This window comes from Camelus bactrianus, chromosome 24 (genome assembly GCF_048773025.1).
Source record: "Camelus bactrianus isolate YW-2024 breed Bactrian camel chromosome 24, ASM4877302v1, whole genome shotgun sequence".
Classification (NCBI taxonomy): domain Eukaryota; kingdom Metazoa; phylum Chordata; class Mammalia; order Artiodactyla; family Camelidae; genus Camelus; species Camelus bactrianus.
In genome coordinates, this window is record NC_133562.1 from 26598643 (window position 1) to 26670731 (window position 72089).

Here is a 72089-nt window from a genome sequence, read left to right on the forward strand (position 1 = left end):
GCCTTTCTGTTTGGAAGACCCTCTCAGTACAAACAAGACTCTAAGTTCAGATTTTATTTTCCCTTGGTATTAGAATATGGGAATTTAAGAGTCCTGGGAAATACTGTTTTAGCCTTTAAAAGTAAATGTATCACATTCTTTAATTAGGATCTATGTTTGAGTATGTTTTTCAAAATCTTAACATATGACCCAGTTATCTTACAAATTTCTCGAGCTACAAATTTTCAGGAAAATCCAGGTGTGTAATATGATGTCTTTCAAGATACTATTTCACAAAAAGACAAATAATGTATCAATACTAAGAACTTCTTAGTCAAAAAACACTTACAGCAGGGGCAAATGGTCTAATTTATGGTTTCCTTTAAGGAGAATACAAACTCGAATTCAAAAGTGTGCTCTTGTCTCAGCCCTTCCTAGTCAGAATTTTACTCATCTGTATGGAACAGTCAGATGTAGACTGTACACTGTAAAGAACGCTAACTAGGAATCAGGGAAGCTTAAATCTAATGTCCAATTAGTTGCACACTAATTTTTAACTTGAGTGGATTCAAAGACTCAATGTGTGCCTCATTCTTCTTACCAAAAAAACAAATCAGATGATGGAATAAGAAAACTCAAGCTCTTTAAAAATTAAAATGATAAAGATAGATATATATATATATATTATACATATAATACATACACACTCACAAACACATAAATATATATTATACACACACACACACACACACACACACACACAAAGATATATTAGCTATGGAAAACACAGATCGACTCTCTCTACAAACAATGTGGCAGGCATGTTTACCTCCTTTTCAAAAGATTCAGGTTCCCCAAATTTGGGGTTCTTTTCTTAGAGTGTATCTCACTGTGTGTTTAAGTGTCACCTGGCTCTGCTTCTGTTACTCGAAGGGAACCGAGGCTTGGGGAAATGGCACATGTGCAGACACTCTGTTGTCGGTAATAATCTGTCTTTCTTCTCTGATCCAGCATTCCCCTATTTTCTACCAGTGTCCATGACACTGTAGTAGGCTAAGCTGTTCACTTGCAAATTGGGTAAACACTTCACAATTTTTGACACCTACACTTTATTTAGCATATATTTTACTATGTATCACATATATACAACACATACATCAGTGTATATGTAAAAGTGAGATTGATTAGCCCTGCAACTATACTTTATTTGTTCACCAAATATTTTATTGTTTCTAGGGTAAGGGCAAGGTCAGCATACAGCAGTCAACAAGGGAGAAACACGTGGTTCGTGACTTAATGGAACTGACAAATAACGAACCGAGAGTTAAGTACTTGACGTTGCCAGACAGGACTTAAATTGTGTTAAAACAATTGTTTAACACAACTATTCCTCATACTCCTAGGAAATTTGAATCCATCTTTAGAGTCCAAATTAATGTGTTTTAACTACTTACAAGTGGGAGGATTTATATTCTCAATGTCTAGTAAATATAAATAACAGGTGAAAATTCTCTCCTTGGAAAACGTTAAGTAACTGATTAAAGAAACTGAAGATGATGGAAACAGATGAAGAGATATACCATATTCATGGACTGTAAGAATTAATATTTTTAAATGACCATCATATGCAAGAATACCTACAGATTTAGTGTAATATCTATCAAATTACCAAGAGCAATTTTCAGAACAAATAATTCTAAAATTTATATGGAAACAAAAGACCCTCAATAGCCAAAACAGTCTTGAGAAAGAAGAAAAAATATGACGGTATCATGCACTCTGATTTCAAACTAAATCACAAAGCTACAGTTAACAAAACAGTATGGCACTGGCACAAACACCAATGCAGAGATCAATAGAACAGTACCCAAAGCCCAGTAATTGGTACAGAATTTCGTGGGCATTAAATCTACAACAAATTAGGCAAGAATATACAATGAGGAAAGAATAGCCTCTTCAATCAATGGTGCTGGGAGCTTTGAGAAAACTGGACAGCTACATGCAAAAGAACCAAATTGGATTTTCTCACTCCGTTAAGAAAAATAAATTACAAATGGATCAAAAACTGAAATGTAAGACCTGAAACCATACAACTTCTAGAAGTAAACATAGGCGGTGAGCTCTTTTAGTTTGTTCTTAGTAATAATTTTGAGATATGTTTACTTAGGCAAGGGAAACAAATTAAAAATTAAAAAATGGGACTGCATCAATGTTTCTGCACTGCAAAGGAAATGATCAGCCAAAAATTCCAGTTTCAGTTTCTTTAAAGTGGATTCTTAGAAAGAACTCTGAATGCAGACAGTATTTTGATTCTTACCATTTACCAAGTTACATAATTTGGCAAATTACTTCTCGTTGGCAGCCCATTCCTTTCAGCACTTTGAATATGTTATCTCTCTGCCTTGGGTCTCCACCACTGCTGATGAGAAACCACCTGTTCATCTTATTGAGCATCCCTTATGTATGATGTGTCGCTACTCTCTAGTTTCAGTCAAGAGTGTTTCTTGACTATTTCATGCAGAAATTTGAATTTGGCATATGTGGAGTTCACTGAACTTCTTGGATGTGTAGACTAATACTTTTTAGAAAATTTGAGAATTGTTCAGCCATTAGTTTTTCAATTTATTCTCCTTTCTTGAAAGGCCTGGAATCAGTAAGCACCCACAGTCTTGCAGATGTGCTCTATGTGGCCGTTGAGGCATACCCTCATCTCTGCCTTAGCCTTCCTCTCCTAAATGTGCAGAGTCTTAAGCTCAACCAGTGGTGAGAGCATAAGCCCTTCTTACATCATTCTAAGCACACGCAGAGCCTGGGATGAATGCTCAGACCTAAGAATTAGCGTATCCCACAAGCTCCCCAGGAAGCTGCTGGAGCTTTTCACACTGTCTGTGGATACCTCATTACCCTGCTTTTCCTTCGAAGCTTCTTGTTTTGCTTAAAAGTTTATTTGTTATCCAATGCTTCAGGCACCATTTAAACAAAACAATTTCTGACATACACCAGTGGATAGGTAAACGGATTTTTACACTTGAATATTCCTAGTTGATAACTTTTGAAAGAGTAACTGTTATGAAACCTTCATTTTGTTAAAAGAAATTTATTTTACCTCGTTTACCAAGTAAAAATGTGTACAACTTTTATCAAAATGTCAAGGTGATGATAAGATCAAATATATTCCACCTTGGGGAATCCAATGGAAAAGCAAGATATAGGTAAGAAGTTTTTAATTGATGACTGGAAGAGAGTAGGTATGCGGATACTTAGAACATAGAATGTGAGGATTGAGCATAAAATTGTGGATTGATACATGACAAAAATGTGCAGTGTATGTATACAGTATATCATTATATAGTTAGGATAATTTATTACATATTATTATTGAAATTTGGATAAATGTGTATCTGTATAATAATATACAAATTAAGATAAAATTACAGCAATGTAAACATTAAAAATGTACATTCAAAAACACCAGCTTTGCCTTAAGAAATAAAGAATGCTGTATTCCACTTATGATTGTGACTGCACTTAACTGTCCTTTTAAGCATGAAGGAAATTTATTACAATCAGTTATTTATCATTGTAACAGGAAAAAACAAATTCTTTATACAGAACATACAGAACAACTGATTTTCAATAGTCAATTAAAAGTAAAATATCTTCTAATAATGGCATTTATCAGTATTTTGTGTCTAATTCAAAGAAAAAATCGAACATTAAGTAATAACATGAAATAGAGATATGTATGTAATTTCAAATATTTCAGCTAATAATACTATTTTTACAGGTATTTGCTTTTTAGTTGTTTTTGAAGAAGGAAAAGAATAGCTTCTATACATATTCAACTAATAGAAATCATAACAAAACAAAAAATACTTAAATTTTGGAACCAGTTGAGAAACTACAAGATTGCAAAAACAGGAAATCAGGATTATATAACATTTTAATGTGATCTACTCTTGGAAAACATAGTTAAACAAACCGTATATCTGTACAGGAAATACTCCAGCATAAAGTTGTAATAAATTGTTGTGAAGGCTTACATCTGCAGATTTTATTCGTGCAATGTCCCACTGTTACTGTGGCTTACTGCATTGCATCAAGACTGCCATTCTGTTTGGAAGACCCTCTCAGTACAAACAAGACTCTAAGTTCAGATTTTAGTTTCCCTTGTTATTAGAATATGGGAATTTAAGAGTCCTGGGAAATACTGTTTTAGCCTTTAAAAGTAAATGTATCACATTCTTTAATTAGGATCTATGTTTGAGTATGTTTTTCAAAATCTTAACATATGACCCAGTTATCTTACAAATTTCTCGAGCTACAAATTTTCAGGAAAATCCAGGGGTGTAATATGATGTCTTTCAAGATACTATTTCACAAAAAGACAAATAATATATCAATATGAAGAACTTCTTAGTCAAAAAACACTTACAGCAGGGGCAAATGGTCTAATTTATGGTTTCTTTTAAAGAGAATACAAACTCGAATTCAAATGTGTTCTCTAGTCTCAGCCCTTCCTAGTCAGTATTTTACTCATCTGTATGGAATAGTCAGATGTAGACTGTACACTGTAAAGAACGCTAACTAGGAATCAGGGAAGCTTAAATCTAATGTCCAATTAGTTGCACACTAATTTTTAACTTGAGTGGATTCAAAGACTCAATGTGTGCCTCACTCTTCTTACCAAAAAAACAAATCAGATGATGGAATAAGAAAACTCAAGCTCTTTAAAACTTTAAAGTGATAAAGATAGATATATATATATATATTATACAAATAATACATACACACTCATAAACACATATATATATAATACACACACACACACACACACACACACACAGAGATATATTAGCTATGGAATACACAGATTGACTCTCTCTACAAACAAATTGGCAGGCATGTTTACCTCCTTTTCAAAAGATTCAGGTTCCCCAAATTTGGGGTTCTTTTCTTAGAGTGTATTTCACTGTGTGTTTAAGTGTCACCTGGCTCTGTCCCTGTTACTCGAAGGGAACCGATGCTTGGGGAAATGGCACATGTGCAGACACTCTGTTGTCGGTAATACTCTGTCTTTCTTCTCTGATCCAGCATTCCCCTATTTTCTACCAGTGTCCATGACACTGTAGCAGGCTAAGCTGTTCACTTGCAAATTGGGTAAACACTTCACAATTTTTGACACCTACACTTTATTTAGCATATATTTTACTATTTATCACATATAAACAACACATACATCAGTGTATATGTAAAAGTGAGATTAATTAGCCCAGCAACTATACTTTATTTGTTCACCAAATATTTTATTGTTTCTAGGGTAAAGGCAAGGTCAGGATACAGCAGTCAACAAGGGAGAAACACGTGGTTCGTGACTTAATGGAACTGACAAATAACGAACACAGAGTTAAGTACCTGATGTTGCCAGACTCGACTTAAATTGTGTTAAAACAATTGTTTAACACAACTATTCCGCATATTTCTAGTAAATTTGAATCCATCTTTAGAGTCCAAATTAATGTGGTTTAACTACTTACAAGTGGGAGGATTTATTTTCTCAATGTCTAGTAAATATAAATAAGAGGTGAAAAATCTCTCCTTGGAAAACGGTAAGTAACTGATTAAAGAAACTGAAGATGATGGAAACAGATGAAGAGATATACCATATTCATGGACTGTAAGAATTAATGTTTTTAAATGACCATCATATGCAAGAATACCTGCAGATTTTGTGTAATAGCTATCAAATTACCAAGAGCAATATTCAGAACAAATAATTCTAAAATTTGTATGGAAACAAAAGACCCTCAATAGCCAAAACAGTCTTGAGAAAGAAGAAAAAATATGACGGTATCATGCACTCTGATTTCAAACTAAATCACAAAGCTATAGTTAACAAAACATTATGGCACTGGCACAGACTCCAATGTAGAGATCAATAGAACAGTACCCAAAGCCCAGTAATTAGTACAGACTTTCGTGGGCAATAAATCTACAACAAAGTAGGCAAGAATATACAATGAGGAAAGAATAGCCTCTTCAATCAATGGTGCTGGGAACTTTGAGTAAACTGGACAGCTACATGCAAAAGAACCAAATTGGATTTTCTCACTGCTTTAAGTAAGATAAATTAAAAAACAGAAACAAAAAGAAACAAACAATAACAAAGCATAAATACAGGACAGAAATAGACTCACAGACAGAGAATACAGACTTGTGATTACCGGGGGCTGGAGGGTGGGAAGGGATAACCTGGGATTTCAAAATTGAAAATAGATAAACAAGTTTACACTGTATAGCACAGTGAAATATACACAATATTTTATGATATCTCACAGAGAAAATAATGTGACAATGAGTGTGTATATGTCCATGAATGACTGAATAATTTTGCTGAACACCGGAATTTGACACATTGTAAAATGATTATAAATCAATAAAATATGTTTAAAAAATAATGTAAATGCAGTAGGAAGTATTTAATAAAATGGATCAAAAAATTAAATATAAGACCTGTAACCATAAATCTTTTAGAAGTAAACTTAGGCAGTGTGCTCTTTTACATTGATCTTAGTAATATTTTTGATATATGTTTACTTAGGCATGGGAAACAAAACTAAAAATTAAAAATGGGACAGCATCAATGTTTCTGCACTGCAAAGGAAATGATCAGCCACAATTTCCAGTTCGTTTCCTTAAAGTGGATTTTTAGAAAGAATTCTGAATGCAGACAGCATTTTGATCCTTAACATTTACCAAGTTACATTATTTGGCAAATTATTTCTCGTTGGCAGCCCATTCCTTTCAGCACTTTGAATATGTTATCTCTCTGCCTTTAGTCTCCACCACGGCTGATGAGAAACCATCTGTTCATCTTATTGAGCATCCCTTATATATGATGAGTCACTTCTCTCTAGTTTCAGTCAAGACTGTTTTTTGACTATTTCATGCAGAAATCTGAGTTTTGCCTGTGTGGAGTTCACTGAACTTCTTGGATGTGTAGACTAATAATTTTTACTAATTTTGAGAATTTTTCAGCTGTTAGTTTTTGAAATAATTCTTCTTTCCTTTAAGGCATGGAATCAGTAAGCCCCCACAAACATTGCTGAGGTGCTCTATGTGCCCATTGAGGCCTACCCTCATCGCTGCCTTAGCCTTCCTCTCCTACCTGTGCAGAGTCTTAAGGTCAGCCAGTGGTGAGAGCATAAGCCCTTCTTACGTCATTCTTAGCATACGCAGAACCAGGGTTGAATGCACAGGCCTATGCATTTGCATATCCCACTAGCTCCCCAGGAATCTGCTGGAGCTTTTCACACTGTCTGTGGAAATCTCATTACCCTGCTTTTCTTTGAAGTTTGTTGCTTTGCTTAAGAGTTTATTTGTTATCCAATGCTTCAGGCACCATTCAAAGGAAACAATTTCTGACTTACCCCGTGGATAACTAAAGGGCTTTTCACACTGGAACATTCCTAGTTGATAACTTTTGAAAGAGTATTGTTATGAAACCTTAATTTTGTTAGTAGAAATTTATTTAACCTAATTAACCAAGTAAAAATATATACTACATTTATCACAATATCAAGGTGATGATAAGGTCATATATATTCCCCCTTGGGGAATCCAATGGAAAAGCAAGTGATAGGTTAAAAGTTTTTAATTGTTGACTGGAAGAGACTAGGTATGCGGATTGTTAAAACATTGAATGTGAGGATTGAGCATAAAATAGTGGATTGATACATGACAGAAAGACGCAATGTATATATACATTATATCATTATGTAAATTACGATAATTTATTACATATTTTTAGGTTTAGGGTTAGGGTTAGTGTTAGGGGTTAAGTTTAGCGTTAGGGTTAGAATTAGGGTTAGGGTTAGATTTAGACTCAGGTTTAGGCTTAGGGTTAGGGTTAGGTTTAGGTGTAGGGTTAGGGTTAGTGTCTAACCCTGAGTCTAACCGTAATCCTAAACCTAACCCTGAGTCTAACACTAACCCTGTGTCTAACACTAACCCTAACCCTGAGTCTAACCCTGAGTCTAACCCTAACCCTGGTCTAACCCTGAGTCTAACCCTAACCCTGAGTCTAACCGTAACCCTGAGTCTAACCCTAACCCTGAGTCTAACCCTAACCCTAACCCTAACCCTCTCCACATGCTCATATCTCAGACCTAAATGTGTTTCAAATCGGTCTTGCATGTAGCTTTTTGGGAACACAGAATGTCATGGTGAGGGGAACTATGTAACTTACATTTCTATTTGGAAGCACTCTCTCTAACAGGTTTTTCTGCGTATACTGCCTTGTTACGAGACTGTGTCAAAAAACAATGCTGAGAAATGAGACTAAATGGTCCTAGGTTTAAGTATGCCCTTTATTCAGGATGAAAGAATGGCTCTCCACATGCTCACATCTCAGAACTGAATGTGTGTCTAATCCGTCATGCATGTAGTCTGTGGGAACACATAATTTCACGGTGAGAGGAACTATGTAACTAACACGTCTATGCAGAAGCACTCACTATAAGAGGCTTTTCCTGTGCAATCTGCCTTTATTTCAAAACTGGCTCTAGGAACCATGCTGAGAAATCAAAGTGTTGCTAGATGTAAATATGCCCTTTCGGGTAGATGAAAGTACGGCTCTCCAGATGCTTACATCTCAGAACAGAAAGTGTGTTGAATCCATCATGCATGTAGCGTGTTGGGAACATAGAATGTCATGGTGATGGGAACTATGTAACTTACATGTCTATTGGGAAGGACTCACTCCACCAGGCTTTTCCTGTGCAAACTGCCTTTATTTTGAAACTTGCTCTAGGAACCATGCTGATAAATCAGAATAAGTGTTCCTAGGTTTCAATATACCCTTTCGGGCAGATGAAACAACGGTGCTCAACATGCTTATCTCAGGAATTAACGATTGTCCAATCTGACATGCATGTAGCATGTTGGGAACACAGAATGCCATTCTGAGGGGAAGTATGTAACTTAAATGTCTATGGGGAAGCATTCACTCCAACAGGCTTTTCCTGCGCAAACTGCCTTTATTTCATAACTGGCTCTAGGAACCATGCTTAGAAATCACAAGTATGTGTTCCTAGGTATCACTGTGCCCTTTCGGGTAGATGAAAGAACGGTTCTCCAAGTGCTCACATCTCATACCTGAATGTGTGTCAAAACAGTCATGCATGTAGCGTTTTGGAGACAAAGAATGTCATGGTGCGGGGAACTATGTAACTTACATGTCTATGGGGAAGCACTCGTTCCAACTGGCTTTTCCTTTGCAATTGGCCCTTATTTTGTAACTGGCTATAGGAACCTTGCTGAGAAATCTGAATATGTGTTCCTAGGAGTAAATATGCCTTCTAGGGTAGATGAAAGAATGGTTCTCCACATGCTCCCATTTCAGAATTGATTGAGTGTCAAATCCGTCATGCACATAGCATGTTGGGAACACAGAATTTTATGGTGATAGGAACTATTTAACTTACAAGTTTCTGGGGAAGGACTCGCTGCAACAGGCTTTTGCTGTGCAAATTGCCCTTATTCCCAAACTGGCTCTAGGAACCATGCTGAAAAATCAGAGTAAGTTTTCCTAGGTGTAAATATGCCCTATCTGGTATATGAAAGAACGGCTCTCCACATGCTGACATCTCAGACTTGAATGTGTGTCGAATCTGTCATCCATGTAGCGTGTTGGGAACACAGAATGTCATGGTGAGGGAAACTATGTAACTTACATGTCTACAGGGAAGCACTCTCTCCAACGGGTTTTTCTGTGCAAACTGCCTTGATTATGAAACTGGGTCAAGGAAAAATGCTGAGAAATGAGAGTAAATGTTCCTAGGTTTAAGTATGCCCTTTATGCAGGATGAAAGAATGGCTCTCCATATGCTCACATCTCCGACCTGAATGTGTGTCGAATCCGTCATGCATGTAGTGTGTGGGAACACATAATTTCATGGTGAGAGGAACTATGTAACTAACATGTCTATGCAGAAGCACTCACTATAAGAGGCTTTTTACTGTGCAAACTGCCTTTATTTTGAAACTGGCTCTAGGAACCATGCTGAGAAATCCAAGTAAGTGTTCCTAGGTGTAAATATGCCCTTTAGGCTGGATGAAAGAACAGCTCTCCTCATGCTCACACCTCAGATCTGAATGTGTGTCTAATCCATCATGCATGTAGCGTTTTGGGAGCACAGAATTTCATGGTGATAGGAAGTATTTAACTTACATGTCTATGGGTATGCACTCACTCCAACAGGCTTTTCCTGGGCAAACTGCCTTACTTTCAAAACTAGCTCTTTTAACCATGCTGAGAAACCAGAGTAAGTGTTCCTTGGTGTAAATATGCCTTTTATGCTGGATGAAATTATGGCTCTCCATATGGTCACACTTCAGATCTGAATGTGTGTAGAATCCATCATGCATATAGTGTGTTGGGAACACGGAATTTCATGGTGAGGGGAACTATGTAACTTACATGTCTATGGGGAAGCATTCTCTCAAACAGGTTTTTCCAGTGAAACCTGCCTTTATTTTGAAACCGGCTTTGGAATCATGCTAAGAAAACAGAGTAAGTGTTCCTAGGTGTAACTATGCCCTTTAGGCTGGATGAAAGAATGGCTCTCCGCATTCTCACTCCTCAGATCTGAATGTGTGTCAAATCCGACATGCATGTAGCATGTTGGGAACACAGAATTTCAAGGTGAGGGTTAGTATGTAACTTACATGTCTATGGGAAAGCACTGGCTCCAACATGGTTTTCCAACATAAACTGCCTTTTTTCGAAACTGACTGTAGGAAACATGCTGAGAAATCAGTGTTTGTAGGTGTAATTATGCCCTTTATGTTGGGTGGAAGAACAGCTCTCCACATGCTCTCATGTCAGATGTGAATGTATGTCAAATCCGTCATACATGAAACGTGTTGGGAATACAAAATTTCATGGTGAGGGGAACTATGTAACTTACATGTTTACAGGGAAGCACTCGCTCCAACAGGCTTTTCCTGTGCAAACTACCTTTATGTCAAAAATGGCTCTAGGAACCGTTCTGAGAAATCAGGCTAAGTGTTCCTAGGTGTAAATATGCCCTTTATGCTGGATGAAAGAACGGCTTCCCGTGTGATGACATTTCAGATCTGAATGTGGGTTGAATCCATCATGCATGTGATTGTTGGGAACACAGAATGTCATGATGAGGTGAACTATGTATCTTACAGGTCTATTGGGAAGCACACGCTCCAACATGGTTTTCCAGCATAAACAGCCTTTATTTGGAAACTGACTCTCGGAAACATGCTGAAGAATCAGTGTAAGTGTTCCTAGCTGTAAATATGCCCTTTATGCTGGATAAAAGAACGGTTGTCCACATGCTAACTCTCAAATATGAAAGTGAGTCAAATCCGCCATGCATCTAGCATGTTGGGAACACAAATTTCATGGTGAGGGGACTATGTAACTTACATGTCTATAAGGAAGCACTCGCTCCAAGAGGCTTTTCCTGCACAAACTGCCTTTATTTCAAAACTGGCTTTTGGAATCCAGCTGAGATATCAGAGTATGTGTTCCTAGGTTTAAAAATACCCTATCTGCTGTATGAAAGAACGGCTCTCCACATGCTCACATCTCAGATCTGAATGTGTGTCAAATCTGTCGTGCATGTAGCATGTTGGGAACACAGACTTTCATGGTTAGGTGAACTATGTCACTTACATGTCTATGGGGAAGCACTCACTCCAACAGGCCTTTCCTGTGCAAACTGCCTTTATTTCGAAAACGGCTCTAGGAACCATGCTGAGAAATCACAGAAAGTGTTCCTAGGTCTAAATATGCCCTTTATGCTGGATGAAAGGCGGCTCTACACATGCTCACATCTCAGATCTGAATGTTTGTCGAATCTGTCATGCATGTAGCGTGTTGGGAACACAGAAGTTCGTGGTGACGGTAATATGTAAGTTACCAATCTATGGGGAAGCAATCGCTCCAACAGTCTTTTCCTCAGGAAATTGCATTTTGAAACTGGCTCTTGGAATCATGCCAAGAAATCACAGTAAGTGTTCCTAGGTGTAAATATGCCCTTCATGCTGGATGGAAGAACAGCTGTCCACATGCTCACATCTCAGATATGAATGTGTCTAATCCGCCATGCATGTAGCATGTTCAGATCACAGAATTTCATGGTGAGGGGAACTATGTAACTTGCATGTCTATGAGGAAGCAATCACTCCAACAGCATTTTCCAGTGTAAACTGCCTATGTTTTGAAACTGGCTTTTGGAACCACACTGAGAAATCAGATTAAGTGTTCCTTGGTGTAACTATGCCCTTTATTCTAGATGAAAGAAAAGCTCTCCACATGCTCACATCTCAGATCTGAATGTGTGTCAACAGTCATGCATGTAGCGTGTTGGGAACACAAAATTTTATGATGAGGGAAACTATTTTACTTACATGTCTATTGGGTAGCAATCGCTCCAACACACTGTTCCTGATGAAACAGCCTTTATTTTGAAACTGGCTCTAGGAAACATGCTGAGAAATCAGAATAAGTGTTCCTAGGTGTAAATTTGCCCTATATGCTGCCTGAAAGAACGTCTCTCCTCATGTCACATCTCAGATCTGAATGTGTGTCTAATCCATCATGCATGTAGCATTTTAGAAACACAGACTTTCATGGTGAGGTGAAGTATGTTAATTAAATGTCTATTGGGAAGCACTCAGTCCAACAGGCTTTTCCTGCAAAAAATGCCTTTATTGCAAAAGTGGCTATAGGAACCATGCAGAGAACTCAGGGTAAGTGTTCTTAGGTGTAAATATGCCCTCTATGCTGGATGAAAGAATGGCTGTCCTCATGCTCATATCTCAGATCTGAATGTGTGTCAAATTAGTCTTGCATGTAGCGTGTTTGGAACACAGAATATCATACTGAGGGGAACTATATAACTTTCATGTCTATGGGGATGCACTGCTCCAAAATGTTTTTCCTGTGCAAGCTGCCTTTATTTCAAAACTGCCTCTAGGAAACATGCTGAGAAATCTGAGTAAGTTTTCCTAGGTGTAAATATGCCCTTTATGCTGGATGAAAGAACAGCTCCCCACATGCTCACATCTCAGATCTGTATGTGAGTCAAATCTGTCATGCATGTAACATGTTTGGATCACAGAATTTCATGGTGAGGGGAACTATGTAACTTGCATGTCTATGGGGAAGCAATCGCTCCAACACTCTTTTCCTGACCAAACTGCCTTTATTTTGAAACTTTCTCTAGGAAACATGCTGATAAATCAGAGTAAGTGTTCCTAGGTGTAAATATGCCCTTTATGCTGGATGAAAGAATGGCTCTCCACATGCTCACACCTCAGATCATAATGTGTGTTGAATCCGTCTTGCATGTAGCCTGTTGTGAACACACAATTTCATGTTGACGGGAACTATATAACTTACAACCTATGGTGATTCATTCGCTCAAACATGCTTTTCCTGAGCAAACTGCCTTTAGTTCGAAACTGGTTCTAGTAACCGTGCTGAGAAATCAGAGTAAGTGTTCCTAGTCGTGAACATGCCCTTTATGCTGTTTGTAAGAACTGCTCTCCACATGCACACATCTCAGATATGAATGTGTGTTGAATCCGTCATGCACGTATCTTGTTGGGAACACTGAATTTCATGGTGAGGGGAACTGTGTAACTCACATGTCTATGGGGAAGCACTCACTCCTTCAGTCTTTTCCTGCACAACCTATCTTAATTTCAAAGCTGACTCTAGGAACCATGCTAGGAAATCAGGGTAGTGTTCTTAGGTGTAAATATACCCTTTATGCTATATGAAAGAACGGCTCTCCACATGCTAACATCTCATATCTGAATGTGTGTCGACCGTCATGCATGTAGCATGTTGGGAACACAGAATTTCATGATGAGGGGTAGTATGTAGATTCCAGGTCTATTGGGAAGCACACGCTCCAACATGGCTTTCCAGTGTAAACTGCCTTTATTTCGAAACTGGCTCTAGGAACCACACTGAGAAATCAGAGTAAGTGTTCCTAGCAGTAATATGCCCTTTATGCTGGATGAAAGAACCGCTCTCCACATGCTCACAACTCAGATATGAATTGAGTCAAATCCGTCATGCATGTAGCACGTTGGGAATGCAGAATTTCATAGTGAGTGGAAGTATGTAACTTACATATCTATAGGGAAGCACTCTCTCCAAGAGGCTTTTCCTTTGCAAGCTGCCTTTATTTCAAAACTGGCACTTTGACTCATGCTGAGATATCAGTGTACATATTCCTAGGTTTAAATATGCCCTTTATGCTGGATGAAAGTATGGCTCTCCACATGCTCACATCTGAGATCTGAATGTTGGGGAAGCTGACCTTCAGCTAGCTTGCTGGGTACACAGAGTTTTAGTTTAGGGGAAATATGCTGCTTTAATATCTAGGGAAGCCCTTGATCAACACTTTTTTCCTGCACAATCTGAATTTATTTGAAACCCTCCTCTAGGAAACATGCTGAGAAACCAGAGTTAGTGTTTCTAGATGTACCGAGACCCTTTATGCTGGTTGAATGAACAGATCTCCACATGCTCGCTTTATGGTCTGAATGTGTGTGGAAGCCATCCTTCAGCTAGCTTGTTGGGAACATTAGTTTCTGCCTTAGGAGAACTATGCTACTTTCATACCTATGGAGAGGCAATCACTCAAACTGGGTTTTTAAGCACAAACTGCCTTTTCTTGGAAACTGGCTCTAGGAAACATGTTGAGAAATCAGAGAATGTGTTTCTAGCTGTACCCAGGCCCTTTACGCTGGATGAATGAACTACTCTCCACATGCTCACTTCTGAGATCTGAGTGTGTGTGGAAGCCGTCCTTCAGCTTGCTTGCTGGGAACACAGTTTCTTACTTAGGGGAAATACGCTTCTTACATATCGATGGGTAGGCATTCACTCCAACTCAGTTTTCTGGTATAAACTGCCTTCACTTTAAAACCAGCTCTAGGAAACTTGCTTACAAGTCAGAGTAGTGTTTCTAGATGTACCGAGGCCCTTTATGCTGGATGAAAGAATGCCTCTCCACATGCTCACTTCTGAGATCTGAATATGTGTCGAAGCCATCCTTCAGCTAGCTTGTTGGAATCACAGAGTTTCTGGCTTAGGAGTACTATGCTACTTAAATATCTATGTGGAGGCACTAGCTCTAACTCGGTTTTCCAGTGCAAACTGCGTTTACTTGAAAACCGGCTCTAGGAAATATGCTGAAAATTCAGAGTCAGTGTTTCTAGATGTATCCCTGCCCTTTATGCTGGATGAATTGTGGCCTATACACATGCTCACTTCTGAGATCTGAATGTGTGTGGAAGCCGTTGTTCAGCTAGATTGTTGGGAACATAGAATTTCTGGCTTAGGGGAAATATGCTACTTACATACATATGGGGAGGCACAAGCTGCAACTCAGTTTTCCAGCGGAAACTGCCTTTACTTGGAAACCGGCTCTTGAAATCATGCTGACAAATCACAGTGTTTCTAGATGTACTCATGCCGTTTATGCTGGATCATGAATGCCTCTCCACATGCTCACTTCTGATTTATCAATATGTGTGGAAACCGTCCTTCAACTAACTTCCTGGGAACACAGAATTTCTGGATTAGGGGATCTACCTTACTTGCTTCGCTATGGGGAGGCATTGGCTGTAACACTGTTTCCCAGGAAAAAATTGCCTAAACTTGGAAACCGTATCTAGGAAACATGCTGAGAAATAAGAGTCAGTGTTTCTGAATGTACCCCAGCTCATTTTGCTGGATGAATGTATGCCTCTCCACATGCTCAGTTCTGAGATGTGAACTTGTGTGGAAGCCATTCTTCAGGTAGCTTGTTTGGATCACAGAGTTTCTGGCTTAGGGGAACTACACTACATACATGTCTCTGGGGAGGCCCTCACTCCAATTCGATTTTCTGGCTCAAACTGCCTTTAATTGGAATCTGGCTAAGAAAACATGCTTAGAATTCCGAGTCAGTGTTTCTACATGTACCGAGGCCCTTTATGCTGAATGAATGAACACCTCTCCACATGCTCACTTCTGAGATCTCAATGTGTGTGAAAGCCATCCTTCAGCTAACTTGTTGGGAACACAGAGTTTCTGGCTTAGGAGAACTACGCTACTTACATATCTATGGAGAGGCCCTCACTCAAACTCGGTTTTCCAGTGCAAACTGCCTTTACTTGGACACTGGCTCTAGGGAACATGCTGAGAAATCAGAGTCAGTGTTTCTACATGTACCCAGGTCCTTTATGTTGGATGAATGAACGACTCTCCACATGCTAACTTCTTAGATCATAATGTGTCTGGAAGCCATCCTTCAGTTACGTTGTTGGGAACACGTAGTTTCTGGCTTAGAGGAACAACTGTACTAACTTTTCTATGGGTAGACACAGGCTGCAACCCAGTATTCCAGGGCAAACTGCCTTTACATGGAAACTGGCTCTAGGAAACATGCTTAAGAATCAGAGTCAGTGTTCACAGATGTACCCATGCCCTTTATTCTGGATGAATGAACGCCAATTCACATGCTCACTTCTGAGATCTGAATGTGTGTGGAAGCCATCCTTCAGCTAGCTTGTTGGGAACACAGAGTTTCTGACTTAGGGGACCTACGCTACTTACATCACTATGGGGAGGCAGTGGCTGTAACACTGTTTTCCAGGAAAAAATTTCCTAAACTTGGAAACTGGCTCTAGGAAACATGCTGAGAAATAAAAGTCAGTGTTTCAGGTTCTCCCCCTGCTCATTTTGCTGGATGAATGTACGCCTGTCCACATGCTCACTTCTGAGATGCGAACATGTGTGGAAGTCATTCTTCAGGTAGCTTGTTGGGAACGCTGAGTTTCTGGCTTAGGGAAACTACACTACATACATATCTTTGGGGAGGCCCTCACTCCAACTCGGTTTTCTAGAGCAAACTGTGTTTAATTTGAAACCTGCTCAAGAAAACATGCTGAGAAATCATGGTGTTTCTACATGTACCCTTGTCCTTTGTGCTAGATGAATGAACGCTTCTCCACTTGTTCCATTCAGGAATCCAAATGTGTGTGGAAGCCGCCCTTCTCCTACCTTGTTAGGAACAGAGTTTCTAGGTTAAGGGCACTGGGCTACCTATACATATAAGGGGAGCTACTCACTCCACCTAGGTTTTCCAGCACAAAGTGCTTTTACCTTGAGAGCGGGTCTAGAAAACTTGCTTAGAAATTAGGGTAAGTATTCCTAGATGTACTCTAGCTTTTTGTGTTAAATCAATGAATGCTTCCGCACATGTTCTATTCTGGGATCCAAATGTGTGTGGAAATGGTCCTTCACTTACCTTGTTGGGAACAAAGAATTTCTAGGTTAGGGGCACTACCTACCTATATATATAAGTGAAGGCACTCGCTCCAAGTCAGTTTTTTAGTGCAAACTTCCGTTACCTTGAAACCGGCTGTAGGAAACATGCTGAGAAATCAAGGTAAGTGTTTCAAGATGTAAACTTGCCCTTTGTGCTAGATGAATGAAAGCTTTTGCACATATTCCATTCTTGGATCTGAACGTGTGTGGAAGCCGACCTTCCACTACCTTGTTGGGAATACAGAGTTTCTGGGTTAGCGGCGCTGGCCTATTTATATATATATGGGGAGGCCCTCGTTCCAACTTGGTTTTCTGAAGCATTCTGCCTTTACCTTGAAACTGGCTCTAGGAAACCTGCTGAGAAATCAGGGTAAGTGTTGCTAGATATACATTACCCTTTGTGTTAGATGATTGAACGCTTCTTCACATTATCCATTCTGGGATCCAAATATGTTTGGAAGCAGTCCTTCACCTACCTTGTTAACACAGAGTTTCTGGAATGGGGCACTGGCCAACCTGTATATATAAGGGAAGACTCTCGATCCAAGTCGATTTACCAGCACAAACTGCCTTTACATTGAAACCGGTTCAAGGAAACATTCTGAGAAAACAGGGTATGTATTTCAAGATATATCTTTCCCCTTTGAGCTAGATTAGAGAATGCTTCTCATCATATTCCATTCTGGGATCTGAATGTGTGTGTAAGCCAACCTTCACAAACCTTGTTGTGAACACAAGAGTTACTGGGTTAGAGTCACTGGCCTACCTATATATATTAGGGGAGACCCTTGCTGCAAGTCATTTATTAGTGCAAACTGCCTTTACCTTGGAACCGACTATAGGAAACATGCTGAGAAATCAGGGTAATTGTTTCTAGATGTACACTTCCTCTTTGTGTTAGATAAATGAACTTTTCTCCACATTTTCCATTATAAGATCTGAATATGTGTGCAAGCCATCCTCACCTACTTTGTTCGGATCACAGAGTTTGTTTGTTAGGAGCACTGGCCTACCTATGTAAAAGGGGAGGCACTCACTCCAACTCAGTTTTCCAGAGAAAACTGCTTTACCCTGAAACCAGCTCTAGGAAACATGCTTAGAAATCAGGCTAAGTGTTTCTAAATGTACCATTGTTCATTGTTCTAGATGAATGAATGATTCTCCAAATGTTCCATTCTGAGTCTGAATGTGTGTATAAGCCACCCTTCAACTGCCTTGTTGGGAACACAGAGTTTCTGGGTTAGGGTCAGTGCCCTCCCTATATATAAAAGGAAAGGCACTCACACCAAATCGCTTTTCCAGCACAGACTGGCTTTACCTTGCAACTGGTTGCAGGAAACATGCTGAGAAATCAGGGTAAGTGTTTCTAGATGTACCTTTGCCCTTTGTGCTAGATGAATGAACAGTTTTCCACATGTTCCATTGTGAGATCAGAATGTTTGTTGAATCCGCCCTACACCTACCTTGCTGGGAACACAGAGTTTTGGGTTAGAGGCACTAGCCTACCTATATATATAAGGGAAGGCACTCGCTCAAACTCGATTTTCCAGTGCAAACTGCCTTTACCTTGAAGCAGACTCTAGGAAACATGCTTAGAAATCAGGCTAAGTGTTTCTAGATGTACACTTGCCATTTATACTAAATGAATGAACGCTTCTCCAATGTTCAATTCTGGGACTGACAGATTGTGGAAGTTGTCCTTCTCCTACTTTGATGGTAGAACAGTGTTTCTGGCTTAGTGGCACTGGCCTACGTATATATATATAATTGGGAGGCACTCTCTCCAACTCGGTTTTTTAGCACAAACTGCCTTTATGTTGAAACTGATGCAAGGACACATGCTGAGAAATCTCGGTAAGTGTTTCTGAAGTACCATTGCCCTTTCTGCTACAGAAATGAATTCTTCTACACATGGTCCATTCTGGATCCGAATGGGCATGACAGCCGTCTTTCACCTACCTTGTTGGAAACACATAGTTCCTGGGTTAGTGGCACATGCCTACTTATATATATAAGGGGAGGTGCTTGCTCCAAATTGGTTTTCGAGATAAAACTCCCTTTATCTTGAAACCGACTATATGAAACATGCTGAGAATTCAGGGTGTTTCTAGATGTACCCTTGCCCTTTTTCCTAGATGAAAGAATGCTTCTCCACATGTTCCATTCTGACATCCGAATATGTGTAGAAGCCATCCTTCAAATACCTTGCTGGGAATACAGAATTTCTGATTAGGGGCACTGTCCTACTTATATATATAAGATGAGGCACTCACTCCAACTCGGTTTTCTAGCACAAACAGCCTTTACCTTGAAACCAGCTATAGGAAACATGCTGTGAAAACAGGGTAAGTGTTTCTAGGTATAACCTTGCCCTTGGAGCTAGATGAAAGAACGCTTATCCACGTGTTCCATTCTGACATTTGAATGTGTATGCAAGCCCCCCTCACGTACCTTGTTCGGAACACAGTTTCTGTGTTAAGGGCACTGGGCTACCTATATATATAAGGGGAGGCACTCACTCCAACTCAATTTTCCAGTGCAAACAGCCTCTACCTTGAAACTGGCTCGATGAAACATGCTGAGAAATCAGGGAAATTATTTCCACGTGTACACTTGCCCACTCTGCTAGATGAAAGAATGCTTCTGCAGATGTTCCATTCTGTGATCCTAATGTGTGTGGAAACCGTCATTCCCCTACCTTGTTCCGAACACAGAGATTCTGGTTTACGGGAACTGGCCTACCTATATATATTAGGGGTTGCACTCACTCCAACATGTTTTCTTAGCACAAACTGCCTTTACCTTGAAACCAGCAGTAGGAAACATGCTGAGAAATGAGGGTAATTTTTTCTAGATGTATCCCTGCCCTTTGTGCTAGAAGAATGAAAGCTTTTTCACATGTTGAATTCTGGGATTTGAATGTCTGTAGCAGCCTTTCTTCAACTACATTGTTGTGAACACAGAGTTTCTGGGTTAGGGGCACTTGCCTAACTGTATGTAAGTTCAGTCACTGGCCACAACTTGGTTTTCCAGGGCAAACTGCCTTTACCTTAAACCCGCTTTAAGAAACATGCTGAGAAATCAGAATAAGTGTTTCTAGATGCACCCTTGTCCATTATACTAGATGAATGAATGCTTCTCCAAAGGTTCCATTCTGGAATCTGAATGTGTAAGCAAGCAGTCCTTTCCCTTCTTTGTTGGGAACACAGATTATGGATTACGGGAATTTGCCTAACTATACATATAATGGGAGGCACTCTCTCCAAATTGGTTTTCCAGAGCAAATATCCTTTACCTTGAAACCGGCTCTAGGTAACATGCTGAGATTTGAGGGTTTGTGTTCCTAGATGTACCCTTTCTCTTTGTGCTAAATGAATGAACGCTTCTGCACATGTTCAATTCTGGGATCCAAATGTGTATAGCCACCCTTCATGTACAATATTAGGAACACGGAGTTTCTTGGTTAGGGGCACTGGCCTACCTATATATATTAGGGGACCCACTTTCTCCAACTCAGTTTTTCAGTGCAAATTGCCTTTACCTTTAAACCGGCTCTAGGAAACATGCTGAGATATCAGGGTACGTGTTTCTAGATGTACCCTTGTCCTTTGTGCTGAATGACTAATCACTTCTGTACATGTTCCATTCTGGGATCCAAAAGTGTGTGGAGACCGTCCTTTACCTTCCTTCTAGTGAACACAAGAGTGTCTGGGTTCGGGTCACTGGCCTACCTTTAGATGCAAGGAGAGGCACTAGCTCGAACTCCGTTTTCAAGCACAAACTGCTTTTACCTTGAAGCCGGCTGTAGGAAACATGCTGAGAATTCAGAGTATTTCTACGTGTACACTTGCCCATTCTGCTAGATGAATGAACGCTTCTGCCCATGTCCCATTCTGGGATCCGAAAGTGTGTGGAAACTGTCATTCACCTTCCCTCTTCTGAACACAGTTTCTGTTTTAGGGGCACTGGTCTACCTATATACATTAAGGGGCAATCCCTCCAACACAGTGTTTTAGTGCAAACTGCCTTTACCTTGAAACCGGCTTGAAGAAACATGCTGAGAAATCAGGGGGATTGTTTCTAGATTTACCCATTGTGCTAGATGAATGAAAGCTTTTGCACATGTTCCATTCTGGTATCCGAATGTGTCTGGAATCTGTCCTTCACATACCTTGTTGGGAACACAGAGTTTCTGGGTTAGAGTTACAGGCCTACCTATATATATTAGAGGAGGTACTGTTCCCAAATCGGTTTTCCAGTGAAAACTTCCTTTAACTTGAAGCCGTCTCTAGGAAACATGCTGAGAAATCAGGGTAAGTGTTTCTAGATGTATCCTTGCCCATTGTGCTAAATGAATGAACCCTTCTCCATAAGTTCCATTCTGGGATTCAAATGTGTGTAGAACCTGTCCTATACTTCTGTTGCTGGTAACACAGAGTTTCTGGGTTAGGGTCACTGGCCTACCTATATATATACAGGGAGGCACTCGCTACAACTCAGTTTTCCAGCAAAAACTGCCTTTATGTTGAAACCAACACTAGGAAACATGCTGAGAAATCAGGGTAAGTGTTTATAGATTTACCATTGCCCTTTCTTCTAGATAATTGATCACTTCTGCACATGTTCCATTCTGGGATCTGAATGTGTGTGGAAGCCGTTCTTCACCTATGTTGTTTGTAGCAGAGAGTTTTTCGGTTAGTGGCACTGGCCTACATATATATGTAAGGGGAGGCAATCGCTCCAACTCGGTTTTCCAGTGCAAAAGCTTTACCTTGAAACCTACTCTAGGAAATATGTTGAGAAATCAGGGTTAGTATTTCTAGAAGTACCCTTGCCCTTTGTGCTAGCTCAATGAACGCTTCTCCACTTGTCACATTCTGGGATCTGAATGTGTGTGTAAGCCACCCTTCACCTACCTTGTTGGGAAAAAAGGGTTTCTGGGTTAAGGGTAATGGTCTACCTGTAGTAAAAGTGGAGTAAATTGCTCCAACTCGGTTTTCCAGCACAAACTGCGTTTACCTTGAAACCGTCTCTAGAAAACATGCTGAAAAATCAGGGTAAGTGTTTCTAGAAGTATTCTTGCACTTTCTGCTTGATGAATGAACACTTCTGCACATCTTTCGTTCTGAGATCAGACTGTGTTTGGAAGCAGTCCTTCACCTACTTTATTCTGAATGCAGTGTTTTTCGGTTAGTTGCAGTGGCCTACATATTTATAGAAGGGGGGGCATTCGCTCCAACTTGGTTTTCCAGAGCAAACTGCCTTTACCTTGAAACCCCCTGTAGGAAACATGCTGAGAAGTCACAGTAATTGTTTCTAGATGTACATTTGCCCTTTGTGTTAGCTGAATGAAAGCTTCTCCACATGTTCCATTCTGGGATCCAAATTTGTGTGTGTAAGCCACCCTTCACCTACCTTGTTTGGAACACAGCTTCTGGTTTAGAGGCACTGGCCTACCTCTATATGTAAAAAGGGGAGTCACTCCCTCCAACTTAGTTTTCCAGCACAAACTGCATTTACTTTGAAATCATCTCTAGGAAACATGTTGAGAATTTAGGGTAACTGTTTCTAAATATGTCCATACCCTTTGTGCTGCAAGAATGAACGTTTCTCCACTTGTTCCATTCTGGGATCTGAATGTGTGTAGAAGCAGTCCTTCACCTACATTTTTGGGAAAATAGAGATTCTGGGTTAGTGGAACTAGCCAAACTTTATATATAAGGGAAGCACACACTCCAACTCGGTTTTCCAGCACAAACTGCCTTTACCTTGAAACCAGCTTAAGGAGCATGATAAGAAATCAGGGTAAGTGTTTCTAGATGTAATCTTGCCTTTTGTGCTAGATGAATGAACGCTTCTCTACATGATTCATTCTGGTATCCAAATGTGTGTCGAATCCGTCCTTCACATACCTTGTTCGGAGCACAGAGTTTCTCGGTTACTGGCACTGGCCTACCTGTATATAAAAGGGGAGTCACTCACTCCAGATAGGTTTTACAGACCAAACTGGCTTTACCTTGAAACCGGCTGCAGGAAACATGCTGAGAAATGAGGGTAATTGCTTCTAGATGTACCCTTGTCTTTTGTGCTACATGAATGAACGCTTCTTCACATGTTACATTCTGAGATCTGACTGTGTGGAAGCCTTCATTCAACTACATTTTTATGAACACAAAGTTTCTCGGTTAGTGGCACTGGCCTACCTGTATATATAAGGGAGGCCCTCTCTCCAAAACTGTTATCCAAAGCAAACAGCCTTTACCTTGAAACCAGCTGGAGGAAACATGCAGAGAAATCAGGGTATGTGTTTCTAGATGTAACTTTTCCATTAATGGTAGCTAAATGAACGCTTCCTGACATGTTCCAGTTTGGGATCCGAATGTGTGTGGAAGCTGTCCTTCTCCTACTTTGTTGGGAACAGTTTCTGTGGTAGGTTCACAGGCCTAACTATAAACATAAGGGGAGGCACTCACTCGAACTCAGTTTTCCAGAGCAAACTGCCTTTACCTTGAAACCAGCTCTAGGAAGCCTGCTGAGAAATCAGGGTATATCTTTCTAGATGTACCCTTGCCCTTCAAGCTAGCTGAATGAACTCTTCTCCACATGTTCCATTCTGGGGATCCAAATGTGTATGGAAGCCTCCCTTCACATAACTTGTTGGGAACACAGTTTCCAGGTTAGGGTGAGTGGCCTACCTATATACATAAGGGAAGGCACTCAGTCGAACTCAGTTTTCCAGCACAAACTTTCTTTACCTTGAAACCTTCTCTAGGAAACATGCTAGGATATCAGGGTAAGTGTTTCTAGATGTACCCTTACCTTTCAGGCTAACTGAAAGCTTCTCCACATGTTCCATTCTGGGATCGGAATGTGTGTGGAAGCCATCCTTCACCTAGCTTGTTGGGAACCCATAGTTTCTGTGTTAGGTTGACTGGCCTACCCATATACATAAAGGGAGGCACTTGCTCCTACTAGGTTTTCCAGTGCAAACTGCCTTTAACTTGAAACTGGCTGTAGGAAAATTGCTGAGAAACCATGGTAAGTGTTTCTAGGGAGTATCTTTATCTAGCCTAATTCACATAAATATTTCCTTTCTGAAATCCATAAGACCAGCACTATTTACTGTAGAGGAATTCAGTAACATTATCTCATGTATCATCTTTCTGTGAAACTGTAAATACATAATTCCTTGATATACCTCCCATTAATACCTTATTCTCTTAAAGATTTAAAAAACTTACTTCCTATAAACCTGTCAAGTTTTCTCTTGATATTTATGGCAAAAGAAGAAGAGTGACTGTGTTACTTAATTCCTAAGGCCTAACAGATTGCATGCAATGGCTATTTATAAATGTCACTGGACTGTCACCTTATTCTTTGAATACCCTAGGTAACTTAGCTTTTGAATACCCTAAGGTTCTTACAAGAAAAATCACCAGTGGGCAATATGTTTACCTAGAAGCTAATTTGTGACTATCTGCTTTACCTTCCACTTCTAGATTCACTCTCAAGTAGCTGGCATAAAATTAGAGTAATTAGGCAACTTAGGACCATAAAGAAGTGGAATAAAAATAGTGGTCAGGAAAAACAGTGTATAAATAAATCAAGCACCACTCTGTATCTGCAACTAGTATTCCATGAGACAAAATCTTTCCAGTGTTAGTATGTCCCTACTCTTCTTACTTACTTACAGAGTGATGAGAATTCAAATTCTGGAAATTGGAAATTGGATTATTTTCCATCATATCTTTGGCACAGAGAATCCAGCACATACAGGCACTCAGTGAAGTAGAAAAATAAATTCAAAGTGATTTTCTAGCCACACAAACATATACCACACAAGTGAGCTATAGTCACTTTTGTGAAGGACACATCAAGTTTATTGAAGTAAACTTGGAGGTAAACTTAGAGGTAACTTAGACTACTTAAAAGAAAAGAAAAGAAAAGAAAAGAAAAGAAAAGAAAAGAAAAGAAAAGAAAAGAAAAGAAAAGAAAAGAAAAAGAAAAGAAACCTTTGAATTTAACGATTGGGTAAAGTGGCTTGATTTATGTCCAAAACTCTAAGGATCCCAAAATACATATTTCTCAACTCTCATCTGTGGACCTATGATTTTATGGAAAACCATAGGTTCTCTCCTTCTTGTGCCACTCTTTACTTCCAACCTTAGAACTTTGCTTTGCATTCAGTAGTATCTTTTATCTCAATATTTATTGACAGGCAAACTATTCTCAGCCAATTCGAATAGTTCTGTAAACAAAATATTTTTGTGCAGGGCTGCTGATCCGGTTGGCTCCTGCATAAAACTGCCCGGCCAAAAGAACTGGAAATGTAGTGTCTTGGTGGTTGCAGGGAGCCTCACCATCCCTCTAACCGATCACCCTCCTCTCCTTCTGTTGTGAATTCTCTCCCACACTGACCAGCACAGCCACCTCAGCTGAATTCTGTAACTTATTTGCTCAGTTGCCTCCCACAGACTTGGACTTTTTTCCATATTTCTTTGTTCAAAATCTTAAGAAAGATGTCCAGTTTCTAGTTCCACATGCAAAGAGACTGGAAGTCACTACTTCATTCTAGCAATAAGTAAAAAGTTTAATGGATTGAGAAATCAGCAACTCTCCTAGGATCCATAAGAAAAGAGAGGACACATGACAAGCTGCTACTTCCAAGTTTGGAGAGACATACAGGTAAATATAGGGAGACATGGGTCACTAGAGCAGAGACTCACCAGCAGAAACTGCCACAGGAATCAGTGCTGGAGCAAGAAAACCAGGGCTGTAATTGATAGATATTAACCCAGCTATATCAGTGATCACTTTGAACATCAATATTCTAAGTGCATCAGTTCAGGGTGGGGGACATAGCTCAGTGATTCAGCACATGTTAACATGCATGATGTCCTGGGTTCAATTCCCAGTCCCTCCATTTGAAAAAAAAAAATTCAAATAATGACTGAAAATATAAATCCATCACTAGGGGCAGTATTGTTTTGTTTTTTAATTTACAAACAACATTCTTCTCAGTCATCTCAGGAGTAAATAAAAGAAGTGTCTTAATGGGGACCCATCCGTATCTTTCACAAATTTCCCCAGCATTTTGTTTTAGATAAGACCAGAGACTGTCCCAAAGACAGTCTTTCTTATCTACTTAGCACCAAGTTACAATAAGTTTTGTGATCTCTTTTGTTTTCTAAAAATGCATCATAATTTCACATTTTAAAGAAAACACAGAGCCCTAGTGGTTATGAATATAATTAAGTATATTTTCAAAGACTCAAATTTCAAGAACTGAGTCCAAGGTAAATTCATTCTTCTGGATCATTGTTGAATATTTCCACTATGTAATTTTCCCAACTCTGTTGTTACGCCTTAAAGAAATAAATGTATATCTGGTGGATTAGCCAGTGCATTTGGATTATTTTATTTTCTTGTTAAAAAGAATCATAATATCTGGATCACATTGTGGACAAGAGGTTCGAGTTTAGCTTCATGAATATGTTTTATGTGCATTTCTTTCTTTACACTTCTAGCAATACTTGAGTCTTCTTAAAGTTTTACAAACTTGAAAACTTTCTATAATGTATAATCCACTGATTAAAGGGATTAATTATAAAAAGCAATCATGAATTTCACAGTCATTGTTTCTAATTTAAATATACGTTCATTGTGCAATTCTCAACATCTGTAAAGTTAAAATAGAAATTTCTCTTTCCTTCTCTCCAATTTTACATGCCAGAGATAACCATGGTTAACATTTTGACATGTATCTTTTCAGATTTTATTTTCCTATTCAGATAGAAATATGCGTGTACATATATTTTAATTTAGTTTAATCTTTACTTTGAAAAATTTCAAAGTTGTGGAAATTAGAATATTATAATGAGCCAATATATACCTTTCACCCAAATTGAACTCTTTCAATTTTTCCTCAGTCTTGCTTCATCCACACTCCCACCCAATGTCTTCCATCCCTCACTGGGTTATTTGTTAAAAAAAAAAAAAGGCATAATATTTTATTAGTCAATACTTTAGTATTTATTTATCTCTAAAACATGACATTTAAACACCATTACCATACCTAAAATTTTCTAAATAAATAACTTCAATAAAATGAAGTAGTGTTCAAGTATTCCTAAATATCTGAAAAAATATGTAAACTATATACATATATATAACAGAACTATACTAGACATAATGCTAGTTTATTGCAGAAAAATTTAAACTAACAAAACAGGTAGCCCCTTTGTATATGTAACACTTACGAAAATAAGTTGGCTTTATATAACTCCTTTGTAGATAAATGATTAAAAAATTGTTTTATCATTTGCTTCTTAAAAATAGAGTATTAATTGCATAAAATATTTCTTTCAAATTCATACTTTTTTCCCAATACTATCTTGACTTGTTTACATAAGTCAACCCATAGTCTGATTTATTTTAAACACTCAGTATGTGCTTCTGTCTGTTACTTTATTAGAGAGCAAGAATTCTTTATTATTTTTAATAAAATATACTAGCAGGAAACTATACTGGGATTCTTCCATTCACAGAGTCAAGCAATGATACCTGTTTTGTTAGATCAAGTGTCTAAGACTCTCAACTTCCAAAAGATTACATGGACAAAGTTTAAAATGTCATAAATGATCAACTAACAAAGTTAAAAGTAAATGGTAGATGAAAGAACATTACTGGGATCCATTGGGATCTGTGAGCTTATGTTTTACACTCCTTTTAATTTATGAAATTCTATCTGAGGTCAGGCTTTAAAGCTCACTTCTTCCATAAATGACTACTAATATCACCTATCTTTTCATGTGTGTATTTTCCAATCCTATATCATTAGTGTAATGCCTTTTAATGACTTTTCCCATTTTTTGAATTGAATTGTCTTTGTTTCTTTATTTTACTGTGGAGTTTTGTTATGGACTTAAGAGATGAATCCTTGGTCAGATGTGTGGTTAGCAAATATTTTCTCCCTTGCTCTAGCTTCTCTTTTTATCCTCTCAACAGTCTCTTTCATATAGCAAACATTTTTCATTCTGCTGAAGTCCAATATGCTGATTTTTTTTCCCTTTATAGGTCATGCTTCTGGTGTCAAGTCTAAGAAGTCACCACTCAGCATCAGCTCCCCATGGTTTCTCCTATGCTATCATCTAAAAGTTTTATAGTTTATGTTTTACATGAAGGTGTATGATTCATTTTGAGTTAATTTTTGCATCAGGTGTTAAGACTTAGGTCAAGGTTCATTTTTTCCTATGCATATCCTATTGTCCCACTACCATTGGTTGAAAAGACTTTTCAAAAATTGCTTTTTGTATATTTGTCAAAAATCAGTTGCCTGTCCTTGGGTAGGGGCTATTTCTGGGTTTTCTATTCTATTCCATTGACTAATGTGTCTATTGACCAATATAAATTTTATGTAGTGGGTCTAAATGTTTCTTACTATACAATCTAGTCGTCTGTCTACTGTAGTCTCCTGTTCATTGCTGTCCTCAACCAGAGACTCTTATCATTATGTTCCTGGTGTAAGTTTTTTGCTTTGGGGGTGGCTTTGTTTGGTCTATAAAAAAGACATAGAGAATCTTGAATATTATTCTATTTAATGGTATTTTGTGAATTTCCTTGTGAAGAATTTAGTCTCTTTATTAAGCTTTCTTAGAGAGAAAGCTCTCAGCCTCACCATTCAGTATGTTAGCTGTGGGCTTTTCATATGTAGCATATATTATGTTGAGGTAGTTATTTTATTCTTGTTTGTTAAGGGCTTACATCATTAAAAGGTGTTAAATTATGTCAAATCCTCTTTCTGCATAAATTGAGATGATCATGGGTTCCCTTCACCTTTATTCTGCTACTGTGGCATATTAAATTGATTAATATTTGTATGTTGAACCATTCTTGCATTCTAGGAATATATTCCACTTGGTCACAGTGTATAATACTTAAAAATGTGCTGTTAAATTCTGTCTGCTGACATTTTCTTGAGAATTTTCATCAGGGATACTGATCTGCAATTTTTATAGTGTCCTTGTCAGGATTTGGTATCAGTGTAATGCTGACACCATAAAATGAGTCTGGGAATGTTCCCTCCTCTTCAATTTCTTGGAAGAGTTTGGGGGAGAATTAGTGTTAATTCTTCTGTAAATGTTTGGTAGACTTCACAAGTGAAGTCTTCTGGTCCTGAGCTTTTATTGTTGAAAGATTTTTGATGACTGATTCAATCTCCAAACTAGTTTTGGATATTTAGATTTTCTATTTCTTTCTGGTTCAGTCTTGGTAGCTTTTGTGATTCTAGGAATTTGTCCATTTTATCTCAGATATCCAATTTGTTGGTGTACAAGTTTTCATAATGCTCTTATAACACTTTTTATTTCTGTAAATTTTATTGTAATATCCCTTCTTTCATTTATGATTTTAGTTATTTGAGTCTGTCTCTTTTTTCCATAGTCAACCTAGCGAAAAGTTTGTCAATTTTGTTTATGTTTTCAATAAAGCAACTCTTGGTTTTATTGATTTTTCTCTGTAGCTTTTCTGTTCTCATTTTGAATATCTCTGCTTGAATCTTTATTATTAACTTCCTGCCACTAGTTTTGAATTTAGTTTGTTCTTTTTTAGTTCTTTAAGGTGTAAATTGTTGATTTGGGAATCTCTCTTTTTTTAATATAAGCATTTGCAGGTATAAATTTCCTTCTTAGTACTACTTTTACAGGATCCCTAAGTTTTATATGCTAGGTTTTCATTTTCATTTGACTCAGTTTTCCTAAATTTTCTTATGATACCTTCTCTGACCCATGGGTTGTTTAAGGGTGTTAATTCCTCACATTAGTGGATCTTCCCAGTTTTTCTTCTGCTATTGATATCTAGTTTCATTCCATTTTGATTTAAAAGATTATTTATATGATTTCAATCTTTTTAAATTTATTGAGACATTTTTGTGTCCTGACATAGTGTAACCTGGAGAATATTCCATATGTACTAGAGAAAAATGCATTTTGCTGTTGTGAAGTGGAGTTTTCTATATATATCTCTTAGGTTCAACTGATCTATAATGTTGATCAAGCCCCCTATTTCTTTATTGACCTTCTGTCTTGTTGTTCTACCTATTATCGAAAGTGTGTTATTGATGTCTCCTACTATTATTGTAGAGCTGTCTAATTCTCCCTTCAAGTTTTTCAATGTTTGCTTCATAAATTTAGGAGATTCGATGTTTGTTACATATATCATAAACTATATTTGTATAACAATTCAATTGAAAAATAGGCAGGAGACCTGAATAGACATTTTGCCAAATAAGACATACAGATGGCCAACAAGCACATGAAAAGATGCTCAACATCACTAATAATCAGAGAAATGCAAATCAAACCCAAAATGAGGCATCACCTCACACACCTGTCAGAATGGTCATCTAAAAGAACACAAATAACAAATGTTGGCAGGGATATGGAGAAAAGGAATCCCTCATATGCTGTTGGTGAGAATGTAAATTGGTGTAGCCACTGTAGAAAACAGTATGGATGTTCCTCAAAAAGCTAAAAAGGGAACTACCATATGTTCCTTGGTATACACACACACACACACACACACACACGTACATACAATGGAATACTAATCAGCCATAAAAAATGAAAATTTGCCATTTACAACAACATGGATGGAATTGCAGGGTATTTTTATTACGCTTGGTGAAATAAGTCAGACAGAGAAAGACAAATACTGCATGATATCAATTATACGTGGAATCTAAAAAATACAACAAATTATAAACTAGTGAATATAACAAAAAAGAAACAGACTTATAGAGAACAAACTAGTGGTTACCGGGTTACATTGTTTGTCTTTGTGTTGCTTTGTTAAGTGACTGTGCTAGTTTGTCATCATTCACGATCATCAGGGATCATCATTCAGGACCATCAGGGTGTGCTTAAATAACACATTACTCATAACAATTGAATTATCTTACTTTTTGGAACTCTTAAGAGTTTCTTCATTTCTAACATATGAGAGTTTTCTCTTGCACAGTGAAAAAAAGTGACAATGAATATATGTATGCTCATGTATAACTGAAAAATTATGTTCTACACTGGAACTTGACACAACACTGTAAAATGACACAACACTGTAAAATGACTATGAGAAAGGCGATCTCAGTGAGAATCAAGTAGGACATTAAAAAAAAGAGAGAGAGGGAGAGAAAATCCATCCAGACGTAAAACAAAGAAGAAGGAGGAGGAAGAGGAAGAGGACCTGAGCATAGAAATGGAAGCAAACAGATGATGACAAAGAGGACAGCACCTGAGGGGTTCCCAATACTTGGCTTTTGTTATTCCTGACCTGGAGCTGACTCCTTAGTTTGCTGAGCTTCTAGGTATTATTCTTGTGTGATATCCCAAGATGTCGCCAATGAAATCCCCTTTTTCTTAAGCAGCTCAGGCTGAGTTTCTAGTTTGCAACCAAGAGAGTCTTATCTAAGAAAGAAAAAACCCTCAGAAGAGCCAAGACAACACACTTAGAAAAAGGGGACATGCCTACAAGGTGAAAAATAAAACAAATTCCTCATAAAGTAAAAACACCTTTGGCCAGAAACTATATAAATATGTTCAATGTTTGTAAACTCGTGTGTCTCCTCCTTTTTTAAAGGTGTTACATAAAATGCTGGAGGGTAAGAGCCATGTTTTCTTTTATGTTCTGCAAATCATCACAGCTATAGTAGAGCTGAATGCTAAATTTAAAAAAATTAGTAGTAAAAGCATGACTGTACAAAAACATAAATCACAAAGTTGCATCCTTGGAAACCCACTCCCTCTGGGAACAGTTTATTCATGCACTCATGTAAGTAAAATGTCATCTTTCTAGTAATACTTTACCACTACTCTATTTCCTGGTTGTGATTTGCATTGTAAGGTATTATAAACTCATCCTGCTCATAGCTAAGTATTTTATATATTGCACAAGTACTCTGAAAAGCACTATACCATGGAAGGGAAAAAAACAGCTATGGAAACTAGGGATTACATCGTATATAAACACCTTTTCTGTTGCCACCTGTGATGGATGGATGGATGGAAAGGGTGACTGGGTGGATGGATGGATGGATGGATGGAAGGACGGGTGGGTGGATGGAAGGGTGAGTGGAGGATGGGTGGGTGGATGGATGGTTCTAAAGACAGATAGACATTAAAAAAGGTTTGGGAAAAATGCAGCAAAATGTTAATGCTGGTCATAGGTGACTTTTTCATTAAAAATTCTAAGAATTCTAGGCTGAATACATTTCACACTAAATTAAATAACAAGTAAACTAAACCAAGTTATGTTTTAATGTGGAGGTGGTATTAGCAGCCCTCGCCTACGACATGAGGCATGAACAGCATTTGTCCAACTCACACTGGGAGACGCTGGGAATTTTCAGTCATGCTGCATCTTGCTACAGCTGCATCCTTTCCCTTTCCTCTACCTTCTTTTCCTCTCAAAAACCATCACAACTGAGTCAGCCTCCCAGCCCAGTTGGCATCATTCTGGGACCAACAGTGGCACCAAAGAACATTTGGTGGAAGGACCAAGAATCACAAAATTTGAGAGCTGGAAGGGGCCTCAGAAACCATCTCATCCAAGACAGTTACTCTCCGTCATCAGCTGGAAGAGCAAGAAGTGAGCGACGGAACATCCCGCTTTACCATAATCAGCCATTATGAGCCTCTCAACCATGAGGTTGTCTGAATCATTTTCAAAGCTGTGTTTTCAGGTGTACTGTTTCCATAAATCTGCTACCTGCTGTGGGAAGCAAGGATGGGGAGGACGTGGTTTAACAGCAACACACAGAAGAGAAGGCTCCTGGCTACTCTCAAGCTGCCTGTGAGCTCTGCAGGGGGTCGGCTCCATGTGCTGGTGGTCCTGGGCTGCTGTGGGGTCAACACAGTGTGCAGAGAGCAGGACGAGCTGGCCGGCGCAGGGCCAGCCTGGCCATGGTTGAAGCAATGTGTTCAGTTCCTGGTGGTGCAGATGGAGCTGAGGCTGCTGTGAGCCACGTGGTACCTGGGGATGACCGGGTTGCACTCTCTGGGATCCAGTGGGTTGATGTCACAGTTCTCGTAGTCAAAGGTTCCGTTCCGTAAGTACTTTGCCAGCTGAAATGCTATCTTCAGTTCTGCGAGTGTGACTTCTCTTCTGTGTCAGACGTAAACTTCGCTCCCCAAATCAAACACCAGTACCTGGGAAAATGGCCCTGGAACATCTGTTAAATTCCAGTACAGGCTCTAGTGGAATCAGAGTCCCTAGGGACAGGGAGTCGAGTGGGTGATGGCGCCAATCCTAAGGGAGCATTTAATACCAACACAGAAAGGTCTGGCTGCCCGGCACTGCCTACCAAGCCAGCCTCTGCCCTGTGGTGTGATTTCTGTCTTGTTGTCCTAAATGCCCAAGTTAATCTCGCCCCCTTTGGACACTCAAGCCACCTCAGAATTCAGACTCATAAGAGTTATTTAAGCACATCTTCCTCCTTCCCCTCCCTCCCTCCCATCCCTCCTTCCTTCTTTTCTCTCTCCCTCCCTCTCTCCTTTGTCATTCATTCACTTAGCTTATAAGGCCACTTCATATGGCCTCAAGGACCGAGTGATGCCTTCTCTCTCCAATCCCAAGTCCATACTGGACACACTGAGTAGGCCACCTCTTCTCCAGCTGGCTGTGCCTGTCTTAGGTTGTCCTCCTCTGAGGATCTTACCCGTCATTGGCTAGCCAGCCGTCCATACTGGACACATTGAGTAGGCCATCTGTGGTCCAGCCGGCTGTGCCTGTCTTAGGTTGTCCTCCTCTGAGGATCTTACCCGTCATTGGCTAGCCAGCCGTCCATACTGGACACACTGATTAGGCCATCTGTGGTCCAGCCGGCTGTGCCTGTCTTAGGTTGTCCTCCTCTGAGGATCTTACCCGTCATTGGCTAGCCAGCCGTCCATGCTGGACACACTGAGTAGGCCATCTCTGGTCCAGCCGGCTGTGCCTGTCTTAGGTTGTCCTCCTCTGAGGATCTTACCCATCATTGGCTAGCCAGCCGTCCATGCTGGACACAATGAGTGGGCCATCTGTGGTCCAGCCGGCTGTGCCTGTCTTAGGTTGTCCTCCTCTGAGGATCTTACCCGTCATTGGCTAGCCAGCCGTCCATGCTGGACACACTGAGTAGGCCATCTGTGGTCCAGCCGGCTGTGCCTGTCTTAGGTTGTCCTCCTCTGAGGATCTTACCCGTCATTGGCTAGCCAGCCGTCCATACTGGACACATTGAGTAGGCCATCTGTGGTCCAGCCGGCTGTGCCTGTCTTAGGTTGTCCTCCTCTGAGGATCTTACCCGTCATTGGCTAGCCAGCCGTCCATACTGGACACACTGAGTAGGCCATCTCTGGTCCAGCCGGCTGTGCCTGTCTTAGGTTGTCCTCCTCTGAGGATCTTACCCGTCATTGGCTAGCCAGCCGTCCATGCTGGACACACTGAGTGGGCCATCTCTGGTCCAGCCGGCTGTGCCTGTCTTAGGTTGTCCTCCTCTGAGGATCTTACCCGTCATTGGCTAGCCAGCCGTCCATGCTGGACACACTGAGTGGGCCATCTGTGGTCCAGCCGGCTGTGCCTGTCTTAGGTTGTCCTCCTCTGAGGATCTTACCCGTCATTGGCTAGCCAGCCGTCCATGCTGGACACACTGAGTAGGCCATCTGTGGTCCAGCCGGCTGTGCCTGTCTTAGGTTGTCCTCCTCTGAGGATCTTACCCGTCATTGGCTATCCAGCCGTCCATGCTGGACACAGTGAGTACGCCACCTCTTGTCCAGCCGGCTGTGCCTGTCTTAGGTTGTCCTCCTCTGAGGATCTTACCCATCATTGGCTATCCAGCCGTCCATACTGGACACATTGAGTATGCCATCTCTTGTCCTGCTGGCTGTGCCTGACTTAGGTTGTCCTCCTCTGAGGATCTTACCCGTCATTGGCTATCCAGCCATCCGTACTGGACACATTGAGTATGCCATCTCTTATCCATCCAGCTACCTGACATTTCTCACAGCTTGTTTATCAGTTCAGCCCATGGCTTCTTCTCTACAGCCTTCAGGCAGGGCTACAGTTTCCTGATAGCCAGTTGTTCCCTAATATCAACAACCACCCATCATTTATACTTTTCTTGCCTTTTGCCGTTATGCCTCAGGACACCAGCCCAACTCACCTTCCAGAAATTGAACTTGCCTGTCCTCCACTCTGATACCTCAAAGAGACCTCAGCTTTGTCTCAAGACTCAGCTGTCTCTACCATCTGACATCTCTTGATCTAGCCAGGGCTAAAAATCCCAACTGTGACATTTAGAAATGGGATAAAGTTGGGAAGGATGATAAAGCTGGAGAAAGGAATTAACATTTGTTTTTCCCCCACTATGTGCCTGGCTCTGGGCCCGGCCCTGACACATCAGATCTTTCAACTCTACTTCTGAAGAACACCAGGGAGGCTGGAGATGATACTTCCACTATTTGTGACTTTGGGTTAGGAAATAACTCTCTCCATCCAGATCCCAAGTGTTTTCATTCATGAAAACTAATCCACTTCCTTGAATTACTGATTTTCAGTTGCAGGTCTGAGAATTGATGAATATCTGTAATGAAAATTTGACCCATCTACAACAAAATAAGAAAAATAAGGGCAACAAAACGCATTTATCCATAGGCTAAAATAGTCTATGTAAAGGGTTATCCTTTGTTCTGAGACCACAGTGCAACAATATGTTAAGATGGAGTAAAGTGATTCCTTATTGGAAAAATTGCATACAGCCAAAATTATCCTTCAAAATTTCTTATGAAGGTAGACAAATGAAGTCCAAGCCAATCACAGCCTAATTTTCCTACAGCATGGAATAGATTGCTAATCCTATGGTTGAGTGTATCTGATGAAATAATTGGGCTCCCTTTAAGTGTCATGATGTTTTTAAAAACAAACCTCTTAAAGACCTGAATGGCACATAGCTGAGGGACATGGGGCTGTAGACTCAGGGGAACAGAAGATTCACTGCACACCCAGACCTGCTAGGAGAAGGGAAGATTCACACCTTCCATGCCTTCATCAGTCCAGAGTACATGCTCAGTAAGTGGAACCAAAACAGCTGACAGACTGTCCCACACTCTTTAAGGCTTGTACTTTTGAACATATATGGTTGAAGAGAAGTCACAAAAGTTAAATGGCTGTATGACACTTTGTCCTTCCATTGTTGTCTTTTAGTTTTTGGTGGGGGGAAAAAACAAACAAACAAACAAACAAAAAAACCTTCCTTTCATGACATGAGGTTGAGATCAAATAAAACTTTTAGTAAAAAAGGAGTTGGAAAAATAAAACATTGGCAGTCTTGTATCAATCTCCAAACCCTTTTAAAGGAAACTTGTTTGTGAAATTCAGATCTCTGAATCTGCAAGTTATAAACTTAATATTAGAATAGTAAGCAGCTGCCATAGGAAACAGAGGGGGGAAAGTTGCAGCCAATATCCTAAGGTCAAACCTGGATTCCTAAAGAAATGATCCATCTAAAGACTTTTTTTTTCAAAAGTGCTGAATTTAAACACCATTACTTTTAACCTATTTTTCTAACTTTCCATGGTTCCTTCTCATAGCATAGTTGAAAATTTAACAAAAGAATAGATTTACCATGTCAAAATCTAGTTCTCACCCCACTCAGATAAACCTACTCCACTCCACCTCAAACTCCACATTTAGCCCCTCAGCCAAAACCTCAGAGTCATTCTTGTATGTTCCTTCTCCTTCACCCACTTCCAATCCAACAGAGAATCTTGCCCATTCTCTCCTTAAACCAGATCCAGATCCCAACACCTGCTCACCACCTCCAAACCACCAGGGACTGTGCAGATTATCACAACAGCTTCCTCACTGGCCTTGCTGGTTCAACCCTCATCTACTGTCAGCACAGCAGCCTCAGCACTTCTACTAATGCTTAAGTTAGATCAACATTTATCTGCTCAAAACCTAAAAGTGGCTCCACATCATTCAGAATCCCAAGTTCTTACTCTGGCCAACAAGAGTGACTTGTCCCATGTATCTCACTTACTTCTCTGACCTCATCTCTTGCTGTTACTCTTTCATGAACTTGGGACAGTGTCTGGCAGAAGGCAGCTGTTAGACAACGGGTATCGGGCTCTGTTATCACTAGCATTATTTCCATTACTGCTACTGCTACTCTCAGCACTGTTTTGTCACCCACCACTTGCTCCCCTCCAGCCACACCACCTTTCTTGCTGCCCCCAAACACACAAAGTGGAGTTCTGCCTTTACACTCTGCACTTACTGTTCCCCTTGACAAGAACACCCCTTTTCCCAGATATCATCCAGACCTTTCCAGGCTATCTGCAGGACTTCCTCACTCACCACCTTCAGCTCAAATACTTACTCAGTACGTCCTTCTCTGACCACTCTAGTTTAAAATTGCAACTGCTTCCTCTAACCATGACACCCCATCCCCTTTCCTTGTTTAATTGTTTTCCTTACAGCAACTACCACCTTCTAGTATAATATATAATATCTATTTTTTTGTTGTTTATACTTTGTCTCTATATATTTTAACATAAGTTCCAAGAGGGTAGTGATTTTGTACATTTTGTTTACTTCTGTATACTGGCTAGTACATAATAAATATTTGTTGAACAAATAACATTCAATTATTATATTCAGATCATCAAAAACCACTAAGAATTTACTGAATTTAATATCCATTCATGATATTTTTAAAACTCCTTAGAAAACTAGAAATATTAGAGTATTCTCTCAATCAGACAAAGGTAGCTTTAAAAAAATTCTACAGGTAAGGTAACATTTAATAGTGAAATATTACATTCCTTCCCCCAAGGCTAAGAATTTAACAAGGATATCCACTCTCACCATTTCTATTCAATATGGCACTGGAGGTCTGAGCTAATGAAATAAGGCAAAAAGAAAAAAAGGCATTAATATTATCAAAGATGAAGTTAAACTGTTTTCTTCAAAGATGATGACTGTCTGTGTAGAAAATCCAAAGGAATCTATAAAATGTTAGGACTAGTGAGTGAATTTAACAGTATCACAGGGTATAAAGTCAACACCCCAAAATTCATTTTACTTTTAAAGACTAACAAACACTTGAAATATAAAATTTTATAATATTTATATCCTCAAAAAATTAAACACAGGATTACCATATGATTCAGTAATTCCACCTCTCATATGTAAACAAAAGCATTGGAAATAGAGACTTGAACAGGTATCTGTACACCAACCTTCATGGCAGCATTATTCATAATAAACAAAAGATGAAAATAATGTCCATTTTTACATGACTGGATAAGCAAAATGTGGTATTATATATAGTAGAGTGTTATTATACAGTCTGAGAAAGGAATGAAATTATGACACATGCTACAACATGGACAGGTGTTAAAGGCACTGTGCTAAGTGAAATAAAGCAGAAGGACAAATATTGTATGATTCCATGTATATGAGGTGTCTAAAACAGTCAAATCATACAGACAGAAAGTAGAATGGTAGTTTCCAGGGCTAAGCAAGGGAATGGAGAGCTATTATTTAATGGATAGAGAGTTGCAATGTAGGATGATACAAAAGTTCTGGAGCTGGAGAGCAGTGATGGTTGCACAACAATGTGGATGTACTTAATGCCACTGAACTGTACATTCAAAAATGGTTAGAATGGTATATTTTGTATTATATATAGTATCACAATAAAAAAATACCATTTATAAAATCATCAAATGCCTAGGAATAAAATTAATAAAATATGTGCAAATCCTCCACCCTAAAAACTACAAACATGGCTTAGAGAATTTTCCAAAGACACGCATAAATGGAGAGAATTACTACATTTATGATTAGAAAGACTCTTATTATTAAGATGTCAAGTCTGCCCAAGTTGATCTATAGATTTAACGTCATCTCCATCAAAACCCCTTGATTTTTGCCTTTGAGTTTGCATTTTCCATGGAGCTGCTTTTTCAATAAACAGGCTGATTACAAAATTTACACAAAAAGCAAAAGATCTAAAAAGCCAAAACAATGTTGAAGAAGGAGGAAGTGAAGGAGGATGAAAAGGAGTAAGAAGATGAAAAAGGAGAAGAATTTACACTACCATGTTTTGAAACATACTCTAAAGCTATAGTAATTAAGAGCAAGTAGTACTGGCTTAAGAATAGACAAGAAGGCCAATGGGGATAGAATAGAAAGTCCAAAAATACACCCAGACAATATGACCATCTGATTTTCAACAAAGGCACCAATGAAATTCAGCAGGGGAAAGAAAACTCTTTTCCATATAGTATGGGAGCAACTGAGTGCCTTTATTTCTCCACACTGTACACACTCCCCCAAAATTAATTCTCAATGGACATGGATCTAATACTTAAATGTAATGGCTAAAACAATAAAGCTTTTTGGAGGAAACCCTAGAATGATGTATTTGGGAACTGTGGCAAAGATTTCTTAGCTAAGATGCAAAAAGCACTAATTATAAAGTGGAAAAAATATGATAATAGACTTCATCAAAAGGCAAAACTTTTATTCATCAGAAACACCATTAAGAGAGTGAAAAGGCAATCTATCGACTAGTAGCAAACAATCATAGTACATATATTTAACAAAGGATCTGTATTAAAAATACATAAAGAATTACTACAAATCAACAGTAAAAAGATAATCATAAAAATAGAAGAATGAAAAATACTCAACATCATTAGTTATCAAGGGGAATAAATTAAACCACAGTGAGATATTAAGAGATCCTCCCAAAAGGACAAAATCTAAAAGGCTGGTGAGGACAAAGGCAAGTGGGAACTTTGGTACACTGCTTGTAAAATGGCATCCCGTGTTTGGAAAACTGGTTAGCAGTTGCTAACAAAACTGAACTTACACTTAATCAGTCTCACTCATCTGACAAAGAGAAGTTAGTCTATATGTCCACAAAAAAAGTGTACAGAAATGTTCATAGCAGCTTTATTCACAAACAAAAAATGGTAAGTGCACCAATGACCATCAACAGCAGAATGAATATGATACAAAGGAACAAGCTATTACTGCACACGGAAGAACCTCAAACACATTATGCTAAATGAAAGAAGCCAGCATCAAAGGTTGCATATGTATGATTTATATGACATTCTGGGAAAGTTAGAACGCTAGGGATGGAGAACAGATCACTGGTTGCCAGGATCCATTGTGGGGAGGAGCATTTGGATTCTAATGGGAGATTTGGGGGCTGTATCCTGACCATGGTGGTGGTTACAGGAATCTATTATGTGTTAAAACTCATAGAAATGTATATGTAGAAAAACAATGAATTCAACTGTAGGTAAATTTAAGACTATTTACATCTAGTGAAAGGAAGCAGACACATTTCTATGCAAGAAAGCATAGTGTACAAGTCCTTTTACCTAATGCTGAAAAACAGACCAAACCTACCTATGGGGAAAGAACTCAAAAGAGTGGTTAAATTGGGGTCGTGATACGAGTGAGAAAGGTAACTTTCCGTGGTGAAGGAAAGGTTCTAAATTTTTACCTGTGTGGCAGTCACGTGGCTATTGATGTCATTGGGCTTTATACTTAGATTTGTTCACTTTACCCCGGGAAAGTGTTGCAAAAAATTTTTCATCTTGACAGGCATGTGATTATGAAGAGAATGCTCAAAACTTCTTATTTTCCCACAACTGAATTTCAATTGATACACTTAAGTCCTTAAGTTTTTGAGCATTAAGCCTTCTTTCTGGCAGGAAATTAGGTACCTAAAGGAGCTTCTTAATTCTGTCAAATATTAAGTCAGAAGCCAAAGCCACCGGCTCCAGATCTCTAACTTCTTCACTTATTACTAAAAACAGCCTTAGGGGCCAGGGAGCCTGGACTTTCCCTGCACTTTTATGAGACTTTCCTCCATCTTAGCTGAATTAACTCAAAATCTATATGTGACTCAGTCAAACTGTTACGAATCCAATAAGAAGACGTTTGCATTCTGGGTTAGAGGCACAAGAAAAATGCTATAATAGTTTAAAAAAAACCCTCACATCTCCCATAAAAGGTGTATTAATTCCTTTTTGAGTTTTACCAAACAAAAGATGTTTAAATCTTGTGAAGATGGCCAGTGGTTCAGCTCTACCCTTTGTATCTGTCTGTGTCCTAATCTCCTTTTCTTGTAAGGACACCAGTCATACTGGATTAAGCCCACCCTAATGACCTCATTTCAACTTAACTATCCTCCTTAAAGACCCCATCTCCAAATACAATCACATTTCAAAGCACTGGGGGGTTAGAACTTCAAAGTATGAAATTGGTGGGGGGCACAATTCAGCCCACAGTAATAACTAAATGGGGTTAATTAAGTAATTTCAGAGACACAAAAGAAGAATAAGCCCAATGAAGGAAACTATGATGGAAAATTAAGAAATCAGAGTAGAACTGAGAGACCATGGTCACAAAAGCCAAGAGAGAAGAAAGGTTGAAGAAGGAGAAGTGTTACACAGTGCTGCAGAGAATTTATGTAAGATGAAGTGTCAGGTGCCCTTCCACCAGAGGAAGATGCTATTCCTGGAACTAGGATGTTGCCCTCTGCATCCCTGAGCTGTATAACTGTCAGATGACCTCTTCTGTGAAACACTAGCTAGGATGATCCTGTGCAACTGGAAATCATAACTGGGGAAAGAGAATACCTCAGTGTCTCAGAGTTCTGAAAATGTCTAATAAATTTCACTGAATAGAGGCAGGTTTAATCCTTTCCAGAGTATCTTTCAATCCACTTTTTAAATCCAAAAGACCTCACTCTTACTTAATATTTTGAGGTTAAGGGTTTACTCCAGTAGTAAAATATGCCAGATCAGATTCTGAGCTCAGGAACTCAGAGTGAAAACATTTCTTGAGAGATATTCTACTCGTAACATTAGTTATGGCAAGACACAGTTTGCTATACAAAAGAAAGATGCTGTTAAAAAGCCAAGAATTATCATTGTGCCATGTCTCCATTCCCTTTGTAGTCCTCAAAAACCTTGTGAAGTTGAGTCTATAGAAAGTAAACCATGTTCACTCAAGGGGGAATGTAAAAATAAAACCATTTACCCTTATCCTGATGGGAAATGTGAATTTTTAAAATGTTCTAATGTTATTTTTGCAAGTCAGTATATAAGCATTACTGGAAACTCCAATATTGCCTGAGTTTTATAGCTCCCAGCTTTTAGGAGGACATTTAGATCAGAAAACAGTTTTATCTAATCCTTCGAGTTAACACAGGTTTTGATAACATTGACTGAATGTATGGATTAGAAGTTAGAAGTATTACTATTATTGATCCTTTTCTGATATATACTTTTCCTCAATAATTCATCAATTCCTGACAAAACAATTAAAACTGAGCATTTATGGAGAGCTCACCTTGTTGCAGACAGTGGGCTAAGTACTTTATATTTGTATCCAGGCCCTTTCTACCTGCCTCTCAAGAAGCCTCACCCTTCACCCCACATCCCAGTGACTAGAAAGCTCTCCCGTCTATCACACACCAGACCTGGAGGTGATAGAGGGTCCCTCCTCAATCTCCTTCCACTTCCAGATCCTTCTCCCTCCCTTCTACTTTAAATCACATCATTGCCCCTCATTATTCCCCACCTTTTCCAGCAATATCAGTTCCTGGCTCACTGGTGCCCTCTCTACCATACCTCCTGCCTTCTCTTAGCATGTCCAATACAAGGGTAATAATCCTTCCTGTGCCCCACCCTTCCATTCCACTGAACTTCTACCTTCCCATCACCTTGACTTCCTTCTTCACATAAACAGCCGCTGATTTCCACGGACACACCCACATCTCGTCATGACCAGTTATTATGGTGCTTTGCCCCTCCGGACTTCTAAGTACTGGAGAGTCCCCAGGCTCAGTAATCGGTCCTCTTTTTGTCTCTGTCTCTACTTGCTCCCTGGAGATCTCATCCAAGTTGATGGCCAGAAATACCATCCACACGCCGATGATGCCCAAATGAGTATCTCCAGTCCTGTCCTCTATCCTGAACTCCAGAACTGGACATCCAGTAGTCTACTCATCTTTTTCACTTGATTATATAATACATGTCTCAAACTCACACGTCCACAACTGAGCTGGCTTCCCCCACCAAGCTTGCTCAGCCACAACATTTCCCATATTAGTGGACAGCAATTCCATCCTTCTGGCTACTCTAGTCTAAAACTGAAGTCTCCTTGGACTCACCCTTGACTCCTCTTTCTCTCACGCCCTATATCCAATCTATCAGGAATTTCCATTGTCTCTTTCTTCAAAATATACCTGGAGTCATCAAGAAAGCAATGAAAACAGAAGTCTGCACTTGAAACATTATTACATAAATCTAAGATTAAAATATGTAATCTGTTCTGCCAACTCTGTTTCCATACTGAAATGGCTTGTGTACTTTTTCCTGCATGATCATCATCATCTTGTCAGGCCAATTCTCAAAACTGGAAACATCAGAAACTCAACGCTTAAGTTTTCAATCTAATTATCTGTCACTCACTCAGTTTTCAGTGTGGGCTACAGGCAGCAACACATGGCTATGAAGAATTATTCACTAGATTAAATACACTATATAGTAAATAAACACTCAACACCTTTAGCAAAAGGAACAAGAAAGTCATTTTAACCTCATTTTGGCCAATAGCTTCCTAACTGTCCTCTATTTTCCTCCCAGTGGTCCACAAGGACCAGACATTGGCAAAGCCCAGAGCAGGTCAGCAGCAGAGCCTAGAACCTGAACTTAGCACCCTTCCCAATGTGTGTCTATGCTGTGATGAGGGCAATAAATCAGGCACAACAAGAGACATCTTGGCCCTTGCTTAGTCCTGTGCCATGAAGGCTGTAAAAGTCGGGATTTCCATCCTATTCCTCAGCCATTCTTTTTGTCATTTTATTCTACTTATCTATTAACAAATAACCAATTTGGGAACATTTCATGATCGTGGTTGAGAAAACTCTGGCGTGTTAAGGAATTGGCTGAGTGTTTTGATAACTTTTCACGGCATGTTTGGCCATACTGCATAATTTACTTCATAAACATCCCAATGTGAACTTAACTAAGTCTGGTGCGAAGAAACAACACTCTCAAGAAATAAGATAACAGCAACCAACATGGTTCTTGGCTCTTGCAAAAATTAGATTTAGACTACTATAAATATACTCCACTGTGCATACTGCCAAATACTATATTTCAGTGTTTGTTCATAAAACATAATTTGAAATACATGTCGGATGATAAACAGCCTTTTTGTAAAAGGAAGTTATTATCTGTGATAAAAGCAGTTGTTGACATTAGAAATGTGGATGTGAGGATCCAGATGGGAAATTTAATAAAAAGAAAACAAATGTGGCAGGGAAAAGGGAGGTTAACAATATGGCAAAGCAAAGCCAGATCTGGCTGAAAATATCCACCTACAGGCAAAACCTGGACTCCTACCTTTCAGATGTGCCATCAGGGGCCACAAGAAGCAAAACATGGCCTCAGGTTTAGAAAAGGAAAATAGACTATTCAATGTATCACTGCTTGCTTAGCAGGAATCCTGTGAGTAGACATAGGTACCTGTTAATTCTGAAGCACCACTTCTTTTGGTGTCTAATGTTAATTGCCTGTGGATTTCCACTTTGCCAACCTTCCTCATCCCACATCCTCCAGCAGGCCCAACCCGTAGTCTGATGAACTGGCTTTAATTATAATCCCCAAAGATTTGCAGGTATGAGGCCACACTGTAGGAACTGTATTTCAACATGTTTTCCTAGGCTCAGCTAATCTGTTAAATGTTAGCTTCTTTAAATAAAACCCACTGGAAAGTTCTCCCCTCTCCACATCTGTGCAGTTTCCTCCTGGAAGTGATTAGCACGGGTCACCAGGATCCTGTGAGACTCCCAGCGTGTCTTCCGGATGCGCACCATAGCAAGCCATCACAGTGGATGCAGCCACTGGTGTTGATGCTGTTTGGAGCTCATGTTTTTAGTACTTCCTGTAAGACAGTTGTGCTTTTCAGCTAGTGTTTCACCCCAGGCTGTCTGTAGCAGGGCTTTTTCTTTAATGTCCAAAAGAATTCCACGCCTACACAAGTAACTGAAAATTCATAGGTTTTCCAAAAGGGGTTTGTGGGGTACCAATTAAAATTTGTCACTGGACTCCAAGGGTTTACTTAAGTTTGGCTTTTAAGTTAGACATTTGTTCTAAAACCCAGAAAGGATATACTAAAAGCATCAAAGGAGAGTCAAGTTTTCTGATGTATTTTTAGTACAGGTGCAACCCTTTCAAGATGGAAGCTCTTGAGAGTTCTCCAAACTTCAGCATAATTTAGCAAACCACTCAACGATAACGCCCTTTCAGGTTTGAGAATTCCTATCACTCAAGGCAACCCGTAATCTTGAGTACCACAGAGCCCCTGTCTTTTCCTTCTCTTCCTAAGTAAATCGCTGGAAGATTCAAATTATAATAGAACTAATGTACATGAAAACTGTGGGTGGTGTGGAAACGTTTGGCCCTGCCTCAAACCCACAAAAACTCCAGAAGGAAGGCAGCACCCAAGGGTGTGCATACGACATCACAGAAAAGGACAGACCTTGAGATCCTGAATGATTTCCTATGTTTCCTGTGTGTTCCATAGCACAGAAATGTTTCTAATAAGATGATTCTCAATAAGAATCAAACACTTCTTCAAGTCTTGCCATGAATGTATTTGAAAACAATAGCCACATGAATAGAAATCAGATCTGGAAAGATCTACCCAGGTTGATTTAAGGGCATCCAAGCTAGGGAGTTTAAGAAAGTTTAGACCTTTCAACATTTTCAAAGCAGTATTAGGCAGCACCCAATTGCTAGTTGAGACCCACAGCAGGGGGATGGAGGTCCTGCATTGAAACTCTCAGACTTAGGGGCCATTTTCAGCCTCTGGGTGAAAATCCAGAGCTGGATCTTTGGGTGGTAACTGCCTCCCAATCCTCTCTGCTGATGTGGGTTGGCAGCCCCACAGAGCAAGCACACATGGAGCCAGCTAGTTAAATTTTGGCCAAATAGTAACCTTAAAGAGGGCACTTTCAGGATCTGGGTATGAACATGTAATTATTTCTTTTAAAGATTTCAAACCTGCAGGATATTGAATAAACAGGTAGTTAAGAAGGTTGGGGAAAAGCCAATCTGAATGCATACCTCAACTTCAGAGACACTCAGTACATTCATTTGTGAGAATGCTGTGCTTGCTGTGATACAAAACAAGATGGTTATGTACAGAGACTACTAGTCTTTCATTTTAATTCTAATTATTTGCAACTTTTCTTATTGCAACAGGAATACATGAACGTAATATAAAATCTTAGAATATATATATGCAAAAAGGAGAAAATTGGTGTCATCTCTGATCTTAGCCCACAGAGGTAACCAATGTTAGAATTCTGGTGTATGTCACTCATTCCTTTACTCCTTTGTTACTCAGTTCTTTATTTAGCACCAATTAAGGGCCAGGACTACATATATTCTTTCTGTTCTTTATCTATAGATAAATATGCATATATTTAAAACATGGAAATATTTTCTACATAGGACTTTAAGCTGATATATACTAATATATTAAAAACATTTTATATCACCTACTGTATACCATATTAATAGCTATATAATATTCCATTAAATGTATTGATGGACCATTATTTAAACAAACTATGATTGCTAAGCATATGCCTTTTATGTAATTAAAAGTACTATGCTAAATGGAAGCTGTACACACATCAATGATGGTTTCATGATCGTAAGTTCTTATAGGTAAGCTTACTATATCAAAGAACACGTTTTTTAAAGGATTTTCCAAACTTATTACCAAATTATCCAATACTTATATTTTATATTCCCACCAACAGTATGTGATTTCTGTTCCAAAAATTGATCCTTTTTTCAAATTTTATCAATTTGCTAGGTAAAAATGACACATCATTTTGACCTGCAGTGTTTTCAATTATTAGGGAAATTGAGCTTTTTCTCATTTGGCTAGCTTGTTCCTTCAATCAACAATAAAAGGCACTTATTGAGTACCTATTATGTTACAGATCAGTTCTAGGCTCTGGGGAAGATTAGTGCTTTGCAAATCATGTGAAGAATAATGAAATACTAGGAGACATAACACAAAACAAATAAGACTTAGAAGGGACAGTCATGTCAAGAGCTACAGTATGAAAAGGAAATTGGATCAGATGCATTTTTTTCTTCTTGTAATCTCTTTTTAAACTTTTTGTTTTGTACATATACTACATACAACAAAATACATACAAGTTAACATTTTAAAGAACTATAATTTGAAAATAAATGAACCAAATGCCCACACACCTATCACCCAGCTTAAGCAACAAACACAGCTGACTACCCTGAAGCCCTCCTATGATGCCTCCACCTGCCCCTCCTTCCTTCCAAGAGGTTAGCTGCTGCATCTTATATAAGCCACTCCTTGATTTTCTTTCTAAATTTTCCCAGATGTGAGGGTATCCCTGAATAACATACTGTTGAGTTTCGCCTGGCTTCGAATTGTGTGTAAGTTCTTCCGCAAATTAGTATTTTGTTTGTTTTGTTCTATTTGGCTTTTGCATACACTGTGTTTTTACCTGATCTGTGTTGACTACAGATTCATCATTTCCACTGATCTAAAGTCTTCCATTGCATAATGCACCCCAATATGCATATCCATCGTGCTGTCAGTGGACACAGAGATTTAGGGCATTTTCTCTTCAGAGCTGCCACAAGCAATACGGCTGTGAATAATCCTCCACGTGCCTCCCAATCAAACAGTGTGAGAAATCCCCTAGGATATCACTTAGATCTGCCCACATGCAATGATCACTTTTGAACGTTAAAAGTGGTTGAGTGATTAGCTTGTAGGATATACATGTGTTAGACCTAACTCCTAATAAATTGTTTCCTAAATTGGTTTCATCAACTCACTCAGGAACAGCAGTGTTTGAAAGCTCCTTTTGTTCCAAACAACACTTGCTATTGTGAGACACTTTAATTGGGGCCAGTGGAGGGTGTACAGTGACATCTCATTGCCGACTGTCCTGATAACTAGTGAGGCCAAGCACTTTTCACGTGTTCAATAGTTCCTCATTCCTCTTCTGTGTCTTCCCTCTTCATAGTTTCTGTCTCTGTTTTAAGTGGGGTATTCATCGTTTCCCTATTAATTTGTAAGCATTTGTATGTATCTTCAGAATACTAATCCTTTGCCAGGTATGTGTTGAAATATCCCAGATTGTGATTTGCTTTTTCACTCTCTCACTGGTGCTTTTTGAAGGCCAGAGGGTCTTAATTGTACTGTGGTTTAATTTATCCACTTTTCCTTTATGGTTCCTGCCTTTTGTACTTGATAAGAAATCCTGCTCTAGTCCCAAAGTCGTAAAGATATTCTTCTATGTTTTCTTCTAAGTATGTTAAAGTTTTGCCTTTCACATTTTGGATTTTAATCCACCTTGCCCTCTGGCTTCAGGATTGTCATTTGAATCTGGACTATGAGATAGCTTTTATGATTTTCCCATATACATAACAGACCCCAGCACCACTTGTCCAATAACCCATCATTTCCATGTGGACCTGCAATTGTGAGCTCTGCTATTTATGAGATTTCTGTTTTACAGGCATATTTCTGGGTTCTCTATTCTATTCCTCTGGTCTCATTGTGCTGATTGTGTCTTAACTGCTAAAACTTTATAAAAAGACTTGTTATCTTATAGAGTTATATGTTCTGCCTGGATCTTCTTAAGACTGCCTTGGTTATTTTCATCAAGTTACCCTTCTATTTAAATTTTAGAATCTGCTAGTCAAGTCCCACAAAAAATATCCTGTTGGAATTTTTATTCAATGGCTTTCAGCCTCTAATCAGAGATCGAGAATTGACAGAATTTGCGTCAATTGAGAATTTAATAATCAGTGGTAGAGAACTGACATGTTTGTGATAAGTCTTCCTACCATGAATATGGTTCTTTCTCCATTTACTTAGTTTCCTTTATTGTGGTTGAATACAACTGTATGTGTCTACATTAAAGGACCTGCAGGGCATTTGTTAAATGTGTGATGGGCATTCTCCCTTTGCCCTTGAAAGTGCCCTTCACCATTCCCATCATGCCCTGTGCCCAGGAGATGAACTCTGTAGATGCTACATCAGGAAGTCCCTGCATCCTGACTCCCAAGAGGGATGGAAATAAGCAATGGCCAGGAGATCACAGGAAGAGAGTAAGCCTAGGCATTGTCCTCCTGCTCCCTCTCTTCAGGCAACTGGTCAGAAGGGCTGTGCTCTTCTACTGAAACACTCACCTCCCACTTTCAGTAGTTGCCTAAAGCTGCAGCTCCCCCTCCAGATTCTGTTAGCCACTCCCCACGCTCACCCACCGAAGATCTGAGGGTCCTCTGGTGTTACTTACCCTGGGGGTTTGGCCATCTTTGTTGGTGTCCCTTCACCCAGCCTGCATCTTTCTAGTCATCAAACTCTACCTTGAGAATGCTACCTATTCCCTATGGAGACTGTGACTAGATACAACAGTGTATGTGTGTGTGTGTGTGTGTGTGTGTGTGTGTGTGTGTGTGTATGCTCTCTAATCCAGCAATTTCACTTCTAGGAATAAATTCTAAGGAAATAATCAAATAAGTATAAAAAATGTATATACGCCCCAAACATTTAACATAGTATTGTTTATACTACATTGGAAACAAATGTACATAAATAGGGGACTGGCTAAATAAATTCCAATACTTTTTGAATTAATGGAAAACTATACAGCTACTAAGAATAACATTTACTGAAAGGAAAGATAGCCATACTATAAATAATATTAACAAGTTAACAATATTAAAGTGACTAAAAATCAGGCTGTTAAACAACTTGTAGAGCAGGATCCCTTTTATGTTAAAATATAGATAGGAAGGTAGATAGTCAGACAGGTAGGTATGTAGATAGATGATAGATTACCTAATAAAGAAAAATCCACACTGGTAGATAAAAAGGCAATAATGGTTGTCTGTGGGGGATGAGGTGGTATTCAGTCTTTCACTTCTTGGTAAATGCAAGTAAGGTTTTAACATTTTATAATATAATATGTATAACATAATATAACATTAAGTTATACATTTTATGGTCTGATGGTTTTACAAACATTTTTTCTTCGATACAACAGAAACAGTACAAGCCCTTTAAATTGTACATAAGATCTCCTAGCCCCTCCAAAAAAAGATAATGGCCTATTTAATTCTCTGTGTTTAAATCATTCACTATAAAGGAAGGTTCAAAGGAAAGGTGCCCACACGTGCTGGGTGTCCCATGCTGGTCCTGGGTTGCACACACTGTCCTGCCATAGTTATTAAAGCTGTCCACTTCCACTCTCAAAGTTTCCTGGTTGGGGGATAAACTATAAGATCACGCCACTCAAAGATGAAATCTACAAATGTAACACTGCTAAATTTTATCCTAATACACAGTTTGGCCAGTCTCCCAGAAGTTCTGTTTGCATCCTCCAGGCCCCTCAGCCTTTGCTGTCTAATCATTTCATGTATTATTTATAGACAGAGACCAACCTAAAATATTCTGCCCTTCGATTCCCTCTAGCCAACAGCTGAAGTAATTTACCTTTGCCTTCACTGAAGACTAAATTGTCTCATTAAGGCTTCCATCTAAACCTTGTTATTTTGACTTTTTGACTTGCTTTGCACTCTCTGACATATAAAGTAGCAACAATTTCTACAATGAACAAGTGTATTTGTCCACCAGAAATTCTTTCTGTCCCTCAGCTTCCTAATGGTTATGTATTTGATAATCTGAAAAATTGCCTGGCACGGTTTAACGAGAGCATTTAAACAGACTTTCCCTACAAAGCTTATCAGGTAGTTACTTAACCTGTATGAATAGGTTAAATATTTTCCATAGTATTTATACAAATATGATACCTGGTATCATGTTCAACCTAATAAAAAGGAAGTTATTCTTTCCTTAAATTACTCCCGTTTCTTTCATTTTTTTCTTTCCCTTCTTTACAACCACTTGACTAACAGAAATGCACAGGGCAGATGTGGAAATGTCGCTTTATAAATACAAGATGCAGCCAGTATACTGTTGTTGTCCTTGTTTTAGGGAAAGAAAAGATAACTATTCCTCCAGGATGTACGCTTTGGCCATGAAACTGAGGTCTAAAATCAAGTCAAAGGACTATGTCAAGTTAAAAACAACAACAACCTGGAAATGAAACAATCTATGTGCTGCATCCAGAGTGGTGATGCAGAGGCTAGTGTGATACACAGAAAGTATCCCAGCACGTTCTGGGTGCTTAACAAAGGGCTCCTTGTTTCTGTTATTTCCCAAAGGCTCCAAGCACACATACGCTGCAAATTCTCTGCCAGTGGAGAAACGCTCTGCTAACGGCTTCATTCATTCCCACAAGCTATATTTATTCATTCTTCAACCAAAGTGGCATATTGAACATGTATTCCTGGAAATTCCTGAAATCCATTCATTAGGCTTTCAGCTAGCTTCTCATGCACCTCCACATGCCAGGAGCCAACCCTAGCAAACCCAAGTCCCAGATGCTCCATGGTCAAATGCCTTCATATCCAGTGCCAGGCAAGGTAAAGGCCTTTAGGCCAAGACTGCATGATGGAGTGATCAGCTAGCCCTGCATGTCGCCTTTTAACTCATAGTAAACCCAACCCCCTATGACACCACCCAAAATATTGCCTTCCATTGCAGGTCCTATGCCTTCTGCCTTCTGTTTGTTTCCCTAAACTCAGAATAGAAGAAGATTAGACCAGCAGATGGCTGACACGCTCTTGTGATTTGGGACAGCCCTTGAAAGTAGGAAGGTGGGAGGGAACAGCTTCAGACCAGCAGGTCACCCACTGGCAACCTCACCTTGATCATTCCGTGCAGCCCAAGAGACAGCATGTCATTCAGAGGGTAGACAGCAAAGACCCTGACAGCTACAGCTCAAGGACCATCATGCCCCCAGCACAGTTTACGTTTCTCAGTAAACAGGGAAAGAAAGCCCCCTGGAAACACATCTGAAATTGGGCAGTTTCTAACAGAACTAGAACTAAAATGTAAACCTATTTTAAATTACATTTTACCATTGTAAAAATTTCTAATTCGGAAAGACTATGGTTCTAGTGCTTCAGTTTACCTATAAAACCAGAAACACCGCTAAATACAGGTAATGACAAATGACCTCACAAAGCTGTCACAGCTGATGTCTGGAACAGCAATAGGATATAGGGGATAGTCCCCCAAAAAAGTTTAGAGACAAATGAATTATTCCATGAACAAAAAGTGGGGCCAATCTAAACATCAGTATATGAGACAAATACTACATGGTATCACTTACATATGCAATGTAAAAAATACAACTAGTGAATATAACAAAAACACAGACTCACAGATACAAAGAACAAACTAGTGGTAACCGATGGGGAGAGGAAAGGCGGAAGGGCAATACAGGGGTAGGGGACTAAGAGGTACAAACTATTAGATATAAAATAAGCTACAAGGATATATGGTACACCATGGGAATAGAGGCCAATATTTTAAAATAACTATAAATGGCATATAACCTTTAAAAACTGTTAATAACTATAGTGTACACCTATAACTTATATAATACTGTAAAGCAACTATGCTTCAATAAAAAAATAATAATTTAAAAAAACCAAAATATAAACATGCTATATGAATGCCTCCATGAGAAAAACACTAGGTTGGGAGTTAGGAGACCTAGGTTTCAAGTCCTGCTCTGGGGGTCATCCAACATATGACCTCAAACAACTTAATCCCTCTGGGTTTCTATTTCCACATCTATGAAACAGACATTAGATTTGATGATCTCTAAAATCCCCTTTCTGCTTGAAATGCATATCGTCCTGTAAGGGACTGGATTTTCAATATAAACCCCTGCAGCCCTGCAGAGAGTTCTGAAGCTACAAAGCCCCGGGATACCTTTTCCCTGTCTTATAAGCAGCCCACAGGCTGTGTCTCAGATTCCCACACTGGGTGCCCAGGGGCTCGGCTGTCCTGGGGAACGCCTGAAATTTAGGCAGGGGCCGCTCTGGGGCTGAGGGAGCAAAGGGTGCACATACTAAGATGAAATGCTGTGATTTTCACTGAAAAGTACCATATCCAAGCAAAGCTAGTGTTCACACTTTCTCCTTAGCTTGGAGGTCTTTCCTGGAAAAGAAAAATCACCAGCAAAACCACAGTCCCTAATCAGTAGGCCCCAAACCCAATCTTTCAGCAGGACAAGAAAGGTTCAGGGAAAGCCAGAGCTGTACTTCCCGGCCCACAGCCCACCGTGATCCAGCCCAGCGTCAGCTCCAAAGGTTGGGAGGGGAGAGGCAGGCCACTTGCAGCCTCCTCCTGCCTGACCCAGCTTCACATGGATGGAGAAAGAGAACCCGCTTCTGGATTCTCAGCCTGCACAAGCCACAGCTCCTCTGATTCTATCCCTTAAATCCAGTCTCCATCAGGAAGCAACCAAGAAAATGTGTTCTGTCCCAAGGCTGATTCTGGAACAGGGGAGATAGGTGACCTCCAAAGAATCCAGAACAGGGGAATATCTTCAGCTACAACAGAGGGCACTTGCGCTAGATGTAACAGCTCTGCTTCATGAGTTTAATAATAATAAAGAAAAGCCCAGAGATCAGAGCCACTGACTAAAGCAGCTGTGCAAAAGGAGAAGACATCCTCTGTGGAAACGTTGCTCAGTGATCTATCAGTGAGGGTACTTATGCTCAAAACTAAGTTACATAAACAAGGACCAGAGTCAATACAATGAGGCCTGCACCCCTACCAAGCACCGCTGAAGGGGAGCCGCTTGTAGCTCCAAAGTCAACGGCAAAGTTTTATCAAGTAAAATAGCAGAAAAGGGGAAAGCAAAAACATAACCTGTTGTCACAGATATTTGAAGTATTTGAAAACAAATCCGACCAGAACGAGCAACTCACCATTCAAAACGTAATTCAAGAAATTGCAAGAAAGTATTTGAGAAGGAAACACAAGTAAAAAGGGCAAGAGTTCTACCCTGGGAACAGCGAGAAAATCTGGAAACAACGTGTTCGTGTCCTGGGGGGAGAAAGCTAACCCTGAAGAGATGAAAGAGGCACTCACAGAGAAAGGAGGACTAGCAGATAAGGGGAGGCGAGATGGGGCCTGGGATAAAAGGGACCCACGTCAGTGAGGAGCTTCAGAAATCTAAGTGACAAAAAACATGCAAAGACCACATACACAAATTGTCTGCTGGGAGGCAGCCCAGTTCCCACAAGGAGGGCCATTGTCATCGGCACCGAGTGAAAGGGTAAGACGTGATTCCACCCTGCCAGGGGTCCCTCTGCCCTAGTCCTATCTTTTAAACCTGAAACAGGAAACTCTTCTTGGAAGTAAACAGAAGAAGCGGGGTGAAAAGTGTCAGGCTTGAGCTGCCTGGAACTGAGGGCAATTAGAATAAAGTGGAGGTGGCACGTACAGTGAGATATTCTGGGGAAATACTTATTTTCAAGAGATAAATGAGACTCTGGTCTCAAAGAAGAGGAGACCAGGCATAGCCCAGTGTGAAGCCTGAGGAGGGGCAGGAGGGATGGGAGCTGCTCTCCTACGGCTGCCACCAGCTGGAGGGAGAACCTGGCATGTGGGGTCCACAGGAAAGGGATGGGCTCTGTCTCCCAGGGTGAAGCTGTGCCCCAGGGTGAAGCTGTGCCTGGACGCAGCAGGACTTAAGCTAAGGTATCCTTCCTCTGCTTGTCACTCACACCCTAGGTGGACAAGAAGATGTCTCCTGGAGTTGGGAAGGAGGAAGACAGAAAGGTAGTACTATGACATGCCCGTTCACTCCTGCATGTGTGATTCAGCCCAGCTATGAAGAAGTCACTGGCATCACTGCCACCACCCTGGTCCTGGCCCTCATTATTTCTCCCTGGACCATCATGATTAGAGTCTTCCACACATCCCTTCTGACCTAACTCTCCCTACACCTCAGCCCCACCAAATCTCTGCCACACTGCTTGCCACCAGAGTACGCTTTCCAATGCACAAATCTGATAACGTCCTTTCCTGCTTAAATGTCTACAATGCCTCCCACTCTCTACAGCGGTCAGCAAGCTGACCTGTGGACCAAATCCAGCCTGCAAGTGACAAATGGGTTTAATGTGTTTAAAGAGCTGTAATAATAATAATAATAATGGAATACTACTCAGCCATAAAAAAGAAGGAAATAATGCCATCTGCAGCAACATAGATGGGCCCAGAGATTATCTATACTAAGTGAAGTAAGTCAAAGAAAAATATATGCTATCACTTATATATGGAATCTAAAATATGACAAGTGAACTTATTTATAAAACAGAAACAGGCTCACAGACATAGAAAACAAATTTATGGTTACCAAAGCAGAAAGGGAGAAATAAATTAGCAGTTCGGGATTTGCAGATACAAACTACTATATATAAAATAGATAAGCAGCAAGGTCCACTGCAGAGCAAGGGTACTATATTCAAAATCTTATCATAAACCATAATGGAAAAAAATATATATATATCTGAATCACTATGCTGTACACTAGAAATTAACACAACACTGTAAATCAACTCTACTTCAATTAAAGAAAGAACTGTAAAAAAATAAAAAAGGAATATTTGACAGAGATGTATGTTCCCTGCCAGGTCTGAAATATTTACTATCTGGCCCTTTTCAGAAAGTTTGTCACCCCTCATAACTTTGGCAAAGAGCAAAGCAGCCAAGTATACAGCAGATCTTTCATGATCCTGCCCGGCTGCTCCTCAGCCCCCTCCGCCTGGCTCTCCCGGCTCTGAGCCCCCCTGGGACAGAACCATACCTGGCCCTGGTCCTCACGGTGCTCTGTCCTGTCGTCCGTCCGGGAAGGCCAGCTCCTGGCGACGATCGCTGACTCAGGCTTCCTAGGGAACTGCACCTCCGGAAACAGGGTACTTCGGCCGCCCCTCGCAAGTCTTTCCTTTCTTTACACCCATCGGGCCATGAATTCACAGGGGTGGGTTTCCGCGGGGCTTCTGCGAGGCTTCCGCGGGGCTGGCTCCTTCCCCTCGGCTCTCACGCCGCCCGCTTCTGGCCCGGGGCAGGCTGCCACCTCACCGGAGCCCTCTCCTGCTTCCCTCTTTCTCCGACCACTCCGCCAACACGAGTCAGGAAGCGCTTCCGCTCCGCGCGGCGGGAACCGGGCCCTCGTTCGTTCACAGCGATGCCAGCAGCGCGCTGGGTACCGCCGCCACCGCTTCGTGGTGCCGTTCGCGGGGCCTGCCTTTTCCAACAGTACCTATGCCCTCGAAGGCTCCAAGGCCCCTTTTCTTGTAACTCCGCGTGTATGGGGCCCCAGGAGCCACTCCACCTTTGCTAAAAGGCCTGGAGAACACACAGCGCGCACCGCTCCGCTTCCCCTCGGTGTAGATCCTTTCTGGAAGCCGCTGGAACAAGGCGGGGCGGGGGCGGGGGCGGGGGCGGGGGCGGGGCCCTCCCAGGAAGAGGGCGTGGCCACAGCGCCCGCCCCAAAGAAGGGGCGTGGCCACGGCCCCCGCTCCAAGGACCCCGGGTCAGGCTGCCCTCCGCGTCGCCTGAAGAAACGCAGCCACACGGCGCTGACGGTGTTCCAGTTTCTCCCTGATGCCAAGGCACCTGTCTTGATTCTTTGGGGACATGCCATCATGTGCAGGCCAACGCTGCTGCTTCCTGCTGCCCAGATTCACCGCCCTTCTCCTCCAGGGACCCGATTCGGCCACCTGGAGCCCTGGAAAGGCTGGCGTGTCCGTAACCGCCCCCTGAGATCCCCACCTGCCGTGGGCGGCTGGGCTCTTGGGCACCACGTCCGTCTGCCCCTCCCTCTGTTGGCCTCGGTACCCTAAGCAGAGAACCTCCCTCGGACAGGACTTTTCCAAGGATGGGGAGTTCGGAGACGCAGGAAGGGCTGGGAACCGCTCAGCACCCCGTCTGTCTCTTTCTCTTGCAGCCTGCAAGTACGCCTGCCACAGGACATGTGAAGCCAAGGTAAGCGCCGCCCGGCTCCTGAGGGTCTGCTGGGGCCACCTGGCCGCGTTGGGCGGCGTCGCGGGGGGGGCGCTTTGGGCCGCGGCCACGGGCACGGCTGCTCGAGGCTTTCTGATATGGGTGTATCGTTTTCAGCCCAAGAATACGCCCAGGCGCGCTGAAATCCATGTTTTCGAATTATAGAAAAATAACTCCAAAGAATTTGGTTTCAGATAAGACTTCGGTCATTGTGTCCCGGCCGTGTGACAGCTTTTTCTCCACAACAAATGATCCCTTTTTTCTGATGCTTTTTGGGGCAGGGCGGGCGTGGGGACGAGGTCGAGGGCACGCGCCCGGCCTGGGGATTTTCTGGCCTCTTTTGAGGGTAGTTCAGAATTGGGCTGGGGTTTCGGGCTGTCACGGAGGTCTGGGGCCCTGGATCGGGCTGGGTGCCTGCGTTTGTGTCTTCTCCGGAGGGGTTCAGTTGCTCGGTTGAGTTGGGACTTAAGTTAGTAGGAATGAAGGTTCCTGGAGGTGGAATGTGCCTGGGCCACAGTGTCTGCACCGGCCAGGGGGTCCACGTACAATGTTACCCATCGATCGCCCCTGCTGACTGGCCAGCCCCACCTTTGTGGACCCCTCAGGGGTCCTGCAGGCTGTGCCTTGGGTGGAGGTCCAGGGAGATGGGGTTTTGGGGAGTGTGGGGATTTTGTCACTCCTGAGAATTTCCAGCTGGTCCTGGGGCTCCAAGCAGAAGGGGCGTACGTGTGCTGCAGGCTGGCTTGGTGACGAACCACGAGCTGGCTTCACATGCGTGTGTTCTCCGTGTGAGGACCAGGGTCCTGGCCCCTCCACACTCCCTGCCACGTGCACAGGCAGGAAGACGCACTCACGGGGGTCCCCGTAGTGCACACCCCCCACACACATGCACACCCGTGGACACGCACCCACCCACACGCACACCCGTGCACACGCCCCCACACCCGTGCACACGCACCCACACACATGGACACCCGTGCACACGCACCCACATACATGGACACCTGTGCACACAGCCCCACACATGCACACCCGTGCACACGCACCCACACACCAGCACGTGTGCACGCACACCCACAGACATGCACACGCAGAGTTGGAGAAACCAGAGGTGGGTCCAGCCCTGCTTTTTTCCAAGAAAGTGGTTAAATGACTTTTCCTGTGTAACTTTCCATTTTGGAGCGTTTGGGGCCCACACGGGAGTCGGGGAGGTGAGCTGGGCTCCGTGGGACCCGTGGCCCAGACCCCATGCTGGCCCCCCACCTCTCCCGAGGTGTCATAGGATATGTGCTGTAGCCCGTCTGAGACCAGGCCCCACTGCAGGCGTTTCCAGTCTTGCTCTGGAGAAGCTTCCCCTTCTGTCTGAGGCTGGGCGCTCCCGCTCACATCCACCCCTGGCCTGACTGATTTCTGACCCGGCTCTCTTTGGGGTCTGCTTCGCCCACAAGTGCACTGTTCTCCATCCCCACTGTGTGCTTTACGCCTCACTGCTGGTGTCTAGGGGTGTGCCCTGGTGGGAGGGAGGACGTCCCCTTGGGGGAGGATTCTGAATTTCGGAGAGGGTTCCCCACCCCTTGTGAGGATTTAGCTGGGCTCCCAGCCCCCGGGGGTCTCTGTCCTGTGTAGCTCGTGGCTCCTCACCCGGGTGGGGAGGCTGAGGGGAGAGCCACCCCCAGGGACACAGCAAGATGTGTCATTCTGCATGTGTGTGCATGCATGTGCGTGTGTGGACGTGTTTGTGCACGTGTGTGCATGCTCGGGCGTGCATGTGGATGTGTTTGTGCATGTGTGTGCATGCATGTGTGTGTGTGCGCGTGCTCGGGTGTGCCTGTGCGGGCCCCCACCTGTGACACTCTGGCCAGCCGGCAGCTCCGGACCTGCAGCTGCACACGGCACCGGCTCCTAAAAGGCAGCCCAGGACCAACGCCCCAGGGGATTGAATTCTTTGGTTCAAAGGAAATTCCAGGAGGCTCTCTTATCCTGGATCCTGGCATCGCGAGCCCCGTAACTGCAGTGTGCTTGGCTAGGTGAGCTTTTCTTCGTATTAGATCATGGTCGGGGGAAGCATATCCGTCCGTGTCCATTTTTTCGATAACGCGGCTTTGAATGGCAGGAGAGAGCGCCAAGCAGCGACAAAGGCCCTTCTGATTCCAGAACCGCAGCGCTGTTGCTGCTGGGCAGACGAGGGCCGTTAAATTCTCAGCCACCCCCGGAGGACGGGCGGTCAGGGGGCCGCTCAGTCTCCCAGGATCTGAGACGTGCTCTCCGACGGCTGGTCCCCGCTCACTGCGGGTGTGCACCTGACTGTGTGTGCCGGGTTTCTCTGGGGACGCTTTGGTCAGGAACATGGGCTTCAGTCTAACATCTGGTCCGTCCACTTACTGACTCGGGGGTGGAGTGGCTGCGGGTCCCTCTTTCCTCCTCTGCGGCCCTGGGGAGGACCAGAGGGGAGGGCTCACTATGCGGAGCATGGGAACCTGCCAGTGTTGATGTCATGCCGACGCCACCAGGGCCACCGCCAGAGGCTCCCAGAGGGCCTGGATGGCCCCTGGGCGACGTGGGAGGAGAGGGTCCTCCTGCAGAAAAGGGGTCGGGAAGTGGGGCCGGGAGCTCGCATCAGGCCACTGTCTTCTGGGTATCGGGCCTCGTGTGTGATGAGGTGAGGCTGCATGGTCCATTCCAAGGGCACCAGGAGGCAGAGACCTGGGCTGCATCCCAGCAGGGCACTCGTCTGCTGGGGCGCATCCACTTCCCCGAGCCTCAGTTTCTTCGTGCATCAAATGGGTGCATGATCCTTCTGCAGTTCCCCTGAAGCAGCTTGCTGTTAGCTGTTAGTGGCAGTGACTGTAATCCCTGAAGCTTTAAGGACGAGGAGTCACTCATGGGTGCCCGTCGGGGAGGCTGGAACTCTGGGGGTCTTGCTCGCTGGGGGGCCGTGCGCCTTCACGGCCACGTGTGCTCTTGGGGCATCGTGATTTGGCTTTTTCCTGGCCGCTGTTCGCTCCTGGTGAGAGGAAGAAGGAAGTGGGAGAAACCAAGCCGATTCAGGAAGGTGGACGATGGAGAGCGGACAGGAGGGCGGGGCTGCTGGCGGTGCCCTCAAGCTGTGACAGAGGAGGGTCCTTGCTGGGCCGCCCATCGCCCAGGCCCGTCCCTGCCCGGCCCCTGCTCTGAGAGGCATCCTGGGTTCAGTCTCAGAGGCTGCACAGACCCCCAGAAGTTCCTGCTACTGTCGGCCCCAGAGCTGGGAGCACGTGCCACTGGCTCAGAGGATGCACCTGGGCCCCTCTGTCCATCTGGGCTGCACAGCACGCCGGCCGGGCCCCTTTCTGGACCTGCTGTGATGGGCGCCTGGTCAGAGACACAGCCCAGGACCGACCATGAGTGCTGCCTGCTTGGTTTCAGGACGGGAGGGGCATCCCGTGCTCTGCCCAGGCCCCCTGGCTCCCGCGGGGGCCGCTCCCTTCTTCGTCCTCCCTGTGGCTTCACGTGGTGTCCCAGCTGGGGGCCGCCGCCCACTTCCACTTCATACAGAAGGAGAAGTCTCTGCCCTGAGAAGGAGCATAGCACCCTGCCGCAGACCGCCACCCACTCTGCCTTTGCCAAGGACCCAGGGACCCACGTCACGCTGATGGCTGATGCAGGAGCTGCAGTGACTTGGTCGGACAGGCCGTCTTCCAGATGGCATCTCTGTGCCAAGGGACGGATGAGGCCCAGAGCCGGCGACCTCCCCAGCACCAGCCACCACGCCTCGCCTGGGTGTCCACAGGTACCCACTGGCTTCAAGGACGGGTCTGTTTGGTTTTTAATTGAAGGATGGTGGATGACCAGTGTTGTGCTGGTTTCTGGTGTACAGCGTTCAGCACATGTGTATCTGTTCTTTTTCAGATTCTTTTCCATTATAGGCTATTGCGAGGTATTGAATACATTTCCCCGTGCTGTACAGTAGGACCATGTTGTTTATCTCTTTTATATACAGTAGTGTGTGTCTGCTAATTCCGAACTCCCAATTTATCCCTCCCCACCCTTTCCCCTTTGGTAACCACAAGTTTGTTTTCTGTGTCTGAGTCTGTTTCTGATTTATAAATAAGTTCATTTGTGTAATTTTTTTAGATCCTACATATGAGTGATCTCATGTGGTATTTTTCTTTCTCTTTCTGGCTTACATCACTTAGAATGACAATCTCCAGGGCCATCCATGTTGCTGCAAATGGCATTATGTTGTCTTTTTTATGGCCGAGTAGTATTCCATTGTATAAATATACCACAGTTTCTTGTTGATGGACATTTAGGTTGTTTCCATGTCTTGGTTATTGTAAATGGTGCTGCAATGAACATTTAACTTACGACCTGTAAACATTAACTTATATGTCTGCTGGTTGACCTTTGTCTTCAGACGGCTCTTCTCCGTGTAAGAAGGTCAGTGGCTTCCCTTCTGGGGCTGCTGTGTCTATGGCCTGGTCGGTCACTGGATGAGATCCCGCAGTGACATGACCCACCCACTGTCACACGACTTCCAGATGCTGGCATTCAGGGGCGCTGGGTTTCTGAGTTCAGGTTTCTGCTGTTCCGGGTCGCTTTGGTGCTTTGCATCCCTCACGCATCGGCCACAGAGCTGACGTGAGTCTGTGTGTGAGCCTGGTGGAAGCCCCCAACCGTTGGGAGCTCCGGCTTGCTGCCAGTCTCCCTGGAACCCCCACCCGCAGGCTCGGGCCTGGGCTTCCCTGCGCTGCCCGGAAGGATGCCCCGAGGACCCAGGCGCCTGCCCGCCCCTCCCCGTGGCCCTGCTCACCTCATGTCTGTGATGTCTTCCCTGAGACCCCGGCCCTCCCCGGAGACACAGGCAGGAGAGCATGTCTCCCCAGCTCCCGGCAGCTCCCAGTCAGCTGGGCTGGGCCTGAGCTGCTGGGAATGTGAGTGTGGATGTCCAACGGCCTCGCTGCTGGAGCCTGAGACAGCCCTGCACGAGGGAGCTGGGGCACTGAGCCCCATTCTCCTGCCCAGCCCTCCCATCCCTCGAGGCCCCAAGCCCACTAGCCAGCTCCGATCCGGGCAAAGCGCCCCCCTCTGCCCGCACTGAGCCTTCAGAGGCATCCGGTGCAGGAATGAACTGGTCTCATGGTGGGAGAGGGGTCTGCCTTTACCTCCCGCAGGATGTCGCCTGTGGCATTCCTTCTCCTGGGAACAAATGACCTGAGTGAGTAAAAAGGAACGAGGGAGTTTTCTCTAAGACCCCTGGTCCCGCGAGCAGGGCGCCTGTGAGGGTCTGTGTGCACGACACCCTGGCCCCACGTCCACGGGCAGCCTGACAGCCTCGTGAAGCACAGTGGTGCCTGTGACCCAGCGGGTGGCTTTGGGGTGAGGAGATCGTGCAGCCCAATGTGGAGCCAGCAACTGGCCACTAACACATCTCAGAAGTGAGAGCCGTCAGCCACGTCCCTGAGGGTCATCCGTGACAGTCTGTCTGTGAGCACCACGGCCTCTCTGGGAGGTTGTCCTGTCCTTGCCCAGCCTCCAAGGAGGCCCGGGGCCCAGCCTCTGCGTCTCAGGAGTGTTCACCCCGCCCTCCCCTCCTCCCACTCCCCCCGTTAAGGGAGGAGCCGGTTAATGTCTAAAGTGCCCAGGTCAGCAACGTTCCCAGATTTGCTGTGGGCCAGGCCCCAAGCTGGCTGCCAGGGCCGTGTGGGCTGCCGCCATCCGGGACCAAGCAGGGAGGTCAGTCTGGGTAGAGGTTCCGTTGATCCATGTGTGCATGCGTTTTCACATTTGGCCATTTTTTTTTTAATGAATAGTTCTGTTTTAGGGCAGTTTCGGGGTCGCAGCAAAATCGAGGGGAGAGTACGAATTCAGGGACTCACCCGGAGCCCTCTTCCCACCGGCGTGCATGCAGGCATGGTGCCACTTGTTCAGCGACGCTCCAGCACTGCTGCCTTATGACTGACGGAGTCCGCGGTGCACACGGCGGCTCACTGTGTCGTTCGCCCCGTGGATCTGGACAAGCGTCCGATGACATGTACTCCCCGTTAGGGTCCCACAGAGAGCAGCTTCCCTGCGCTGCACGTCTTCGGATCACCGCCTGTTCCTCCGTCCTCCCCGACCCCTGGCAGCCCCTTTGCTGTCTCCATGGTTTTCCGTATAGTGGGAACCATGCCGCCGGCAGCCTTTTCGGACTGGCGTTTTTCTCTTAGCCACGTGCATCGAAGGTCCCTCCCTGTCTTCTTGTGACTTGACCTTTCACTTCTCTTTACTGCTGAGTAATATCCCCCTGTCCGGAGGGACCGCAGTTTATTTATCCATCAGCCATGGAAGGACATCCCGGCTGATTCCCTGTCCTGTGTTTCATTTTCATAAGTTGTCACTGGGGTTGGAAGAGCCATTAAGCTCCCGTCCCTTTTCCTGTAAGACCGCTTTCCTGGTAGGCCGTCCCCACCCATCTTTTTTGATTTTTTTTTTCTTTAATTGTGTTCCACATTTTTATTTGTTTATTTTTGGTGAGGAAAGGTAATTAGGTTTGTCTGTTTATTCCTGGAGGAGGGGCTGGGGCTCGAACCCAGGGCCTCACGCATGCTGAGTGCGTGCTCTACCACTTGAAGTATACCCTACCCCTTTTTTGGCTTTTTAATTAGAAGAAAGTCACTCTGCACATTGCAACCCCGAAGCTGTTACCCCAAGGCCCAGAGTTTGGGGGCTGCCCCCACCACGTGAATTCCTACCAGCAGAGGCCATGGCCCGTGCGCGGGGGCTGCTCGGGAGGTCAGCACGCCTCGTGCAGCCGTGCCAGGGAAGTGCTAGTTTTCTGTAAACACAGCGGCTTCCTTTGTGCAGAAATTTGTGTTTTTAAAACCATGAGTCATCTGGGCCCGAGCTGGGGCGTCGGTCTGGGCCTTGGGTCTGCCTTAGGCTCGGAGGCGGCCAGCTGGACAGGTCCCCCGGGGACCGGCTGGCTCTGCTGTCGGTGGCCGCGGGTCCCCATTCTCGATGCCCGTCTCAGGGGCCTTGCTGGGCACCAGGCAGGCTGGTGGCACCGCGTCTGCCATTTCACAGGAGGAGACAGAGGCTGACGTGGAGGCCGGCATGGATGTGGTCGCGTCATTGAAAGTCTCGCCCCCCCATGACTGATTCGCTCCCCAGTGCAGCCCACGTCTAAGTGATGTTTATGTAGGATTCACCAGCCTGCCCCCAGAAGAGCCCAGAAGGGAATTCTAATCTTTTGAAATACATTCATTTTAAGTAAATCATAGAATATAAAAACCTGCCCTGTTTTCCCCAAATCGTCACTTTTTGTTCCACATTGTGGAGTGGGTGGCCCACGAGGCAGGGCCCACGCAGACCCAAGGTAGACCTGCACTCACCTGCCGCCCGGCAGCCTCCTTACCTGGGGAACAGGAGGCAGTGGGACAGCCTGGGCCACCACACGTCCAGACGCACTCTGCTATTTACACATGGGAGGCGCCCTGGGAACCAACTTTTGGGCCACATCCTTCCCACTCCTGGAGCCACGTGTGTCACACATTCTTACTGGAGAGGCCATCCCTGAGGGGAGGGGCACCTGGGCCTGGGGGCTTCTTACGTTGCTCAAAACAGCGTCTGAAATTCTGGGAACACGCGTTTCTCCGCGTTCACTGGAGCCGGCTCCGTGCTCCAGATGTTTGATAAACCCCTCGACCATGGGTCCTGGGACCCTTTGTCACAGTGGTCTGCTCCTGGGCCTGACTCAGGCCCTTGGTCAGTCCCAGCGGGGTTTTAGTTCCGTCAGCTTTTTTTGCAGTCATAACACAGTTGGATGCTAGACACATGGTGTCTCCAGGTGAGCCTTGGAGAGCTGCGGTCATTTAAATGTGTACATTCTGGAAGGTTCCTTCCAGCACCGTCATCTTTGGCCAGGCACCTTGTGGTCCTTTATAGGGAGACCAAGGACCAGGGCCCTGTCCCTGCCCCCACCCCATCCCGAGGACCTGGGGGGACAGGATGAATGGTAACAGCAGTGTTTTGAGAGATATTTTAAACAAAGTGATTCCAGTTTTCTCTGGGACCTGCCTTGGGCACAGGGGACCCAGTTTCCCGGGAGATGGTCAGACACAGGTGAGCTGGCTCGCTGAGGCCGGAGGCGGGGAGCAGAGGGGCACCTGCCTGCGGGGCATCGGGAGGGCTGTCCCACCTGACCCACGTGGCCGGGCTTTGGGGTCAGAGTAAGGGCAGCAGGACCACGAGGCCCCTCGATTCAAAGCAGATGTCCCTCTGGTGACATGTCAAACGCGTGTCCTGGTGGGTCAGGCGGTGAGGCAGGAGCCGGGCCGAGACAGGCCCCTGCAGCCCTGAAACGTGCTGTGGGCGGGGCACCTGCCACTGCCGTGTAAACAAAAACAGGACGACGCCCTCGGCCGTGATTATCTGCCCTGCTGCCTGTCAGAGACGGGGCTCCCTGTGCATGGAACCCTGTCTCAAGTGGTTGTTTCTCTCCCTGCAGCTGCGCTCTTATGGGGGAACAGAAGTAGTAAACGGGCATGTCCATGTGTGGCTGTTGGAAGCTGCCCCTCAAGCCAGGGGACCCCTGGGGAAGGACCCCCGGGACTGGGTCTGGGTTCTGATGGCCCCGTGGTAGCTCGTGACTCTGGTGGTCCCCCTACAGCTAAGAGGATGGCAGCGAGTCCCTGCCTGTCCCCGGGTCTGGCAGGGTTTTGTGTCTTCTGCTATCCGCAGATCGGTCCTCCCGGCCCCTCCTCCCCCCTGGGCCATCTGTTCTGGAGTCGGGCCTGCAGTCCCTGGTGGTTTGGGGGTGGTGAGGTCATGACACGTCCTGTCCGGGAGAGGGGGTTCCAGCTGGGTCGTGGTCTCTGAGGTCCCCCCTCTGCTGCCCTTTCCCTCTGTTGTCTCCCAAGTGTTACATTCAAGCTGGGAGGGGTGACAGAACCCTGTGCCAATGTCAGTGTCCCCTGTCCCCCATGGGGAGGACAGGCTCATGGGCTGTGGGACCTCTGCTCTGCAGGCCTCATGCTCAGGGCACTGGCTTTGGAGCCATCCGCACAGCTCTGGACACCCGGTGCCTCGTGTCAGACCCCCTCCCCACCACATGTGTCCGTGTGCACCCCCGCCACCTTGGGGGGCCCCCCCACCAATGTCAGGACCGTGGCTGGACACACGGGGGTTTCATGGGGTCTGTGGGCTCCCTCATGCCTCCTGTTTGAAGTTACTTGTAGTTGGAGGAGAGGAAGATTTCTAACCAAGCTGCTGGCGGTGCTTCTGCGAGGCTGCTTGTACAGGCTGGGTTTCAGCTGAAAAAGCCCCGGTTTCTCCTTCTTTCAGCTCCATTTTGAGCAGCAGGATGACAGTAGTCAGCCACGCATTGGAGTCCCCGCCTCCACATTTTAATTTGCAGAGTTAAACTCCAGTCTCGCCCTGCGCTTTCTTTTCTCTCCAGCGAAGCTGTTTATTTTGAGCAGGGATTCAGGATGTGCCCACTTCTGTTTTCCGTCAGGCACAGAAATAGCTCCTAGGGGCCCCTCTGTCCCCTCGGGGTCCCGTCAGTGTGTCTCAGGGCATTTCTTCTTCTTCTGTGTCTCTGCTCTGCGCACCCCCCAAGCCCCCCTGGAACTTCCCAGAGCAGGTGTGCCGTGGTTTCTGCCCGGGGCTGTGCACGGGGCTCTGGGCGGCCGGCCTCCCCCGGCCCCACTCAGGGCATCTTCAGAGGAAACTCACCCGGCCTCTCGCAGGGTGGAAGGCAGATATCCTGGTTCTGGAGTCTTAATCTGAAACCTTTTTGTCCTTAGAGATTTCCTCCTTTACTTGGGAAAAGCATTTTGTGGGAGAAGCCTGCGGGGGAGCTGGGAGCTGCCCAGGAGAGGGGAGGGCCGGGTTCTGGGGAAGGGGTGGCAGGAGGGAACTGCTAGGCCTTTGAAGGAAGGCCTGGCAAATGGAATGGGCCCCGATCAGAGGGGCCGGGGCTGCAGGCAGTTCTTAGGCTCTCGGGTTGGGATTCTGGGTGGAGAGTGACCCCCATGAGCAGGATTTAGCAGACGTGGGTGGAAGTTTCGTGGCATCAGGTGAACCCAGGCGGGTTTATGGGACATGGGTACGTGGACATTCAGACTGAGCTAGCTGGCCTTATGTGGCCTAATGCTAAATCTGCAACATTTTCTTCTAAGATTTTTTTTTTAATGGAGGAACTGGGCACGGAACCCAGGACCTCATGCCTGCTAAGCACACGGTCTACCACACGCTCTACCACTGAGCTATCAAAAAGTACCCCTCTTTTAAGATTTTTTTTACTTTGTTTTATTTATTTATTTTAACTTTTTTATTGATTTACAATCATTTTACAATGTTATATCAAATTCCAGTGTAGAGCACAATTTTTCAGTTATACATGAACATACATATATTCATTGTCACAGTTTTTTTCTCTGTGAGCCACCACAAGATCTTGTATATATTTCCCTGTGCTATACAGTATAATCTTATTTATCTATTCTACATTTTGAAATCCCAGTCTGTCCCTTCCCACCCCCCGCCCCCTTGGCAACCACAAGTTTGATTCTATGTCTATGAGTCTGTTTCTGTTTTGTTTTTTGTTTAGATTCCACATATGAGCAATCTCATATGATATTTTTCTTTCTCTTTCTGGCTTACTTCACTTAGAATGACATTCTCCAGGGACATCCATGTTGCTGCAAATGGCGTGATGTTGTCAGTTTTTATGGCTGAGTAGTATTCCATTGTATAAATATACCACCTCTTCTTTACCCAGTCATCTGTCGGTGGACATTTAGGCTGTTTCCATGTCTTCGGTATTGCAAATAGTGCTGCTGTGAACACTGGGGTGCAGGTGTCTTTTTGAAGTAGGGTTCCTTCAAAGGCTTGATCTCGAGAATATATAAGCAGCTCATACGACTTAATAAGAAACAACCAAACAACCCAATCCAAAAATGGGCAGAAGACCTAAACAATCAATTCTCCAAGGAAGAAATACAAATGATCAATAGGCACATGAAACAATGCTCAGTATCACTAATTATCAGAGAAATGCAAATCAAAGCTACAATGAGGTATCACCTCACACCAGCCAGAATGGCCATCATTCAAAAATCCACAAACGACAAATGCTGGAGAGGCTGTGGAGAAAGGGGAACCCTCCTCCACTGCTGGTGGGAATGCAGTTTGGTGCAGCCACTGTGGAAAACAGTATGGAGATTCCTCAAAAGATTAGGAACAGACTTACCATATGACCCAGGAATCCCGCTCCTGGGTGTATATCCAGAAGGAACCCTACTTTTTTTCTTTTTTTTTTTTAATTGAATCTCTTTTAAGATTTGGTGGTAAGTTGCAAGCTATTAAAATTTGTCACTTTTTCCTTTTCTCCTCAGACCTTCCCTGGATCAGAGGACAGTTGGAAAAGGCCAGACTGCTCATTGTCCCATTTTTAGACATGTAAATTGCGTTCTTTTAGGTATTTTGGGGGAAATCCCCTCGGTATCCCCCTTTGTGGACTGCACCATTTCCATCCTTAAGCAACTGTTGTTTCTGTTTGCTTCTTTTATTCCTTTCTGTTTGCAACAAGTAAGGTGTGAAAAAGTCGTGGGGGTGGCACCATATCATTTTTAAGCTCTTCTTTTAAGAAAAAGGAAATGTCCCCCCTTTATTTGTCCTGAAGTTTCAGTGCAGCTCATGGTCCCGTGTGTCCTGGCTCTGCCTACCTTGTGCACAGAGACTGTTATCTGGGCCAGTCTGGTCGAGGTGTTCAACCCTGAGGGATGGTGTCCTGATCCCTGTCCTGGGCCGTGGGTCCCTGGCTGCAAGGACGCCCTGGCCATGCAGCTGTCAGCCTGCAGTGTTGGGGGGAGGGGGCTTGGTGTGGGAGGGTGAGGGGAGGGGCTGGTGCCTGTGTGATGGTCGGGACACCCCCTCAGGAGGACACCTGCAGTGGTCCTGTGGGGCACAGACTGGCCAGGGACAGATGCTCCAGGTGGGATAGGTGCATGGGTACCCTGCTCCTGCCCTGCTGTTGGGGGTCCTCAGGGCAGTCCTGGCTCGGTGCTGGGGTCCCCTCCATTGTCCCCATGTGCCTTCTCCTCGGCCAGGAACTTAACTTTTATTCTGAGTATGAGTAAATTGAAGCAAAACGTGCTCCTTCACTCACTAAGACCACCGGGCAAGTTGTTTTCCACGTTACCTGCCAGACCTGACATCCAGACAGGTCCTTCCCCAGAAGCACATGGAATTCCGGGGAGCAGCGGGGGTCTGTCCCTGCCGTGGGACACCACCTTTCAGGTGTCCTCACCTCCCGGACCCACCCAGGCAAATGCCACCTCGCTCCCCGCTGCAGGTGATTCCAGAGCCAGCCCTGCTGCCAGAACACGCTATCTGTGCTCTGCAGGGAGTGTCCCCCAGCTCAATGGGATGGTCTTCCTTCACTGTCCCCCTCTTGTAGGGACCTGGGTGCCCCCCACCCGCTTTATCAAAGCCGCTCCTGGTATCTCTTGGTTCATGGCCCCGCATCCCCCAGGAGGTGGGATCCGCATTTCACAGCCGAGGAAGGCTGAGTTCACAGAGCAAGGGCTCCTCGAGTCAATCGGGCAGGGGCGCTCCAGAATTTAAGGTCCTCAGCCTTTTCTGTTGTATCCAGCTGACTCTGTGGCACTGGAAACTAAGCATATATTTGAAAATCAACTTTATTTAAAATTGAAGCCCGCATTCAGAAAAGTCCCATGTCCTAAGTGTCCAGCCCAACGTGTTTTGATGCTGGACGCAACTGTGTGATCAGATCCCAGGTGGAGAAATGGAGCATGCCCGGCGCCCGGAAGCCCTTTTGCGCCTCTGTGGACCCCGCCCGCTCGGACCCTGCTTCTTCACCCTGGAAGCGGGCGGGCTCCCGGGGAAGGGTGTGCGCCTCTGCCCTGAGTGGGGGTCTTTGTGTCCCCCTCCGGGCCCTGTGTCTCGTCTCTCCGGGCGGGGTGACCGGAGATGCCCCAGGGGGCTGTCAGAGACGGCCACACTCCTCCTGGAGAAGGAGCCCCACATTGGCCCTGGGGCATCCGCAGCACGGTGGCTCCCTCGGAAGCCAGGTGCAGGCTGCGCCTTTGTGGGGTGTGCACTCACTGTCACACACACAGTCACACGGGCAGACTCACTCCCATTCCCCAGGGCACGGTTGCTCCTGCCTGCAAGGCCCCCTCTGTCCTGCCCACTGGCCCACCCGGCAGCTCCGGGGCAGGCTGCTGATAAGGGCAGGCAGCAGGCACCCTGCAGGCGGGTGCGGCTGGGCGCAGCCCTGTTTGTTTGTGGTCGTCCTTGGTAACGGTGACTCGCCCCACGTGGACCTGTGATAGGGCCATGAAGTGCAGGCCTCTGGGGCCCCCTCTGCGGCTTCCTTAGTCACTAGTGGGCACTGGCTCTGCCTCCTATCCCATCCCTCAACGTCGCCTCCCTGACACCCTTACCGAGGCTTCCATTCCTGTCGGGAGGAATGTGGAGTTTGGACCCAGCGTCACGCCTCCTCCCTGTAAGACCAACCTACGTGGCCCAGATGGGACGCTCAGCAGCTTCCCAGGTTGTGCAGCAGCCAGAAGGGCCTGCAGGTGTGCCTGGACCTGTTGGGACCGGGCGGAGGGCATCCCTGTCCACACATACCGAATTGCACATCCCGGTCCGAGCGTTCGTGCAGGTGCATCCCTGTCCGTGCATCGCTTGCTGCATGTGCATCTCGATCCCTGCATCTCCGTCTGCGCATCTTCCACGCGTCTCCCACGCATCTCTCTCCTCGCGTCCCTGCAAGTGCATCCCTTCCGCTCCTCTCTTTCCGTACATCCCGGTCTGCGCATTCGTGCAGATGCATCCCCAATCCCTGTATCCCCATCCGCTCATCTCCCTCTGCGCATCCCTGCAGGTGCATCCCCGTCCGCGCATCTCCGCATCTGAGTCCCTTCTGTGCATCCCCATCGGCTCGTTGCTTTCCGCGCATCCCGGGCCTTGCGGCTGCTGGAGGAAGCTGTCCTCATCCCGCCACTTGGGCAGGGAAGGGGCTGCTCAGGGGAGGCGCCTGCCCAGACCCCGAGGGGGTGCCTGGTGCCCCCGAGCACACTGGTCTGGCGCTTGGGTGTGTGGGCCGCACACACAGGATGGGATTGAGGAACAGAGCCACGTTGGGACCCCCACCCTCCCCGGTCCTGAATGTGTGCTGGCTGCCCCCTTGGTTTTCAGCCCCATCAGTGAGTGGGGGCGGCCCTGCAGAGGCTGAAGAGACTCTTTCATGCGGAGGGTGCCCAGGCCGCCTGGAAACGCCTTAGCGCCTTGGTGTTTCTGTCTGTCCCATGAAAACAGCAGGAACCCAGACGGCACTGTGAGGCGTGTGGTCACAGGTCGCACCGGGGACCAGAAGGGAAAGCCGTGAGCTCGCGCCGCCGCTCCTGACCCGACCTGAACCCTGGACAGCCACCACATGGTTACTCGGGGCCTCCATCCTGAGAGAGCACTGCTTCCGACTGGGAGGCAGGCAGGGCCTGGAGGTCAGAGGGGCAGGTGGGGAGCCTGCAGCTGTGTGGCTCCAGCCCTGGGTCCCGGGAGCCCGGTGCTTCTGTCTCTGTGGTCAGGATGCAGAGCTGGGGGCTGGGGGTCGCCTGAGGCTCCAGGAGGTGCAGCCAGGGCGCTGACTGCACTCTGCTCACGCCCG